Raw genomic sequence first — 72,089 nt, forward strand, 5'->3', positions numbered from 1 at the left:
GATATCGTGGCATCGAGAATGTCTTCCCAATCAGGTACGCTTTAAGTTTATGGTATTAGATCTCTATTGTTGATGCATAGACAATCCGTCAATTCCACAATACAGTTGTAACAAAAGGGAATTGGACAGTTGTAGTCATCTGATACTAGCTTGCACAAGAAAGTCCAGTAAATTAAAAAAACTCAAATCTTTTATCAAATGCGGGTAGTTCTCCAATCACTAGAGTAATGAACCTCTAGCTTAACATCCATCATCTCCATCTATGATTCAAAAGTGTATCGTGAGAAGAATGTTACACCAAGCTCTTAGCATGAGAGCTAGATATTAGCACTCCATAAGATATTGACCAGCGTTAACATTCAATTGGCAAGTGTATTACTTGATCAGTGGACAAACCCGTGCCAAGCACATGTACGTGAAAATCTTCCATCCATCTCACATGAGTAGTTGTGCTTTAACATTTCCACGGAAAAATCATTTCCCCCACAAGACATATGTTTGCATGCTATTTTACATATGTAAATTGAATTTGCTCATACTTATGTTAATTTGCACGTTTATATGTTTTTACACCTACTCATTATGAATCAAGACTATATAATAATGATGAGATGTTTATGCATTTACTCATTTACACTACAAAATAGTTAACTCCCATCTCCCATGAGGAAACAGTTTCCTATATAAGTTGCTCCTTACATGATGTAGAACAGGTCATAGACACTTTCATTGCAGAGATGGACCAGAGAAGGCTCGATTAGAGGTGGAAATGATCCGTACTGTCAAAACTTCAAAATAGTCATATATCGCAAACTAGGATGAGTTTTTCAACATATCATACATGATTTTGGTGTAGGAAAACCTACTTAAGCCAACCAACCTACTATGCTGGGATGCTTACATCTGATTTGCGAGATTCCATGAGATCGACGGTCAAAAGTTCCAAATATTTTCATTTTTACTACAAATAATAAGTTTTAGTTTGAGTATAACTTTTGATCATTTGAGTTCTATGAATCGTGCCTATCATGTGAAAAGGGATTATAAAAGTTAAGAGAATAATGTGGTTGGGTGAAATTGGACACTTACTATTTTTGGCCAAAACCATGAACTCTAGTAGGAATGGAGGTCGTCTATAAATAATAAGTTTACTATTTATAGTAAGTCACATTTTTAGGGTGTTTGAATTGGAGTTTGAGTATGAAATTCCATCCTAGGTTTGAACTCATTATTTAAAGGGTTATAATTTCTTCTTCTTCTTCTTCTTTTTAAAATTTTTGATTTTTGATTTTTTTTATCATCAATCAATTTATTTCAAATTTATTATAAATTATTTATACTTTTATCCCTCTTGGATTTGAGGAAGCTTTGCGGGGAGTCCAGAGAGCTCCGTGGATTCAAAGTATATATCACCCGAGGAAGCTGGTTGTAAGACCCATATCCTAGTCCATACTGTTCCGTCGACTCTCGCGATCCTTCCTGTCGAATTCCGGCAACCTGCGACGTATAATCGACGTTTGCACGCTACCGTAAGTCGAATCTCATAGATTTGAGTCGGCTCAACTCAAGACTTGTACCATTGCAACCGCACCGTTGCCGCGGTTCCGGTGCTGCGTCTCGCACACCGATCCGATACCCTGGCAGGGAGATGTGGGCCGGTGTTTATTTCAAAGAAACGCCGCACATTTGTAATCCCAAGAGAATCCCTACAACATATCAAATCAATCTCATCCATCACCTCATGTCAAGTACAAGAGCAACCCATGCTTCCTTTCTCCACAAGTTAAGCAAACACCAAAAGTCAACTAATCTCTCACCTCACCCATCACTCACCTCACATCCATCACTCTCTCTCCTTACATCTCATCTCTCCCTCTCTTTCCCTTCACATTTTTCCAAGCAAAAATCCAAGTAAGAGAGTGGACGTCCATGGTTTTCCAAGAGAGGAAGTGCATGTGTGTGGCCCACCTTCCCATTCCAAAACCTATCATCCTAGCCATTCAAACCTCATCTTCCACCATCAAAGTGAGACACAAGGAGGTCAGCTTTCCAACGGACCGAGAAGATCAATCAGTGGGTGCTCTATTAGGCCTAGATTTCTTTTTTTATGAAGGGCCAAGTGAGGCCTACCGATTAATGGTATAGATCTCATTTTGGACCCTAGGTGTGGCCGATGGCCCGCCATGATTCTCATGATCATTCCATGGTGGGGCCATTCTCCATGGACCCCATTATGATGCTTGTTTTCCTTGCATGAATAAGGTCATTTAGACCATTGCATTTTGGTGGAGAAAGGATCTCCACCGTTGATTTTAATCGGTGGGCCCACATGTAATGGGACCCACTTGATATATGTTGTAGATCATGGAAGGGAGGGCATATAGTATCGGGGTCCCTCCATCATCACGTGTCCCTTTCTCTCTTCCTCTCCCTCCCTTTTTATTTATTTTTATGTATGATGATGTGACTATGTGACCCACTTGGATGGACCCCACTTTGAAGTATGTAATGGATCCAAGCCATTTGCAGGTGGGGCCCACTTTATAAGCGATGTATTTACACCATCCACCAAATGGTGGCCCACGTAAGCAGGTCCCACCTTGAATATTTGTTATGCCTAAGAACAGTCCAGCGTCGTCTGGACGTGAGCCGGAATAAACATAAAAAAAAAAAAGGGATTTTAAGGGTTTTAGGTGGGCCGCTCATGCAGGCCCCACCTTGATATATATTTTTAATCCAAGCCATCCATCCCCTTTTCTACCCGATTTTAAGCGTTGAGCCGAAAAATAGGGCCAATCCAATTTTCTAGTGGGCCATACCGTTGAAAATAGTAATTTTCATCGTTGAAACTCACCTTAATTTTTCTACACGCCGCAAATTGCCCAATATTGGGCTTGATGGATTTGTTATGGATGGTACAATCCATTGGCAGACCTGGATTCAGCAGATGTGGGCCCTACCTCTGAAAAATCGTAAAAATTCAAGTTTTTCAAAAAAAATATATATATCATGCAGCAGCTGACGCTGCTGCTGTCAGAGACGCAGGCAACGCCATCGCTGCCTGACGGGCGGTCAGGCAGGACCACGGGTCCCCTGCTGTGGGCCCCACTGTAATGTATGTGCAATATCCACACCGTCCATCTTGTTGGACCTTAGGGCAGTGGGCCCCACCCCGAAAATCAGCCATATACACGACTTAGGTGGCCCACATCAGGGGAAACAGTGGGATTGAAAGTCTGCCCTTGAAACCCTTTTATGGGCCACAGAAGTTTTGGATCAAGATGAAATTTGTTTTTCCTCAATGTCCAGGTCTGCATGACCTCACGGACAGATTGGATTTCGAATAAGCATTATGGTGGGCCCCACGTGGGATCCATAGTGATGTATGTGTTTTACCATGCCGTCCAGCTGTTTTGCTGGGCTGCTGGACGGTTGTGGACCCCATGATGTATGTGTTCTGTCCACACCATCCACACTGGACGGTGGGACCACCCCACTTGTGGGACGGTATGTGTGTGTACAGTGTGTGTGTGCAGTGTGTGTGTATATATATATTATATTAGATATAATATTGTATTATATTATATATAATATTGTATATATTATATATATTATATGTAGATTATATATTATGTTATATATAATATATACTTGATGATGGGCCTTCATGTGGACCCCCACCATGATGCATGTAATGCATCCAAACCGTCCGCCCATTTTGAAAGCTCATTTTATGATATGAGCTAAAGAATGAGTCAGATCCATCCACCTATGGGATCCCTCACGATGCATGTGTTGCATCCAAGCCTTCCAACCATTTGGAAAGCTCATTTTATGGCATGAGCTGAAGAATGAGGCAGATCTAGGATGAAGTGGACCAGCTAGCAAAGGTAGTGGGGATTGAGTTCCTGCCATAACCTTATGATCAAATTGGGTAGAAAATAAATGTTATGATGAGCCTTGGGAATTTTAATGATGGAAATCATTATCACCACTTTATTTGGGTGTGGCCCATTTGAGGTACATATGGTGTCACGTCCCAAACTCGGAAAACGGGCTTACAAAATTCCCGATCGCCGAATCTAGTGCCGACAGCCTCCGTAGTGTCCCATTCTCGGATTCCGGCACTCTCATGCCAGATTCCGATCCTGGGATCCTACAAGGAGGATTTTCAGTAGATTTTTTTTATTATTATTATTATTATTTTTTTTTTGTAATAGAGCATAACCATAAGCATGACCAAGTCACAAAACAACATCACCACATATCCACTATATCGAAAACTTTAAGTACAATGCAGAAGGGGAAATACAGGGTGATCAAAAGCTTCAAAATAAACTGATGTGCACTCCTGCCTCAGCGCTGCTGCTGTCCAACACTACCTGCACGCAACGGTCGTGCATAAGCTTACAAAAGCTTAGAGGGTGGTGTAAGTGTGTGTGCAAGGCCAGCGCCAAGTGTACAATATCAGAGTAATGCGGAAATATGCGATAAGTCCATGAATGCTATCAGCTGTACCAACGTTATATGATGCAAGACATGAATGCTATCGGCCATACCAAGGCCGTGCGATGCGAGGCCTATGTAGCCAAATGTCATATGCGAGATGCGAAGCAAGCATGTCAGTCCTCATCAAGTACACATATCAGTACAGTTCCTCTCTGGATATCACCGGGGTCTAATACACCTCACACTGACTGCCTCCTCCCTAGCTGCACAGTCAAGCAAGTGGAAGAGACCACACTATCCGCCTGATTAGTAGTCTACCAATACCTACCCGGCTCGTCTATAGCGGACTCATTTGTGAGCTGGTCAAACTCGGCCTAGCTTATAGCCCCCTCACTCGGGCGGATAAGGCCACACCCCCTTCCAACCGACCACGAAACATTGGGAGCGGCCTCTCGGTATTCGGCACTCGGGCGCTCGTGTATCCACTCGGTCTAGACGTTGGAGCATCTCCTGGTACCAAAAAGGTTCTGGGACTTTCACCCAAGGACATCCTAAGTGCCCATAGTGTTAGAACCAAGCATTTCCGGTATCCGATACGGCCATCCACGATGTGTCTGTGGAGCCACGGCCCTGATGTCGCTAGGGTGTGCAGTGATCAAGTCACACATATGCAAGATGCATGAGTCACACCGTACAATCATGCAGCAATCTCACGCGTACCATGCAATCATGTGGGGCACTCCGTCTCATAAGAAGTCCCGTAAATGTCTCAGCCCAACGGCTTATGCTATGATCAAGCATTCTTCATATCAAGCACACATATGATGCATATGGGCATGTATCATGGAGCTATACTAAGCATGTTATAAAGTAAGGAACTATCAACAAGTATGGGCCTATCAATGGGCCTTAAGGAGAGTTACAATGCGGACATTTAACCAACATTGTATTTACAATGTGGACGTCAAACCAACATCGCTCCCAAGGCATGGCTCGCCATAAAATACCATTACACAAACCATATGGAATCACACATTGCAATGGACCCTAAGGACATCCCATCGGGCCTCGACCCATGGGCCTTAGACACATCAAATGGGCCGTATCACATGGGCCTTACATTCATCAAATGGGCCGCATTAATGGGCCTTACCAACGGGCCTTATGTACATTGCAAGGGGCTATAACCCATGTGCCTTAGAATATATCAGAATGGGCCTAATCACATGGGTTTTACATTCATCAAATGAGCCACATTAATGGGCCTTACCAACGGGCCTTATGTACATTGCAAGGGGCTATAACCCATGTGCCTTAGAATATATCAGAATGGGCCTAATCACATGGGTTTTACATTCATCAAATGAGCCACATTAATGGGCCTTACCAACGGGCCTTATGTACATTGCAATGGGCCATATCCCACGGGCCTTTGAAAACATCACAATGGGCCTTGTAACATGGTCCTTATGCATGCCAAATGGGCCTAATCATATGGGCCTTACGTATCTCAAATGGACCACACCGATTGGGCCCCATATGTAGATCAAATGGGCCTTATAACACGGGACTTATAAATGTCAAGGTGGGCCTTAAAAATGGCCACAATTACATATATACATACATACATACAAAATATATATATATATATATATATATATATATATATATATATATATATATATATATATATATATATATATATATATATATATATATATATATAATTCATGCCAAAGGATCAACTGATCCTCACTTCAAATAATAGTGGTAGGACCCACTTGAACCACATATCTGACTCATTCTTTTGCTCATGCCTGAGCTTGCAAAAAGGCTCGACGGTTGGGGATGCAACACAAGCATCATGGTGGGGTCCACTGTCCAGTGGACAGTGTGGATAACCACATAAATCATGGTGGAGCCCACCGTCCCCCTGTCGTGGACGGCCTGGAGAGAACACATGCGCAGTGGGTTCCCCGTCCCGTGCTTGGGACGGCGTGAATAAAAATACATACATCACCGTGGGTCCCACGTGGGGCCCACCATAACGCTTGCTTTCCATCCAACTGTTGAGGAGGTCACGCAGACTGGGTTGAAGTGGAAAAATAAATTTCATATTGATCCTAAACTTCGTGGGCCCAAAAATGGTTTCAATGGTAGAGAGTTCAATCCCACTTTGTTTCCTTTGGTGTGGCCGACCTGATTTTGGATCTGGCCGATTTTTGGGGTGGGCCCACGTCGGGGTGGCCCACCCTATGAAGGGAGTTTAGATGGTATATCAACATCAAGGTGGGGCCCACCACGTGTGGTGTTGACTCCGTCCCGGGTCGGCGTCTGTGCAGTGCCGTCCGACACGGGTCTGCTTATTTTTTTATTTTTTATTTTTGAGTGTTATTTCATGTTTTTCGCAGGTGGGGTCCATATCCAGATAATCCGCTCCGTCCAATGGCCCTCCATGGCCCTCGACAAACAAAACAAGCCCAATATTGGGCCTGTTTCGGCGTGTAGAAAAATCCAGAGAACTTTAAACGGTGGAGATCACTGTTTTGAAAGGTATGGCCCACCAGAAGCTTGGATCAGTTTCATCTTCTGGCTCAACGCTTAAAATGGTTTGGAAAATGGAATGGACGGTGTGGATTAGCCCCATACATCAAGGTGGGGCCTACATGGGCAAACCCCTTCCAAAACTCATGAACCAAGCTCATATTTGTATTTTCATTTCAGTCCAGGGACGTCCCTGGACAGGGACGGCCTATGCACGGGGCATGCACAAGGTGGGCCTTGCCCTGTGGGCCACCAAATGGATGAATGGTAAGGATAAAACATACATTAAGGTGGGGCCCATCCAAGTGGGTCACATGGCCACCCCATCACACACAAAGATAAATAAATGAATAAATAAAAGAGAGGGAGAAAGAGAGATAGAGAGAGAAATGAGACACGCATGATGGAGGGCTCCGCCACTATGAGCCCTCCCTTACAAGCAATCATATATTGAGTGGGTCCCATTGCATGTGGGCCCACCAAATCAAGGATCAACGGTGGAGATCCCTTCTCCACCAAAATGAAAGGTCTAGATGACCCTTTTTAAGCTAGAAAATAAACATCGTGATGGGGTTCATAGAGAATGGCCCCATCACGGAATGATCATGAAGATCAAGGTGGGCCATCGACCACATCTTAAGGTCCCAAGTGAGATCCATACCATTGATCGGTAGGCCTCACTTGGTCCATCATCAAAACATAAAAAACCTATCCTATAAGGCACCCACCGTCCGATCTTCTTGGTCCGTTGGAAAGCCGACCTCCTTGAGCTTCACTTTGATGGTGGGAGATGAAGATTCAAGGGCTAAGATGGAAGATTTGGGATGGAAAAGTGGGCCACACACATGCACTCTCTCACATGGAGAAGCTTGGACGTGAGCTCTCTCCTTGGTTGCTTGGAGTTGAGTTGAGAAATGAGAAAGAGAGAGGGAGAGATGGGATGTAAAGAGAGAGAGTGATGGAGGTGAGGTGATGTGTACTTGACTAGCATGGGTGTGTAAGAGAGAGGGTGAGAAAAGGTTGACTTTGGAGAGAGAAAGCATGGGTTGCTTGTACTTGACATGAGGTGATGGATGGGATTGATTGATGGGATTGATTTGACATATTGTAGAGATTCTCTTGGGATTGCAAACGCGTGGCGTTTTCTTCGAAATAAACGCCGGCTCATATCTTCCTGCCAGGGTGTCGGATCGGTACAAGAGACGCGGCGTTAGAACCGCGACGACGGTGCGGTCGCAAAGGTAAAAGTCTCGAATTAAACCGACTCAAATCTACAACATACGACTTAGGGTCGATCGCAACATCGATTATACGTCACAGGTTGTCGAAATTCGACAGGAAGGATCGCGGAACTCGATGGAACAGAACGGACTAGGATACGGGTCTTACATATGGGGTTCATATTGATGTATTTGTGGCTGTTGGTGTGGCCCATCTGATATACATAAGGCCCATGTTATGAGGCTCATGGTAATGTATTTTAAAGGCCCATGGGATATGGCCCATTGCAATGTACATAAGGCCCATTAATGCGGCCCACTTGATTTATATAAGGCCCGTATGATGTGGCCCATTTGATGTATCCAAGGCCCATAGGTTGAGGCCCATGGGTTAAGGCCCATTGTGATGTATTAGGGCCCATGAGTTGAGACCCATTGTGATGTATTTGGGGCCCATGTGTTGAGGCCCATTGTGATGTATTCAAGGCCCGTTATTGAGGCCCACCTTGATGTGTATGAGGCCCGTTATTGAGGCCCACCATGATGTGTATGAGGCCCGTTGTTGAGGCCCACCTTGACTTATATGAGGACCATATAATGAGGCCCATTTGATGTATCTAAGGCCTAATGGGATTACATAAGGTCCATTGTACGTTTGATTCCACCATGGTTTGTGTAATGATGTTTATGGCGAGCTGTGCCTTGGGAGCAATGTTGGTTTGAGGTCCACATTGTAAGAATAATGTTGGTTAAATGTCCACATTATGACTCTTCCTAAGGCCCATTAATAGGCCCTTGTCGCGTATAAGCCTCTAGGCCTATCTTCGTTATGAGGATAGTTCATCACCATATAACATGCTTAGTATAACTCCATGATTCATGCTCATACACATTATATGTATGCCTGATATGAGGAATATTTGATCATAGCATACGGCATTGGGTAGATTATTTTCGGGACTCCTTATGAGACACTGTCCCACATTATCGCGCGGTATACGCAGGATTGCTTTATAACTGGATAGTGTGACTCATGCATCTCGCATATGTGTGACTTGATCATTGCACGCCCTAGCGACATCAGGGTCGTGGCCTCCACAGACACATCGTGGATGGCTAGATGGGACACCGAAAATATTTAGTTCTAACACTGTGGGCACTTAGGATATCCTTGGGTGAAAATCTCAAAACCTCCGAGGCCAGGAGAAGCCCCAACGTCTAGACCGAGTGGAACATGAGTGCCCGAGTGCCGAATACCAGTAGACCGCGTCTCCCACTGTGTCGTGGTCGGTTGGGAGGGGGTGTGGCCTTATCCGCCCGAGTGAGAGGGCTGTAAGCTAGGTTGAGTATGACCAGCTCGTAAATGGGTCCGCTATCGACAAGCCGGGTAGGTATTGACAGACTACTGGTCAGGCGGATAGTGACGTCTATTCCACTCACTGGGCTGTGCAGCTAAGGAGGAGGCAGTTGGTGTCGAGTGTAATAGACCCCGGTGATTTCCCCAGAGAGCGATCGTACTGATATGTGGACTTATATGAGCAGGAATTGCATATTCATTCATTCATTCATTCACTATCCACTCGGACTGGTGGTGCGTAACTATTTGTTACGTGTACCATCGCATGGCCAGGATTTCGGTTGGGGGCGCGACTAACCTGAGATCAGGAGTTTGCCACATTGTGTCTGACTATCCAAATTTAGGTATGGGACTGGTTTGGATAGAAGTCTCTTGTAATGGACCCCATAGCTTGTGATACTTCATACTATCATCCCGACTTCACATTCTAGCATGGTCATTTCATTCTCACCGCATATTACATTGCATCTGCAGTACTTAACATTTTGAGTTACTATGTTTTTGCACTTATATGGCCTAGATGAGGTTGGTTTATTCGTGGCTCGTCAGGATTTGCATATTGCATTGCATCCTCAACATCTATTATTGTCTTATTATGTTTTGTATTGCATAGCCTTGGTACGGCTGATAGCACTCATGGACTTACCTGTATATTTCTGCTTACTCTGATATCGTATGATTCATGATCTGGTCAGTATTTCTACTTATTCCGATGATGTATGATTTATGGGCTTTATGGTATACTTGGCACTTATCTTGTGCACACACTTTCACCACCCTCTAAGCTTTTGTAAGCTTATGCACGATAGATGCGTGCAGGTGGCGTTAGGTTGCAGCGACGTTGAGCTTGGAGCTGTAGCTGTCTTCTGGAGCTTTGATTTCGTTATATGTATTTCCCTTTCGACATTATATTCAAATGATTATATATTAGTGGATATGTGATGATGATGTTGCCTTTATGATTTGGGTATACTTGTGATTATGCTTTTTATGAGACAAATGTACGTTGAAAAATCCTCCTTGGAGGATCCCAGGATCGGAATCTGGCGTATGTATGCCGGAAGCCGAGAATGGGACACTACGGAGGTTGTCGGCGCCGGATTCGGCGATCGAAAATTTTGTGAGCCCGGTTTCCGAGTTTGGGGCGTGACACTAGTGATCAATCTCGTCACATCCCTACATGCGTCATTATGTAAGCTATCCATTTTCCAAATTAATAATTAGATAATTATATCATCTAATCAAAGTGATTTGAGATGGATGAGTAATCAAAGATGGACCCCATATGATAGACAGTTCGTATCAATAATTTGGTATTACATTCGAACTTCAACCTCAATAGTCTCTTTTAACCCTTAGACGAAGCAACTCATAAGCACATTTTTTCATTCATTCTTTAACTTGATTTGTAAGGTGCTCAAAACTAGTTTACTAATCTCGAACAATTTTGATTTGCTGTAATTTCAATAGTGAGGCATTGAAATTCTTGCATATAGTTAATCCAAAATGTACACGTAAGACTTTGATGAAATTGGCCCATGTAACGTTGCATGTGTTTTATGGTACCCCCAACACCACTACACAACATCATCTTTTGTGTGAAATGGTACTAACAAAACTCTCTAATCCTCTAACATGTTTTAAAACTCGAACGATCGTTCAATGTGATAAACCCAATTATTTAAATCTTCATCACCATACTTTGAAAAGTTGAGACATGTACCTTATTTGGATGGTTAATATAGCATATTTATCTGGCCTACCATTCGATCCATTGGATTCACTCATTTATATGGTGATCATTGGTTTGATATGTCATATCATTGAATATTCTTTTAGACGTTGTCCACTCGTGTAGAGCTTGTGGCAATAAATATCTCTTTTATCTCTTATAACAATCTCGAATGTTGCTGCACTTACTATTTGAACTTCATCCTCGATTATTTTCATTTGTTGAGCTTGCATTGTGCATTTAGTTATTCATATGATTGATGCTTTGATATCGAATAGTGTGATAATTTCTCGAGAATGAACAAGATCTACACATTTTGATACACTTTGAGGATATATCAGCCTCTCCATGCAAGGAACATTGTTTTTTATGAAAAAATGTTCAATAAAATATATAATGACCAACAAAATTAATTAAAAAACCAAAATAGATAAATAATATAATTTACCCATAATCATACCTAATCTTGACCCATCATACTATAACTAACATGTCGCGTGTCATGCCACAGTGGGATTTAGAATTGTAAACACCTTTTCCTTAAAATTTCAACTGCAAACACCTCCCCTCTAATTGAAATTATTTGCAAGTATATCCACGGTGACTTTTTAAATTCCATATATTACTGTCATTATCTTTGATAAACTGACTGCTTGATCCGTCCCATAGGCAACTCTAGTTGCAGCGGCATGGGCCCACCATGGTGCACTTATGTCATTCGACCCATTCAACGTGGTAATTCCACCATAAGAATGGAATTAACCTGATTTATTGGTGGTCCAATCGCATAGATTTGGACATTTTTCAGTGTGTGTGGCTCACCTCATGATTGGATTAACATGATTTTTTGGTGTCCAATATTCACAATGGACATATTGATATGCGTTGGATGGATGCGGCTTTAGTGGATCCATTATGAGGCCCATTGTGATGTACATGTCTTATATCCACGCCACTTATTAGTTTATCTAGCTCATTTTAGGGAACGTGAAAAAAAAAAAAAAAGTAGATCCAAATCTCAAGTGGACCACGACATAGGAAACATGTATGGATAGAGAGCTGATTGGGTACTACTCTCACTAGGAACTGACAAGAGACATGCAAATATGTTAGGGGCTATGTGGGGCCCACGATAATCTATATTTTTATCCACGCCATACGTCCATTTTGAAATATCATTTTAGGGCAGCCAAAAAAGGAGGCCAATTGAAGGCTTAAGTGGACCATGCCTTATAAAAGAGTGAGGATTGAACTTTTACTGTTGAAAACTTCCCAGGGCTTACTGTGATGTTTATTTGACATCCAACCAATTTATAAGGTCACATAAACTTGCTCGAAGGGAAAACATAAATATCAGCTTCATTCAGAACTTTTGTACCCTTACAAAGTTTTCAGCGGTGAGCTTTTGATCACTGCTCGTCCACTTGAGCCTTCAATCTGCCTCCTTTTCGGGCTCATGCAAAAAATGATATGTCAAAATGGATGGCCGGCATGGATAAACCATATACATAATGGTGCGCCCACAGAGTCCCTAATAGGACTGTCAATCTCTAGCTAGGTCATGGTGGGGGTACTACTCAATTCATGCACCTACTGATACACCTGAAAACAAAGTCAGGCCACCGATTATGCTCTTAGGATGTAACTTGGGAGAAATTCGAGTAAAAGTTTTTTATACAATTGTAAGTGTTTCCCTCAACTATAATATCAATGAGATAAGAGAGCAACTTAGAACTTTTATTACATTGTATATTATTTGCAATTACATCAAATATACAAGTTCCAAACACATGAATATATTACAAGATTTTCAAAAGAAGAATTCATTAGGGTGCAACTACTAAAATGAGAATAAAGAAATGAGCTAAAAAGCCCGATAAGTACATCTTTCATGTGTGCAATGTTCTATGCCATGCTATCAAACTTACTAATGCATGTCTATGACAAGCTATAAAACTTACCAATGCATGTATATCAAAATACATTAAGAATCTTAAAAACCGAGAGGAGCTGAAAGCTTTTGTGTATTTGAGACAACCCAAAGGGGCTGAATATATAGAGATTACAACATCTATACAAGGAAAGTAATAAAATCAGAATCCTCTACCTATGGAAACCAACTATACAAGGTATGCTAGCCATACAAGGTATATTTCAGTCTATCTAACATCCCCCCTCAAACTAATGCGCGTTATCGACAAGTAATAGTTTGCCAACGAGAAATGAGCGACGTGCAGAAGTTAGGAACTTGGTGAGAATGTCTGCAATCTGATCATGGGATGCAACATGTGGTAGAGAAAATGAGTCCAGACTGAAATTTCCCGTGGATAAAGTGACAGTCAACTTCAATATGCTTCGTTCGTTCATGAAAAACCGGGTTAGGGGCAATCTGAATGGCACTGAGATTATCAACATGGAGTGGAGTAGGATTCTGCACAGGAACGCTCAAGTTGAAAAGAAGTCTACGTAACCAAACAAGCTCACTACACGCAGTGAAGTTTCAAATATACGGTTTCTTGGAGATCTCCATGAAGAAATGCATTTTTCACATTCATCTGAGCAAGTGGCAATGAGCGAACAGAAGATATAGCCAGAAGAGTACGAACAGTTTTCATCTTGGCCACGGGAGCGAAAGTCTCATTATAATCAATTCCGTATTCCTGTTTGTATCCCTGAGCGACAAGTCGAGCCTTGTATCGATCCAATAATCCATCAAACTTGAGCTTGACATAATAAATCTATTTGCTACCAATTAGCTGTTGGTTAGTAAGTCGAGTGACAATGTCTCATGTATGATTATCATCCAATGCTATAAGTTCTTCGGCCATAGCCTTCTTCCAACAATCATGAGTGGCTGCCTGAGAGTATGAAGTAGGAATAGAAACAGTATCCAGAGTAGCATTCATGGCAGACATAGAGCATATTAACCGATCAGGTGCTCAATGTTCACGAGCCGAACGACATATTAAGGTAGGTTCGGGATTTGCAACAGGTACAATAGATTCGGGTTAAGTAATAGGTGGTGGATCTGTACGTGGTCGACGTGAGTAAACCTACAACGGATGAGGGAGAGTACTTGAGGCAAACAGAATTTCTGAAAAGGCAGTTAGACCAGGAGAGTTTGGAGTGTGCGGATGAGGAATGGATGAATGAAAGGCAATGTATTTAAGAAAAACAACATGTCGTGAAACCCGAACACGATGAGAAACCGGATCATAACATCGAAAACCTTTATAAGTTTCCCCAAATCCCAAGTACATACATTTGACTGATTTTGGAGATAGTTTCTTACGTTCACGTGAAGCCAGGTGAACATAACAGTTACAACCAAAAACACGAAATGTGGAATATGCAGGAAGTAAGCCGGTGAAAACAAAGTAAGGAGATTTACTGTTCAGAACTTTGGTTGGCATCCGGTTAATCAAGTAGATGGAATATAACATTGATTCCGCCCAGAAAGAACGAGAAACACTCATAGTTGTCATCAGGGTGTTGGCAGTTTCAAAAATATGACAATTTTTTTATTCAGCCACCCCATTCTGTTGTGGAGTATTAGAATAGGTGGTTTGATGAATAATCCCATGCCCTTGAAGAAATGTATGAAAACCGGTTGAGAGATATTCTCCCCCTGAGTCAGAACAGAGAGTTTGAACTGGAACCCGAAATTGAGTCTTCACCATAGAGTGAAATAACTTGAATTTTTTAAAAACTTGTAACTTCAATTGAAGAAAGTAAATCCAAGTGTAACGTATGAAATCATCAATGAATATAACATAGTATCGTAACCCAGAGAGAGACATAATTGGTGAAGGACCCCAGACATCCGTATACACAAGTTCAAACATAAAAGATGATTTTGTAGTACTTAGAGAAAATGGAATACACTTACTTTTTGAAAGACAGCAGGAAGAACAAGAATAATCCAAATCATTTTTATTAAGAGAAATATTCCCTAACATGCCAGACGAAATTAACTGAAGTAACCGATCGGAATGTGGATGACCCAGGCGAAAGTGCCATAATTTCCACAATTTATTTGCAAAACAAATATCTGATGAAGATGGAGAAAAAAATGAGCCGGAGTGACAGATGGATCAAAATTCAGCACGTACAGATGACTATGCCGCCTACCCCTCCCAAGTACCTTCCCCGTTGCCAGATCCTGTATAAAACAACAGTTGGGAAGAAATATGACTAAATAGTTATTGGATGTGAGTTGACCAACTGAAATTAAATTGGAGGAGAGGTTAGAGACATAAAACAAATCACAAAGGGTGAACTGGAGATAAGAAGAAGGAGAGAAAGTCAATGATCCAACGGACTGAATAGGTAGTCTAGTGCCATTTGCAGTAGAAATAGCCTGATTGCCGACGTAGGGTCGAATGTCACGAAGATGGGATACAACACTAGTCATATAATTAGAAGCACCCGAATCGAATAACCATGGAGAAGATGGGGATATACCTGACATACCAGCCCCAGAGAGGGCCTGAACAATTTGCTGGAGTATTGCAGGAGTCAAAGGTGATGAAAGACCTTCAACAGAAGATGCAGAATCACTAATAGACGGCTCGAAAGAAATAGTGACAGTAGTAGCAGAAAGAGCACGACCTCGGCCATGACCACGACCACCACGTCCACGGCCGGAAGAAGATGCATATGCACGTGTACGACAGTCCTGAATACCATGACCAGTTCGTCGACAATAAGCGCACCATTCTTTACATTAAGCGACAACATGACCCACCTTGTTGCAGCCACGACAAGTCACAGGAGAGAAGCCACATGTTGGTGTAGTGGTGGACACAACAAGTATCATATCAGATGATCCCGGAGTTGAGGAAGGAAGAGAGAGGACTTTCAATTGTTTTTCCTCAGCCAATAGATCATTAATAACCGAATTCAATGAAGGAGTAGGGCTACGGTTCAAGAGAGCAGCCCGACAATGCTCGAATTCCGGACACAACTTCATAAGAAATTGGCGAACTTACACACTCTTGCGCATAATTTGGAAAATCCTAAAGTCATGAGGAAATATTGGATCCATCAAGGCCATCTCAGTCCAACTTGTGACAATTTTAGAGTAAAATGATTGAATACTGTCATCACCTTGAGTAAGGTTAACGAGATCCTATTCCAGACGATATGACCGGGTCGTATTACTTTGTTGATAAATTGTCTGAAGATGCTCTCACATTGCCTTAGCCGTGCGATGAGGTGTGGGGCCAACAATATGGACCGATCGACCGAATCGAGAATCCAGGTAATAATCCGTCCATTGTTCATTTTCTAATCAGCCAATTTATCGGCATCTGTGAAAGTTGGAATAGTAACAGATCCATCAATTAGTCCCCACAAACCACAACCCTTGAGAAAGTTCTAAAAGCGTATGACCTATAGCGAATAGTTGGTACCATCAAACTACACCGTGAGGCCTCTGTACGTGATGAGTTCTTATCGAAATTAATGTAAAGCATGCAAAGAGTTACAGTAGAAGAATATTTTAGGTGTACCATACAACAGGAGATACCCAAGTGTAGCAGTATCCGGATATGGCGGAATATGAATAACAACAGGAGCTCTATATCTGGAAAATGTAGATCTGGATCTGGCAGAATAGCAATAACAATAGTGGATGTGAATCTGGATAAGCGAGATCTGGCGCTAAATCGGGATAATCGAGATCTGGCGACGCAACAACAACAACAACAGATCTGGATGGAAGCAATAACAACAGGGGTTGCTGGAACTCGAACAGATCGAGCAATAGAGGTGGCCGGGTGACGCTGGACGAGCAGAGGGGCGACGCTGGACGAGCAAAGGGGCGATCGGACGAGTAGAGGGGCTGTCGGACGAGCAGGGGGTGGTCGGATCTGCAATAGGGGGTGGTGGGACGAGCAGGAGGTGGTCGGATCTGCAACAGGGGGGGTCGAACGAGCAGGGGGTGGTCGGATCTGCAACAGGGGACGGTCGGACGAGCAGGGGGTGGTCGGATCTGCAACAGGGGGCACTGGATGAGCAACAGGGGGCGCTGGACGAGCAGAGGGATGGTCGGACGACGCAGCAGGGGTGGCCGGACGACGCAGGGGTGGTCGGATGAGCATGGATGGTGGCCGGAAGCAGCAGGGATGGTCGGATCTGATAGGTGGTGCCGAATTTGGATCAGTGAAGCTCTGATACCATGAAAACCGAGAAGAGCTAAAAGCTTTGGTGCATTTGAGACAACCCAAAGATGTTGAATATATAGAGACTACAACATCTATACAAGGAAAGTAATAAAATTAGAATCCTCTACCTATGGAAACTAACTATACAAGGTATGCTAGCTATACAAGGTACATTTCAGTCTGTCTAACAAATCCTGCATGCAATGCAACACAATGCAGTATCACGTGATGTCAATAACATGATGCAATGCAAGAAGTACAAATGTAATAATGTATGCCATGTCTCCAATGGCAATATCCAACACATTCTTCCAAATATCCAACACATATAAGAATAGTTACCATGTGAAAACGTCAATGACTAAATGCCAACTTGGAGGTATATAATGTTTATTTACCATCCAACCTATTGATAAGGTCACACTGACTTGGATAAAGGGATTACACAAATGTGAACTTGATCCAAAACTTTTGAGGCTTCTAAAAAGTTTTTAACAGTGATCATTCAATCACCACAATTTCATGTAGTATGGTCCAGCTGAAATGATATGTTTTATTTTTGGTCTTATGCCCTAAAATGGTATGATGAAATGAATATTTGGTGTGTGTGTGTGTGAGAGAGAGAGATATACATCACTGATTCAGGGGCACCTAAGCTGCCGTCCTCGTTGGATACCATTCACATACCGTGGTAGGACCCATGCACAAGCAAATCCAGCCAGAGGCGGTTTGGCAGCATCCCAAAGGTAGCCGGTGTCAAAGCTTTATGACGCGACCATGATGTTTGTGTTTAATCCACACTATCCATCCATATTTTTCACCCCATTTTAAGGGCATGATCCCAAAAATGAGATGAATCCAAATATTAGGAGGACCACACTATAGGAAAACAACATCGATTGAATGTCTACCATTAAAAACTTCCTAAAGCCCATTGTAATGATTATTTTCCGTCCAACTAAAAGCCTATTGTAATGTTTATTTGACGTCCAACGTGTTGATAAGGTCAATGGACACAGATGAAGGGAAGAACATAAATATCATTTCGATCCAAAACTTCTGTTAACTCCTAAAAGGTTTGCAAGGGCATGCATTCAATCCCCTGATATCCATGGTGTGCTCTACTTGAGAGTTGGATCATCTCATTTTTGGGCTTATGGCCTGAAATGAGCTGAAAAACTAAAATGAAGGATGTGGATAAAACACATACATTGTGGTGGAGGCCACAAAGCTTTCACACAAGCTAGTTGGCTAGGGTGGGGTTATTAGCCAAACCGTGTCCATGTTCTCATCACTTGGTTTAGATTGTTCTGGCGTAGTTATAGAGGGGAGGTACTGATAATAACCAGAACTGGGATTGGAAGGATAGGCCAGTGACCCAGCCAGTACCTAATAGCTAGTGGTCGGCGCTCTGTGGGTTCATCCACACCACACATCCATTTTCTATATCATTTTATGGTACGGGCACAAAAATAAGGTAGATTCAAATCAGTATACGAGATACACACGCAATAATGTTGATTGAATGCCCACAATTAAAAACGTTTGGATCAAGGCGATATTTCGTTCTTCCCTTCGTCCAGGTATGTATAGCCTAGTCAATAGACTGACTGTCAAATAAACATTACATTGGGCCTAGTAGGTTTTTAATGGTGGATATTCAATCACTACTATTTCCTATGCCGTGGCCCACCTGACATTTATATCTGTCTCATTTTTGGGATCAAGACCTTAAATGATCTTATAAAATGAATGGACAGTGTGGATAAAACACATACATCATGGTGGGGCCACGGAGTCCCACTAGACAAACCACCGGAAAAGAGGGGAGGTAATTGTAATAACCGGACGGGGAGGTTTTTACAATTATCAGTAAACAAAGGGCAGGTTTTTACAATGATCCCAACCTAAACATCATTTCCTCAGACGAGGGAAGAGATGTGCCTGCTCTTTTTAAGTTACGAAATTTCCCACCAAAGTCTCTGTCACCAGAATGAGCAGCGGCAGGAGTATCTTCTTTCTAAGAAATGCAAGCAGCAGCAGCAGCAGCAGCAACGGACGTTTCTCATTCCATGGTGGACTCTTTTCTCATCGCTCCCTTCTCTCTCCTCCAACCTCAGCTCCGATTCTCACAAAGCAACTTTCAAGGGCTTATGTTCGCTCCCATCTTCGCTTTAAAAAACACATCGAATCGGAACTCCCTCCTTCCGTTTCTCCGAAGAAGATCGGACTCGTAGGCTGGTATTTGGGGATGATCGAGGCCCGCCCCGTTCTCACGAAGGGCGTCACTGCTGGGATTATTTTCACCGGTGCCGATGTCTCTTCTCAGGCAAAAACCTAATTCTCTCTCTCTCTCTCTCTCTCTCTCTCTCTATCTATGTATGGATGCATGTATGTGTGTATGTATATCCTCATTTCCGTCTTTTTTTTTTTTTGCATTTTAGTTTTGTTTTGGAAGTTAGATGTGATGAAAATTGTCATTTGTTAATGGTCCTGTGGCTCATACATGCCAAACTTGAAGCCACTCATCAGATTGGCTGCTTCATCTGGTGGGCCACACCTTTGTTGAAGAGGAATGTGAATAGGAACTGGGATTGCATGTGCTGAAGTGGAAGCACTCATCAGGCAGGCCCTAACTTTATAGACGCCCTTGCGTAAGATTAGCTAGTTCAATTATCTGGTGGGCCGCACATTGTGCATTGAATGTGGACCACCGGTCAGTATTTCTTAGTTGTCCAATTATTTTGTTCTTCTGTGGCTCATCTGATCTGTCAACCAGTAAATTTTTTTGTTTGGGTGGGTGTGGGGGATGTTCTATATGGTGCAATTGGCATGATGAGCGGTTTTGATCTCTTACACATGTAGCATTTTGGCATGTGCAATTGACATGATGAGTGGTTTTGATCTCTTAAATGTGTGCCATTTTGGCATGTTTGAGCCAGTAGTTCTATTGGCAGCATTGTCGAGGAAATGCGCTGCTTGCCAGAGTGGTATGGAGAGTCTTGAAGGCATCAGCTTGCAATATCAAGGGCGTCATCATTCAAATTGTTACAGGGGAATGATGTTAGAATCCATTCAAATTGTTAGAATCCATTTGTACCATTATTGAAGCTGGTCAGTTATGATGTAGGACCATCTGATCATCCATTGTGAGACCAAGAATGTTTCCACTAGTGGCTGATTGAAGATCCGGCCCATCCAATGCATTTCAGTCCTACCAACATTACAGATTGAAGATGTGGACCATCCAACCATCTAGATTAAATATCTAGACCACATGAAGGGTCCATATTGGCAGATTTAGGATTTGGTTCATATCAATGATTTGATGATAAATCTGAACCAGAGCAGCCTATCTAAGGGAGTGATTGACCTGTGGATGTCCTTAGGGGTTTGATATACAAATAGAGCTGTCAGTGGACTGGGCCTGGGCCTGTGAAATTCAAAATTTTGAATAGGCTCAGCACAACAGCCTGCCCCAAACAGTTCAAAATCTGGGCCCAGTTCAACCCTAGGTGTGTCTCGTCGACAGTCCTATGTACAAACTGCATGTGTTAAAATGCCATTGTAGAATTGTACAAAGCCTACATGCCCCCATATGGTTGTGTATGCAATTGCCTCAAGTGTTTGGACCTTTTGTTTTCAAAAGATTTGTTTGTCTCAGGTAGTGGGACTCTTTTTTAGAGTTGTTTCCCTATCTATTGAGTTTCTTCTTTATTTACAAGTCCTTGGTTAAGAGTTTGGACCCCCATTAAGGTTGTTTCCTTGCTTGGTCAATCCTTTTTATTTGTACTACAACTTCTAGGATAGGATTGAGTAAGATCTGGAAATGAATTCTGTGCCAAAAGGTTTCAAGCCTTGGTTTCTTTTAAGTAGCACTCTGTAAACAAGGCTATATATAGCTGAATGTATGGAACTTTGGATGTAATCCTATGATGTTTTTGATTCAATATATTTTTGTTTTTTGAGATGGGATACAAGCCCCTGGACAGAGATTCTTTTGGAAAGTAGTGTTGAGATGCCCCTAGGCCCCCTTTGTGAGAGATGCCCTTAGACGTTGGATCGATTGAGCAGTATTGGAGGATCTAGTGGTGGATATTGATTGTCTAAATTGGCACACATTTAACTGTTCACGTTTGAAGTTCAATTCCACACATGTGCTCCAATTTCATTCAACTACTTCCCTTGAGGGGTCGCTGTAGTCTGTACTTATATTTTTCATCATCATTTTTTAATTCGTTTATGTTATTTTTTCATCATCAGATGATTACGCTTACATCTTCAGATTCCTATGACCCGATAAGGACATTGCGTATGGCTGGATATGGAATGCTAATTTCAGGACCATCATTGCATTTATGGTTCAATTTTGTCTCAAGAATTCTACCAAAGCGGGATTTACTTAGTACTTTGAAGAAAATGTTTATGGGTCAAACTGTCTATGGCCCTCTTATCAATGCTACTTTCTTCTCCGTGAATGCTGTATTACAAGGTACGAATATATTTCCTATGCTCTCAGAAAGACAACACCTTTTATGCTCTTGTCTATGATATGCATTTTCCTCTGTTTTTGATGGTTTATATGTACTATAGTTTTTTTTTTTTTAATTTTAAATTATTGGAAAGTGGAACAAAGTAGATGCACTTTTCTTCGAAGAGAAGTTATAGGCATCAGGCAGCGATGGTCCTTTATTTAGCCTTTGTCAAGATACAAGAAAATAGTAAAGTTTCCTTTATAGTGTGTTCATGTCCCTTTATCGTGTCACTTATGTCACCTCATATATTCGGCTTCATTTTCTATTGTTCGAGTTATCGAAGCTGTGGCAACATTTAAATGAACTTCAATTGTGGAAGTTCTTTTTTCCACTTCAATTTTGTGTATGCAGACCATTTGAAATCCACTATCAGGATATTCAAATAGAGATTTTATACAATGCTTGGCTAGGATATTCAAATGAAAATTTACCTTTCAAAAAAAGAAAAAAAAAAAGAAAAAAAGAAAGAAAAAGAAAAGACATTTGAAGCTTCATTTCATGTTTATGACTTAAGCTAGGGTCTCATCATATATTTGTCGGACATGGTATTTTTCTACCATTGTTTTAGCTCTTGATATAATAAAACTTGGCTATTTTGTAGAAAAAATAAAAATGTACGATGTCCTCTTTCTTGCTTTTATGTATTGCATATAAATTCATCTAAGCATGAGATGCATCGTGTGTCTGAACTGAATAATTTGACATGATTCATGCATACACTGACCAAGATTCTTCTCCAAGACAATTATAGTCATTGAAACGTTTGGGCTCAGAGAATCCTCTCATTAGATTCTTCTTAATAAGACTATTTGAATTGAATATCCAAGTGCAAGGAGTAATGATGCTCACGATGCTCGTGAGCATTAGAGGTTGACGAGGTTTCCGCGGAAGGTTAAGAGCACATCTGGGAAGACTGAGAGCCCTATCTAGAGGAATATCAAGTAAAGGCAAAGAAGCATCAACAAAGAGGGAAGAGGAAGGGGCAAGTGTAGTGGAGGAAAGGGAAGTGGGTATGGAAAATTGAGGGTAGGGAGAGGGAGGTCACTTACGAGGGGGGTCAGGTATGGGAAGAGGTGTTAGGGTTAAGGAAAACGGGTTGAAGTCCAGAGGAAGGGGAAGGAGCTAACAGGGGGCAAGAAGGGAGGGCGACTTGCATCTTCTCCGAGCTGCTAATGTTGTTCATCACCAACGAGTTCAACAAGGTCGGAAAGGTGATGGAGGTCTTTATTCCTCGGTTGAAGGGCGATCCAAGAGGTTTTTCCTTTGTGAAAATGGAAGGGGAGGATGAGACATAAGACGGGGGTTGTTGCAGTGAACAGATGGATGTTCGAAGGGAAAGGACTTGGAATAAAGAAGGCCAAATATGGATATGAGGTCATCGGTTTGTTGAGCTCCCAGTAGGCAGAGAAAGGAAGTATGAACAACAAGGATTTAGAGAAGAAGGATAGAGATGTTGCTTAGGAGACTTTGGAGGGGAATCATCTCAAGGGAATGCGAGGTCCTATTTTGAAGTGTTGGTCGAAAAATCTCAACGCCGGGTGTGCGGGAAAGGAGAGTTCGCGGGGCCCCTTGGCACTCGAGAACTCTCAACCAACATTCCAATGGTGCCTGGTGGCCACTATTAAAGCTGGTGCGATGCTGGAAGAGGTGGGTTATTATCTTAAACACTGTTGTGGCGGGGTGGAGCCAGACTGTGTCCTCATTTCTTAGTGAGAGGATGATCTTGATCTCGCTCTGTCCATTTGCAAGGGTTGATGGTATTTTAATGGTAGGTAATCTCTTTAGGGGAGGGTTGGTCTCAACAATTTGCAAATGGGAAAAATTTGTTGGTTCTAGGATGGGAAATCGTCTGGATCCAGTTGTGGGGTCTTCCTTGGAGCTTTGGGTTCGAGTGGTGTTTATGGAGGTTAGGACTTGTTGTAGTGAAGTCTTGGTCATCAACCCATTGATGGAGTAGTGTGCGGAGCTTCAAGTGGCTCTCATCTGCATCTAGAAGAACTTGGGATCAATTTCGGAGATGATTACTAGTGGGAGATGAGAAGATCCTTGTGTGGATCAGGGTAGAATCACCTTCCTGTAGCCTTAAGGGTATGAGAGTAGCCGAGGAAGGTGGAGGACCGAAGAGGGAGGGGAGAACAAGAGATGCCAGGTAGGTAGATAAAGGTGCATTCGGTGGTGGTACATTGGACCATTGGATTAAGCCCATGTGACGTCTTCAGTGCTGAGTGAATGACTGGCGGTAGGTGTGCATGCGGAAGCTAGAGTGGCGTAGGTGCGTAGCGTGTCTTGCTTTTTGGTCATAGTAGGTGGGAAGAGCCAGTGACGATGGACATGTGTCTGAGGAGACGGGTATTAGTGTCGTTTCACTTGTCATTTGCAAGGGAGAGTTGCCTTCTTAGCCATTGTTGTTGTGTGCGATCGATATGCTCATATGCGATTGCATATGCACATATCCATATGCATTGCATATGCGAAAATATGCGATATTGGCCATGACACATTGAATTTTTATTTTTATTTTATTTTTGCTAAAAAACAACATTTTGCCTATAAAAAGGCTTCTAAATCTCCTCCATTCGCAATATTCTCACTCCAAAGCTCTCTTACTCTATTTTTCTCTTACATTTCTTAATTACAAGTGGTCTTAATCTCCCTCTATTGTATTTCCTACTTTCAAGTGATCTTAATCTCTCTCTCTCTCTCTCTCTCTCTCTCTCTCTCTCTCGCATTCCCTCTCTCTTGGAAGTTGGAAGATCAAGATTCAAGAACTTTTAAGTTTCAAGGAAGATAACTTGTTGATTTTGTAGTTTCTACCATAATAAATAAATAGCTTGTTGATTTTGTTGTTACTTGTTAACTATATTGTTAAATGTGGATGACTTGATGTTTAATTCATTGTTTAATTGATTTTATCTCTCTCAAATGTATTTTAAATATGTAAAATTAGTTATCTATTAACTTAGAAAAGTTCTCCTTAATTTCTTATATATTTTTGATTTTTTTTGAATTTTTCCCGTATATATATATAATTTTTTTTTTAAAAATAAAATAAAATATGCGATCGCATATGTGATTGTGTGATCACATATGCGCATAGGCATATGCGATCGCATATGCGATTCGATAACATTGTTCTCAGCTAGATGTGTGTCCTGAGGTGTTGAGGGGCGACACTATAATGATTTTGGGAGTTACATGTGTCCTATCCTTTGCATGCAGCGGAGAGGGGTGCTTCTGTGGGTGATATGTTGATGCGGACATCAGTGGTGCACCTTTTAGAGTGTACTAGAGGAGGAGGCGTTGTCGATAGAGTACTGGAGTGGAGAAGTTGATGTGAATGGACGTTGGGTCCATCGGACCCATTTTCTAACGCGTTACGAGTGCATGAGCGGCATGACCGCACCCTGATCACATGCCCATGGGTCGGATTTCACACCTTGCCGCATGGGTGTTTTAGTTTTAGGCGTTTTTTGTTCTTTTTCCTTGTTTCAGGGGCTTTATTGCATTTTCTTTATATTTTTGTCTTTTTATTTTTATTTTTAGGGTCTTTAGTGCACTTTTACTTTTTTCATGGCTTATATATACACTGTGAGGAATCCTATTTTATATTATTGAATGAATAGGAGTTCGTATGTTTTTTTTTTTGTTCGCTCTTTTATTAAGAGATTAGGGTTTCAGAATTGGCTTTTGAGTGTTGAGGATTCCACCCTGGTTTCAGGTTTTCTTCTTTCTAGATCTTGAGGTGTAGGAAAAGGTAAGAATCATCCGCCTTCTTTTTTCTTTTGATGACAAAGGATCCGTACTTTCTTTATATCAAACCCTCCATTCTTCACCCCTTTCGTTCCTCTCCGGATATCCCCCTTTTTGTTTGAACGGAAAAGAGGGAAGGCTAGTCAGGAGAATTAGATCCAAACTTGACTGTGGATTGACTTATGCTAAATTTAGGATATCCTCGTATCCCTAGGTCTTCCATTTTTACTGTTTACGTGATTTTATGCTAAGGGGCATGATGTTGACGGAATGACATCATCTTTGTGTTGAGATTTACCTAATCCCTTTGATTGGAAACAGTTAATTGATTTATTTATTTATTTGAATATCTTTAACTTGATTGTATATGCATCTAGGATTAGTTTTTGTTTTTTTTAAAAAAAAAATAAATATTTTAACACACGCACACACACTCACGCTGGTGGAATTTTACCGCCTATGGGTACTCGAACCCTTGACCGGGAGTTGAAACTCCTGAGAGTCTACCACCCGGGCATCTAGGATTAGGTCATCACATATCCTTGCATCACATGTGTCCAAGGGAGGCAACAACTATTCGAATGTGGAAGGAGGGGGAGGCATGTAGAAAGTGTGAGGCCATAGGGGTCAACATGTCATCAACTCGTGCCATGATGGTCCTTTGTGCAGTTTGCCCAGAGTTGGAGTCATGTGTGCAGGGTTGCTTAAATGGTGGCATGTGCGATCCAAGTCTCTTATTTATGTTAGGGGAGGTTGAGTCTCGCTCTTTTGTTCAAGCTTTGTAAGGGAATCAATGTTGGCATTGAAGAATCTAGTGGAGCCAATCACCCTACCTCTTGTACATGGGGGCCTAATGTTAGCCGTTGTTCCCTCCATCACAAAGAGTTGTCTGAAAGGGGAGGAAGATGTTACGCTGGTTACGCTTGTGTCAACCAAGGAGATGAAGGTTGTGCAAGTGGCTACTTGAGAAGGATTGGTTGTCCAAGAGGGTCGGTGCTTTAGGAAAGTAGAGCTTTTAGATCCTTGTGTCGTTGAAGATATGGTGACTATTGCTTTGGATGTCTTGACCTTAACAGTTTTCTAGTGACAATGAAGATGAGTTGCGATGTTTGCCAAATTCAATGATCTTTGAGTCAGCGACTCCTATTCTATTGGAAGCAAGTCACGTTGACTAAAGGTATGCAATGGATATGAGATGCATCAGGGCATGTGGGGAGGTTGATTGGGGTAATTTGGGGATTGCAAGGATGATTATATAGCTTTGTTTGTGCTTGTTGAAGAGAGGGGTCAGTAGGAGGCTATGGCCTTGAGTTAGTCTAGTAATCTTTAGGCTCAGAGAGGGAACTGAAGAACCTTGTCTGCTCGATTAACTATGAGGGTGGCTACTTAAGAAGGATTGGTTGTCCAAGAGGTTCGGTGCTTTGGGAAAGTAGAGTTTCTAGATCCTTGTGTCGTTGAAGAGATGGTGACTATTGCTTTGGATGTCTCGACCTTACAATTTTCTAGTGACAATGAAGATGAGTTGTGATGTTTGCCAAATTCAATGTCTTTGAGTTAGCGATTCCTGTTCGAGTGGAAGCAATCGTGTTGACTAAAGGTATGCAATGGATATGAGATGCATCAGGGTATGTGGGGAGGTTGATTGGGGTGATTTGGGGATTGCGATGATGATTATATAGCTTTGTTTGTGCTTGTTGAAGAGGGGTCAATAGGAGGCCATGGCCTTGAGGTAGTTTGCTCGATAAACTACAAGGGTGGGTTTGCATTTAGAAATCTAGAGAAGGGGAGGGGGGGAGAGAGAGAGAGAGAGAGAGAGAGAGAGAGAGAGAGAGAGAGAGAGAGAGAGTTGTAAATGAAGATTATAAGCTAGAATATAAGGGGGTTGGGTTGCCATACGAAAAAACCCCAAATTAGAGGTGTGTAGACATTTTAAGGCACGTGTTGTGGTGCTGCAAGAAACCAAGATGCACCCCTTGTGTTAGAGGATTATTGATGATCTATGGGGAGGAAAATTGAATGATTAAATCTCATTGGTTGCAGTTGGGGTAGCAGGAGGTGTTTGTGATATGGAATTCCAATTTGTGGGTGGACTGGTGGTGCTGCCAGTTCTCGATCTCAGTCATTTTTCAGGACGTGGCCTTGGGATTCAGGTGGGTGTTTATTGTGTTGTATGTGCCGAATGCTCTGAGTTAGAGAAGCCTTATGTGGGATGAGTTGGATGCTGCTGTTAGAAGATGGGGGTTCTTGTGGTGCGTGGGAGAGGGCTTTAATGTTAGAAGGTTCTCCTTCGAGAAATTTGCTGGGGGTCATGTCACCCCGCAATATGAGGGATTACTCTGGGTAGGTGTAGAGGAATGAGCTTGTTGACTTGCTGATGGAGGATGTAAGGTTCACATGGTCTAATAGGAAAGAAGGGAATGCTAGTTCAAAGTCGGATCACTTTTTAGTGTCCTTGGATTGGATGGATAGGTTCCCTCTTGTGAGATAGCGTGGTCTCCTGATATTTACATCTGATCATTGCCCGATTTTACTAGAGGTAGACGAGGAAGATTGGGGCCCCAGGCCCTTCAAGTTCGATTTATCTTGGCTTGAAGTAGTAGGCTTCACTGAGTTGGCGAAGGAGTGGTGGGCCTCGTTTGTGGTGGAAGGTAATGCAGGGGCATTTTCACACCGGGCTCAAGTGGGGTCGCCTGTGGGATGCAGGCAGTGTTCGAAATATCGGTATCGCGCTATGTATCGCACCCTTGGGATACAGATACGTATCAGTTATCGCACGGGATATATCGTTTGTATCGCATAATGTATCGCACTTTTTGGGAAACATGGGGAAACATTGGGAAAATGGTTGGATTTTTCAATGAAACTTCATGGATTGTTAAAAAGGACCTTAATACACACTTTTAAACCATAACATCTCAAAAAAAAGGTGCACATAATAAATTTTCTTTGTATAAGGTCCTAAGTTATGCGATGTTTAATTGAACTAATGCAACTATATTTAAATTGAATGCATGACATTTATAAATGTATGGAAGACATGTATGAAAACACAACCAATTTATTGAAAAGCAAAAGAAATACAAATGGATAAATATACATATAAATGATAGGGACGTTGTGGCCTAGACCGTTTCATGCGCTAGAAACTTAGATAGGGCCCACCGTGATGTTTGTGAGAAATCCATCCTACCCATTTGTTTTGTGAGCTCATTTTAGGACATGGTACCAAAAATGAGCCGATCAAATAGTCAAGTGTGCTAAAAAAGTGAAGATTGAATGTACACAATTGAAATATTCGTGGGGCCACAGAAGTTTTGAATAAGGTAATATTTGTCTTCTTAGTTCATCTCAGTAGGAATGACGTTATAAACGGTATGGATGGCATTTAAACATCACTGTCGACCCAGGGAGGTTTTAATGGTAGGAATTTCCCTACCCACCTTTTCCTTTAGTGCGGCCCACTCGAGTCTTGGAACTTGCTCACTTTTGGTCCCAAGTCCTAAAATGAGCTCACAAAAAGGATGGACGGGGTAGATTTCTTACAAACTTTATGGTGGGCCCACCTAGGTTTCTAGCGCGAATTTCCTGGCAAAGGCTTTCCTAGGAAATTCGTAGAAGTGGATCAGCTTGTGTACCACACATCACCTTGGTGTGTTGACGTCAACAAGTTTTGTGGGTCCCATCATGAGGTATATTTTATATCCAAACTGCCCGTCCATTTGGCAAGCTAGTCGTAACACTTGAGCCGAAAAATAAGTCAGATCCAATTATCAAGTGGACCACACTGCAAAACGTAGTGGAGGATTGAACGTCTACCATTGAAACCATTTTGGGGTCACAAAAGTTTTGGATCAATACGATATTTTTTTTCCCTCTTCATCCAGGTATGCGTGACATTATAAACAGATTGAATGGAAAATAAATGTTATGGTGGGTCCTACAAACATTTTAATGGTGAGAATCATTGTTCCCACAGCTATTTGTGGTGTGGTCCACTTAAGCTTTGGATATGACTTATTTTTAGGGTCATGATCTAAAATGATCTCGCCAAATAGATGAACAGAGTGGATATAATAATACATCATTATGTGCCCATGTAACTTTGATCTCATTTGAACCATTTGTATAACTCGGAGCATCAGCACTCGTCTTCTTACCACACAACCTGTGTGATACATCAGCCAGTCTTGTGGGGTCCACCTTGCTGTATATATATTTTATCCAAGCCGTCCATTTATTTTTTCATATAATTTAAGAATATTATTCCAAAAATTAAGCAGATTTAAGTTTTGGGTGGATGACACTAGAAAAATTAAGCAGATCCATATCATTTAATGGTAAGTGTTCATTAATCACCGTTTGATGTGGTGCGGTCCACCTGATATTTTAATTGTTTGATTTTTGAGATGACATCATCAAATGGGCTATAAAAACGAATGAACGGAGCGGATCTACAACATATCATCAACGTGGTCCCTATAGCAAGCGTAACACCCAATAAGTTAGTTTCTTATGTAGCACCAATCCACCAAGTGCATTTACGGGTGCATTTTATTTTATGCACTTAGTAAAAACCGTGGGATCCACTGTGATTTGTATATTTTATTTACTCCTTCAATCCATTTTAATAGATAATTTTTGGGCTTGATCCCAAAATTGAAGCACATTTAAAGCTCAAATGGACCGCACCATGGGAAACAAATGTCAATTGAATATATACCATTGAAAAATTCTTGAGGGCCACCGAAGTTTTGGATCAAGCTTATATTTATGTTTTCCCTTCATCCTTATTTCTGTGATCCAATGAACAGGTTGGATGACAAATAAACATCACCGTGGGGACTAGAAAGCTTTCAACGGTTGAAATCATTATTCCCATTGTTTCATATGGTGTGGTCCACTTCAGCTTTGGATATGCTTCAAATTTGGGATCAACCCCTTAAATGATCTGCAAAAACGGTTAGACAGCGTGGATAAACCACATACATTCACAGTGGGCCCCACGGAGTTTCATCAGTACGTTAAAGCGTACAAGTGACTCAGTTCGCAATCGGATTTCTAAAGGGATTTCAGCGGAGGAAGCCGCATTTCGAAAGAGGGAAAGGGTTCCGGAGATTCCGAATCCTAAAAATCTCAAATCTTGTCTTCAATATGCCCGATTTCTCGTCGAAATCTAGGTTGCAGAAATCCCTTTGCCGAAATCTTCGTTATGATGCGAAATCTCCGTTGGATTCAAAGAAAAAATAAAGAGGGAAATCGAAATTACCGCTGTTGATGGAGTGGCCCATCAAATTCAACCTCCGATCATGCAATCTGAGTCTACAGGTACTAAAATCCTCCCTCAAGCTTTTCCTCTCTATTTTTTTTTTAAAATGATTTTTTGGTAATTACGAACCCCACAGATCCAATGATGAGTGATGGTATCGATGATATCCACGATATCGATCATAATGGGGCGATATCCTACGATATATCGCGCGATAAAATCATTTTTTCTCTTTTTTGGAACTTCCGAGTGGTTTCGTGTAGGTTTCGTCTCGCTGGACAGCAATAACGATAATATCGGCTGATATATCGGCTGATAGTATCGATATTGCAAACACTGGATGCAGGGGCACACTTGGGGTGGGCGAGGCCCATGGGGGAGGTCTTGTGTTCGAGCCTCCTCATCGGGGGTGATTAATGCGCATTTCACACCAGGCTTGAGTGGGGTAGCCCGTGGGATGTGGGGATACACTTGGGGTGGGCAGCCCGTGTGAGGCGGTACCCATGTGATTTGGGGCCCACGAGGGGGGTTCGGCCAATGTCCTAACCCATGAGATGTGGGTCCTGGGCTATGAGATAAATGGATTAATTCGCTATACTCTAACAGTTCGAACTTTTAGAGCAAGTGGTTAATTGTCCTGCATCAAATTGGTATCAGAGCGGGAGGTCTCGTGTTAGAGACTCCTCACTAGGGGTGATTAATGCAGGGGCATTTTCACACTGGGCTCGAGTGGAGTCGCCTGTGGGATGCAAGGGCACACTCGGGGTGGGTGAGGCTCACGGGGGAGATCTCGTGTTCGAGATTCCTCACCGGGGGTGATTAATGCGCATTTCACACTGGGCTCGAGTGGGTAGCTTGTGGGATGCGGGGACACACTCAGGGTGGGCAATCCGTGTGAGGCGGTACCCATGTGATTTTGGAGCCCATGAGGGGGGTTCAGCTGAGGTCCTAACTCATGAGATGTGGGGCCTGGGCTATGAGATAAAGAGATTAATTCACCATACTCTAACAGTTCGAGCTTTTAGAGCAAGTGGTTAATTGTCTTGCATAAGAAGGCCACCCTAGCTTCATTCTATTTCAAAAGTTGAAACTTCTCAAAGGCAAGCTCATAGGTTGGAGAAGAGAGGTGCTTGGGGATTGGGTTGCGAAATTGGGTGGTATCCTTAATGAAATCTAGGCAATTGACGTCAAGGAAGAGGGGATGATGCTTGTGAAGGAGGAGAAGGCAAAAAGGGACTCTTTGCTGCTTGAGTACAAGAAACTCTTAAAAGATGAGGAAATTAAATGGAGATAAAGTTCTAGAGTGATGTGGTTCAAGGAGGGGGATAAGAATACAAAGTCTTTCCATGGGATAGCTAGTGCTAGCGAGAAGTAATAAGATTAGCAGTGTGGAGGTAGAGGGGGAAAGGGTGGACGAGTTGAAAATTTACAATGCCATTGTCCACTTTTATGAAGACCTCCTAACTGGCGAAGGGTGGATTTGACCGAGACTTGATAACTTGGATTTCCCAACAATTAGGGTGAATGAGGCGGAGGTTCTTGAAAAGGCGGTAACCAATGGGGAGATAAAGGAGGTAGTAGATACTTTAGGGCATGATATGGTGCCGGGACCGGATGGTTATCCCTTGGCTTTGTTCTAGGTTTTCTGGGACTTGGTGAGAGTGGATGTGATTGGCTTCATAATAGAGTTCTTTAATAGCAATCGCCTTCTAGTGGAGATGAGAGCCTCGTTCATACTCCTAGTTCTGAAGGAAGGTGTAACTTGTCTAAAAGATTTCAGGCCTATAAGCTTGATAGGTGCTCCTTATAAGATTCTAGCAAAGATTGCCACTAGGTTTCAATTAGTCCTTGGGCATGCAAGGTATGTTCATTGAAGGAGGACGGATTTTGAATTGTGCATTGGTATCCCATGAGTGCATTGATGCTTGGCACAAGGCAGGCAAAACATGTATTGTTTGCAAGCTCGACATAGAAAATGTGTATGATAATGTCGAGTGGACTTTCTAGATTAGTGTGGCCCGAGAAGTGGATCCAAGTATGTACAAGGTTAGTGAGATTCTCGGTTCTAGTCAACGGGTTGTGTAAAGGGTATTTAACTAGAGAGGTCTTAGGTAGGGGACTGGCTATTGTTGTTCTTGTTTATGGTGGTAGTGGATACATTGAGCAGAATGTTGGACAAGGGTGGAGAAGTAGATCTCTTGAGTGGTTTCTAGGTTGGTATAGGGATTTCCAAATATCCCATCGACAATTTGTTGATGACATGCTCTTGTTCTGTGACCCTGAAGCCTATAAGGTGGACAACTTGAGGAAGATTATTTGTTGCTTTGAGGTAGTGTCAGGGCTTATGGTGAAGGTTTCCAAAAGCGAAATATTAGATGTTGGCGTCTCGAAGGAGGAGGTTAGGGAGTTGGAAGAGGTGTTTTGGATGTAAGGTGTGGGTATTTTCCTCATCATATTGGGGCTTCCCCTTTGCGTCAGAAAGCCTACAAAGCATCTTTGGGACGTGGTGATTGAGAAAGGAGAGAGGAAGTTGTTTGCTTGGAAACGACATCATCTTTCGCTAGGAGGAAGTTTGACTCTTGTCACCTCCCATTGTATTTTTTGTCCTTGTTCAAGTGCCTAGAGTAAAGTTTTGGACAAGTTGGAGTGGCTGAGAAGCCACTTTATTTGGCAAGGGGCTAAGGAAAAGAAAAAAAATTCACTTGCTGATTTGGGAAGAGGTTTACAAGCCTTTTGTTGAAGGGGGCGTTGGCATTTGAAAGTTGGAAGTTGATGTGGACATCAGTGGTGCACCATTTAGAGTGTACCAGAGGAGGAGGCGTCGCCAATAGAGTACCGGAGTGGAGGAGTTGATGTGGATGGACGTTGGGTCCATTAGACCCATTTTTTGACGCGCTACAAGTGCAGGAGTGGCACGACCGCACCCTGACCATAGATCCATGGATTTGATTTCAAACCCTACCACACAGGTGTTTTAGTTTTAGGCGCTTTTTGTTCTTTTCCTTATTTCAGGGGCTTTATTGCACTTTATTTACTTTTCATCTTTTTTTGTTATTTTTCTTGTATTCAGGGGCTTTAGTGCACTTTTACTTTTTCCATAACTTATATATACGTTGTGAGAAATCCTATTTTCATTATTATTGAATGAATAGAAAATTGTCTCTTTTCTTCCTCTTTATTCAAGAGATTAAGGTTTTAGGATTGGCCCTTGGGTGTTGAGGATTCTACCCCGATTTCAGGTTTCTTTTTTTCTAGATCTTCGAGGTGCATGAAAAGGTAAGAATTATCTTCCTTCTTTTCTTTTAACAACAAAAAGACCCGTACTTTCTTCATCTCGAACCCTTCATTTTTCACCCATTTCGTTTCTCTCCGGATACCCCATTTCTAGTTTGAACGGAAAAGAGGGATGATTAGTCAGTAGAATTAGATCCAAACTTGATCGCGGACTGACTTATGCTAGATCTGGGATATCCTCATATCCCTAGGTCATCACTTTTTACTGTTTATGTGATCTTATGCTAAGGGGCATGATCCTGATGGATTAACCTCATCTTTGTGTTGAGATTTACCTAATCCCTTTATTGGAAACGGCTAGTTAATCGGTGTATTTATTTGTCAAAAGTGATGATCGATGCTCTCTTAGGTAAATGGCATTGGTGGTTTGTTTCGGAGGTGGGCGGTTTGTGGAAGGAAGTATGGTGGACACGGACTTTACTTTGTATAGGGCACGACTTTGTGAAAAAGAATATAGGTTGAGGAACTGATTCAAGGAAGGTATAGGCTACTCGTTGGGTGATAAAAAAAGAATAAGATTTTGGGATGATGTGTGGTTGGGTGATAGCACCCTTCGTATCGATTTCTCGAGGCTTGCCAGCCTATCCCCAAGGGGGGGACATCTCTGTTGTTAGTCGCTAGTCGTTAAGGCTCGCAAGCATCTCTCCCTCTATTTTGGAGGATACAATGGTTTGGACAACTGAGAAGTCTGGGCAGTTCTTTGTTCAATCTTTTTTACGGAATGCTCCATCGGTCTTCTTCTAGAGGCAACTGTGTGTATACCACTTTCTTTTGGTTTTGTGGGACTCCTCCCAAGGTTGCAGCATTAGCATGGCTGATTGGTAGAATGAAGGTTCTCACTGCTCACCATGGCCAACCTGTGCAAGAGAAAGATGATAACCACCAATGCTTGCCTCTTTTACTTGCAGATGAGGAGACAATCAACCATCTTTTCATTTATTGTCCCTTTGCAAGTGATCTTTGGAATCAAATCTTGGACCCTTCGCCATTGCTTGGGTAATGCCAAAGTTGATTGAAGGGTTCTTGCTCGCTTGGCATGGGGGAGGGGTAAGGAAAAGAGGGAGGACTGTTTGGAGATGGGCGTTGTTGGCTGGCCTATGGGCTCTTTGGGGGAGAGGAATAATCGATGCTTACATAATATTAGTGGGACGATTGTGGAAGTGTTTAGTTTTGTCAAGTATGATGTTTTGGATTGGGCTTCAATTTCTCAAGTTTTGGGAGACTGTCCTCTCTTCTTCCTCTTGGGCATCCTTATAATTCTTTGTATTCTTTAGCCTTTTTTTTTTTTTTGACTTATTCTCAATAAAATCATTACGTTTCAAAAATTCTTTAGCTGTTTTGACTTCTTCCTTTTGGGCATCCTTATAAAACTGTGGAGGGTACTGCCATATGGTATCATTTGGGGCCTGCGTAAGAAAGGGAATTGAAGAGTTTTTTTTAAAGGCAAAGCTGGTTTGGTTGAATCTATAAGGAGCATTTCTTATAGGATCATTGACTAGGTCCTCCCCAGGCCTGATTTCAGTGGATTCTCCCACCTAAATTTTTGGCCTCACTGGAAAGGGATGATTTGTGGAGGGGAGTTGCTCTCTGGATAGGTCTTTCTGATTGTTGTTGAGACTTGGTCCTTGTATTGCTTGCTTTGGTTTGTCCCACTGAGTTTCAGCACTTCGAGTTTTTATTTGGGCTGTTTAGTTTGGTTTTAAGTGTCGAGTGGGTCACTTGCTAACTGATTGAGGTTGTCTTTTTTCTTTTATATGTTTTGCTTCAATAAAATCTTATTGATATTCAAAAGAAAAGAAAAGGAAAAAAAAACTTCTACATTGCATTTAAAACGTACAACATAATTTAGTTGGCTTGTGTAAGTGATGTATGGTCACTTGCTACTGGATTCAGGTTGTCTTGTATTGTTTTTGCTTGTGTTTCATTCTAATAAAATCTTATATCTATTGTATTTTTTTTTTTCTTTGCATATAAAATGTGAAAGAATCTACTTTTGAGCGAAATAATCTTAAGAACGTAAAACCTATGTGATGTAGGACATGGAAAATTAAATATGATATGCAAGATTTCAGGCTTAGATCACACCAATTCAGAAACAATCACGCAAATTCCACATCCCACATGAAAATCCAAACATTCAATTAAAGGGGAATCTATGCGGGTCCAAGCCGACACAGGCTAGGACTGGACCAATAAAAATTATAAACCAAACGATGTCAAAGGGAAATAAAATCAACTACTCATGCATAAAAAATCAGTCCATAATCCAAGGGATTCCCTAATTTCAATTCAAGGAACCCTAAGGTGATAGAAAGGGGCAAATCAATTAGGGATCATGTAATCTAGGGTTATGATTCATGAAAAACGGCTATGAGAGGATAAAAGAGGATAAAAACCTGAGCCAAAAGATGATCCCGCGTGTGGACAGTAACAATGGCCCAGACGGACGTGCGCGTCATCCCGGCCGCACGTGTGTGGGGCCCACTATTCAGAAAAAGGCCACCTTGACCCTGGTCGGCCAGGGATGGACTCCAAAACCTCCAAATTTCAGCTCGATCCGATGTACGGTTTGTGCGTGGTGCTCCGCCGAAGTTTCAGCTCGCCTGCGGGCCGAAATCTGGAAACCTGCTTCAATGAAGAAATCTGATGCAACAAAAGGACAAATTCAAAGTACGGATGGTGGGGAAGATAGGATATATGGATGGGATAGGATAGGGACGAGTGGGGGTCGATGTGGCTTCGTACCACGGTAGTTAGCCCTTCGAAAAGGGAGGGTTTCGCACCCACTTTTGAATTCTTCTACAACTCACGAAGAGAGCAGAAAAATAAAGCAGGAATTTTTTTATTAACTTCAATGAATGAAAAGAACTACAAGGGGTGCCTATTTATAGGGAGAACCCTATACCCAAAAACTCGCACCATGTGCAACACCTATTACTTGGCGATTAAGTAAACTAAAATAAAAATCAAACGAGGAAATCTAAAGCGTTCACGATGTTCTAAATAATAACAATAAGCAAAACCTAAAATATAAAACCAATCCGATGAGTGGGCCACGATCATGAGATCCCATGTTGGGCTTTTCTTGACTATCGGGCCACTTTTCTGAACCAAAACTTGTCTTCTAGCTAGGAGGCCCTCTCTGGACGTCGTCATCGAGCCAGAATGATGGTGGGGTCCTCCTTCTGCGTACGTACGTGCGTAGGGGGGGCAGCGTGAGTGCGCGTGTGCGCGTGATGTCCCCATCACTATGAGCCTTTATTGCTGATGGTTCTAGAGCCTGGTTAGAAGCAGAAGTTTGATGTCTGGTTGGTAGCAGATCATAAAACTTTTGCCTATTTACCATTTCAAAGTTGGCACCAAATTTCTGGGAGAAGGCAAGATGATGATGTTGATACAATGCTCAGTGAGAAGGTGGTACAAGACTTAAAAGAGTGTTTCAGTTTGCTCAAGAGTTGGGATGTAGGGTCCATGGCCATTTATCCTAACTTCCTAATTATTGATATTATAGGTCCCCTGTGGATGGACCTTGCACTAAAAACCCCTAGATTTGGTAGAACTCTAGCGCTTCAATAGGTGGCTCACAACTATATGGTTAAGTGAGAAAACATTTCTATGACATTCCACTTTGAGGGATTTGTTGAACATAGCTATCTTTAGTGAGTCCCATCATATCTATGGTTCGGATTTGTTACTACTTTTAATTTGTTGAAATCTGCCTCTAGGCAACCTTTAGATCCATCTTCATTACATCGTCATTATTGTCAGCATAGCCTTGTCCCAGCTGTTTCTGCTTGGATTTACAGATCCTGTTTACCTAAATCGAAACAGACTCATCGTAGCATACTAAAAGTTCAAGGAATGGAAGCCCACCTGACATAAACCCCCCTTTACTGAGGTTGGGGACAGGCTGATGCAATTGCTACAAGGTGGTTTTTGTATCCATCTTCAAATATTCTATTTTTAGTTTTGACTGATTCATTTCAATAAATTTACTGCACATATCATTCGTTTAATAATTGGCTCCGTAAACGTGCATCATGTATCTCAATTTGGCTGTCATTCAATTTTGTGGCCATGGTTATCATGCACACACCTGCTATGGGCTAAACCCTATGTGGCTGTCTTACAGCAAGTAGTCATGCAGGGTTGCTTCCAGTGCACTATTACAGCACTCATGGTATTAGGCATGGTCTAAGAGCCTATAATGCGGTTAGTGGCCAACCTTTCCATCTGGGTTTTGCACTGGGATGCAGCATGCCCATCCTTCTGCATAGCATTAGCCAGTCTTTAGGATCACCCCTGCACTGCCACATGCCCAGCATGGCTGTGGCTGACACACTGTGAGTCTGCAGGGTTGCAATGGCCATTTGTCATACCCTCTAGGGCAGCAACTTGCTGCTATGCCTCAGGGCAGTGGCAGCTAAGCTTTCTTGTGAGGAAAACATATTTCTGCTTTCATCTGTTTTTAGTTCCTTTTCGTCTCCACACAATAAATTCATTTTGTAAAATTTGGTTGATATATCTAATGTTTTGGCTTTTATAATTTTTGCAGCTGCTTAAAATGTTACTTGTTTTTACCTTTTGTCATGGTTGTCTATTCTAGTTGCTGGGTCCTTTATGAGACTTTTGTTATCCCAAATACACCTCTACACATAGCTGCACATGCCATCTTGGCACAATGTGGATTTTTTTTTTTTGGGTCAAGGGAGAGAGTCAGGGCATGAATTCCATCTCATTAATTGGAGGGAGGTGCAAAAACTGTTTAGATAAGGGGGCCTTGGGATTGGTAATGAAAAGAGCTCGGCACTTTTGAGTAAATGGTGGGCGGTGGTGGAGGTTTCGGTTGGAGCCTGATGTGCTTTGGAGGCATGTGATTGGTGGGAAATATGGCGAGGCTGGCAGAGGGTGGTTTCCAAGGATTTATGCTAGATTACGAGGATCCAAGATGTGGAAAGCCATTAGCAAGATTAGTCAGCAGACCGAAAGACCAGAGTTGGTATGGATTTGGTAAGGGTATCTGTCTTCTTGTCAGCATGGGGTGATGAAGTCAGATTCTAGATGGATGCTTGGCAGGGCAGCATTCCATTTGCTCTCACCTATTATTCTTGCTCGTGATTGCAAAGGAAGAAAAAGCCCAGGACTGTTATGAGATGGTGGGGGGTGGCCTGGTCTGGAACATTAGGCTGCGAAGAAATCTTTCTGGTGAGGAATCGTCTCCTCTCAGATTTATTAAACTGGTTGAGTGAAGCGGATGTTGAAAGTCCCGTCAACTATAGGGAAATTTGGAGATTGTCACCTAATGGTAATTTCTTGGCTAAATCCAAATATTCAATGTTGGCTTCATGGAATGGTGATTTTCCTTGTGCAAAACTTTGGAAAGTTCGAGTACCTCCATTGGTTAAAGCTTTCAAATGTGTTGCTACAACAAATAAATTTTAGCTCTGTATAATTTAAAGAAATGTAGTATGGCCTTTCCCAATATGTGTTTCATGTGCAAGAAAGGGGAAGAGTTAGTTGATCACTTATTGATTGCATATTGGTGAGGGAGGTTTGGATGTTTTCCTTGCTCAGTTTGGGATCTCTTGGACTTTCAATAATTCCATTGGTGATCTATTTGTTGGAATGGTGACGTGGACCTTGCAAAGGGCGAAAGGAAATCCTTTGGAGGATGGTGTTTTTTGGGGTCCTTTTGAGTATGGAAAGGGAAATAGAAGAATATTTTAGGATAAAGCTGCTGCAAATCCTTAAAAAGAAGAATTCTAATGATGATTATCAACTGGGTACTCTCGACATTGGATTTCTTGGGATTGTCCATGGTGGATCTTTCAGGAGAATGGGATTTGTTTCAGATGACTGTAGTTAGATAGCTTCCGTCTCTCTCTCTCTCTCTCTCTCTCTCTCTCTCTCTCAAATTCCGTTGGCTTTGTTTTCTTGTCTCTTTCTGTAATTGCATGTCGTTGTCTTTATTTTTGGGTTTTTCTTTAGGGAACTTTAAATACCACCACATTAATACGATATTACATCCTAATACCTTTTTCAAAAAGGTTTTCAATAAGCTACCGCATTAATTTAAGTAATTATCATTGGAGTACCTTCCGTTAGATTTCTTAATGGAAGTTGGGGTTGGTCTCTGCGAAGAAGGGGTTGGTGGCTCAGGTGGGCCGCACTGTGATTTTTATATGAAATCCACCTCGACCACCAGGTGCGTCACCACATGTTAGGCCCAGGGCTCAAAAATCAGCCCCATCATGATTTAGGTGGACCACATGATTGGAAATAGTGTACAAGACAACTCTTAACCTCTAAACCGTTTCCCTTGGTGTGGCCTACCTGAATCACCGATAGGTGTAATTTTTAGGCCCATATGCCTAAACTTTGGTGTGGCATGTAATGGTTGGAGTGGATTTCATATAATCATCATGGTAGGTCCTGTAAAAATCAAGATCTCCCAACTGTTTCATTTGGGGTGGCCCACCTGAATAATAGGTTAGCTTGATATTTTTAGCCGTAGGCCTAACGTGGGATTACACATCTTAATGGTCGGAGTGGATTTCACATATACATTTCGATGGGCCCATTAAAAAAAATCAATGGTGGGCGACCATCTCCCAACAATTCCTAAATTTTCTCAGATACGTTAAAAGAAAAAAACTTTACGGGATGCCACCTTTGATTTTTTACGGGGCCCACCTTGATGTGTATGCGAGATCCACTCCGACCATTAGACGTGTAATCCCACATTAGGCTTAGGGACAAAAAATTTGGCTGGGAGAGGGATGTGTATGTGTTTAGACGTGTAATCCCACATTAGGCCCACCTTGATGTGTATGTGATTTAGGTGTGCCACACCAAGTAAATAGCTGGGAGAGAGATGTCCACCTTTGATTTTTACAGGGTTCACCATGATGATTATATGAAATCTACTCCAACCATTAGATTCCACTCCAAAATTTAGTCCTAGAGCCCAAAAATTAGACCTATTTGTGATTCAAGTGGGCCACAAAGGGAAACATTTTGGATGGTGAGCGTTGCCCCGTATTCTATTTCCAATCATCTGGTCCACTTGAATCATTGATGGGGCTGATATTTGGGCCTTGGGCCTAACATGGGGTAACGCACCTGATCATCGGGGTGGATTTCACATAAACATCACGGTGGTGCCCACTCGTGCCACTGACACCTTGCTTGAATGGCCAAACCCCAACTTCTGTTAAGAAATCTAATAGAAGGAACTCCAGTGATAATTACTTAAATTAATGGGTTACCTCGTTGGAAACCGTTTTGAAAAAGGTAATGGGATGTAAATACTGTATTAATGAGGTAGTATTTTGTAAAATTCCGTTTTCTTTAATAAGGTTTGTCATTGTTCGGAAGAAAAGTACTGCAAAAATCCTTTGTAGAGCTTAAAGACTCATCTACACGCACTTTGGCTAGACATCTAGACATGTGCCTCGTGCTCGTGTGCCAGACTCCAATTGATCATATTAGCTTCAAACTTACTGTATGCATGTGTGACAAACACAGGTGAAAATGGTGCTGAGATTGTTGCCAGGTTGAAGCGAGACATGATTCCGACGACATTAAATGGCCTCGTGTACTGGCCCATTTGCGATTTCATCACTTTCAAATTCATTCCCGTCCGTCTGCAGGTAACACTCAAGAATTCCATTGTCTGCATCTAATTTGATAATATTGAAGCTTGTTGATAACTTTGATCTTGGTATACCTGTTGCAGCCGTTGGTAAGCAATTCATTTTCATTCATTTGGTCCATTTACATCACATACATGGCGAGCTTAAAGAAAGTTAGCATGGATAAGATTCCAACTGATTGAACGCACAACCATTTCCGATTGTTTTGCCGTCTTCTGATGTTGGAACTGTTTACCACCTGCCGCTGATTTGGTATCGCATGGAATTGCAATCCGATGTCCTTTCAGTTCTCTTTGCAAGATTTCCTGCTGAGCATGGTCTAAACAGTGGAAAGCAGCGGAAAGCATGAATCAGCAAAGAGCGGTAGTATAGTTGTTTCCTTCTGTTTCTTGCTCTCTGAGCAAATAAAAAATACATGCCATGAATTTTCATGGAAATCATTTGGTTCATGCTTTGGTGCAAATTGCTGTAAAAAGATGTTCTGACAGTTGCAAAATATACCAGATGTGAAAAATCTTTATATAGTTCTCAAGGAGCCAATTCGACTTCTGTTCAATTCTCTCCACTGTCTACAAATATCGGCAAAATGCTTTAAGAGGCCTGCTTTGGTAATCAGCGGGGTAGTTGCAGACTCCCATTCGATGAAGCGATGAAGCCCACCTTGTTGTCAGGCACTGGCCCATGGGTGCCTTTGCTCTATCCAAGTAGAGTCAACTGGCTTGTATCCTTTTCCCACTCTTCCAACCCTATTGATGAAATGCTAAGTGCCTATTCGGTAGATGCTTGAAAATGGGTTCATCTCGTTTCAGCTAATCATAATGTATTAGATATCATGATCTCTACTACATAATTATGATTAGCTACATTTTCAGGAGTCTACCAAACAGGCCCTAATGCCTGTATTTTCCTGTGTTTGGGTCCAGATTTCATTTGACTTTATAGGCAATCCCTACTGCCTATATATCTTCCTTCACTAATCCAGAAAAAAAAAGGAACTAAAAATTAAAAGGCTAAAAAGTAGAGTAGAAAGATGTTTAGATAAATAATATCAATTGGTCTCATTTTAGTTAAATATGATTTATGTATTAGATATCATTATTCTCATCATCTAAGCCTTATCCCAACTAATTGGGTTTGGATACATGAATCCTTTTCCACCGTTCTACTCTACCAAGGGCTGTAACTGCAATTAGACCATAGATTATCCAGTCTTTTTTTTTTTTTACTACCCCTGCCCATGTCCTCTTGGGCCTTATTCTTGCTCTTTCAGGGCCTTCAACTTGTACCAACAGTCACAGTTCTTGGTATCCAAGTTTATTTTCCCTCATCTGATTACCTATTGGTGCTACTCCTAAAGTCCCTCGAGTGCATTCATTTCTAATTCTACCCTTGTCTTGCCACTCATCCATCTCAACATCCTTATTTTAGCTACCTCATCTTATGAACATGTTGTTCCTTTTAACTGCCCAGCATGCTGTCCCATAAAGCACCAAGGTTCTTATAGCCATCCTATGAAATTTCTCTTTCAGTTTGAGTGGTACATGATGATCACATAAAACTACAGAGGTACATCTCCATTTCTTCCATCTTGCTTGAATTCTATGGGTAACATCATTGTCAATCTCTTAACTCATAAATTATCAACCCAAATAGAAAGTGGTCATTTTGGGAAACTTCTTGGTCAACAATCTTAACTAATTCCTCATTCCCACTCTATGTATTCCGTTTTAGTTTTACTAATTTTAAATCATTTAGATTCTAAAGCATCCCATCATAAATCTAGCTTTGTGTTTATGTCCTCCCTCGTCTTGTCAATCAAAACCATGTCATCTACAAACAATATACACCATGAGATCTCTTCCTACAAATGCCTTGTTAACCCGCCCATAACCAATGTGAAGACATACAGGCTCAATGCCACCCCTTGTGCAAGCCTACAATAATTGGGAGCTCACTTGTCTCTCCACTAGTGGTCCTCACCAATGTTGTCATGTGCGACCGCATATGCACATATGCGATCGCATATGCACATATCCATATGCGATCATGGCACATATGCGATCACATATGTGGCATATGCGAAAATATGTGATTGCATATGCGATCGCATACAACATATGAATCGCATATTGGCCATGGCACATTGAATTTTTATTTTTGTTTTTTTGCAAAAAATCAACATTTTGCCTATAAAAAGGCTTCCAAATCTTCTCCATTTACAATATTCTCACTCTAAAACTCTCTTACTCTAATTTTTTTTTTACATTTCTTAATTACAAGTGGTCTTAGTCTCTCTCTCTCTCTCTCTCTCTCTCTCTCTCTCTCTCTCTTGTATTTCCTACTTCCAAGTGATCTTAATCTCTCTTGGAAGTTGGAAGATCAAGATTCGAGCACTTTCAAGTTTCAAGGGAGATAGCCTGTTGATTTTCTACAATAATAAATAAATTGCTTGTTGATTTTGTTGTTACTTCTTGTTAACTATATTGTTAAATGTGGATGACTTGATGTTTAATTCATTGTTTAATTGATTTTATCTCTCTCAAATGTATTTTAAATATGTAAAATTAGTTATCTATTAACTTAGAAAAGTTCTCCTTAGTTTCTTTTTCATTTATTATTATTATTATTATTATTATTATTATTATTATTATTATTATTTACTTTTTTTTTTGAATTTTTCCCTATCATATATATATTTTTTAATTTTTCAAAAAAATAAAAGTAAAATGCGATCGCATATGTGATTGTGCATCACATATGCGATTCGACAACATTGGTCCTCACATTGGTTATTGCTCCCTGGTATACATCCTTAATCATGTCAATATATCCCGTTGAAACTCCTTTCTTTCCCATCACCCACCAAATGAACTCTCTAGGGATCCCATCTTAAGCTTTCTCTAAGTCAATAAAAAACATGTGGAGATCCTTCATCCTTGTATTTCTTCATCAATTATCTAAGTAAGAAATTAGCTTTAGTGGTTGACTTCCTTGGCATGAAATTAAACTGATTTTTTGATATACATTCATCTCATGTCTTAGTGTTTGTTCAATCATTCTTTTCCAAATTTTCGAAGTATGGTTCATAAGTTTAATCCTATGATAGTTAGTGAAACTTTGTAAGTCTCATTTACTCTTATAAATAGGTACTCCAGTACTTTTCTTCCATTCGCTGAAATATTCTTCGATCTTACAATCTTGTTAAACAACTTTATCTATTAAAATAATCTAGTATCTCTCATACACTTCCAAACTGCTATTGGTATAGCATCTGGTTCAAGGGCCATTCTTCATTTCATCTTTTCCAAAGCTTATTCCACTTTAGATGTTTTAATCCCATCAAAAGTATCTACAGACTCTCCGATGTCAATTGAGTTAATAGTTCCTTCCATCCTTATGCTCTTAGAGTAGTTGTTATTTAATAAGTTCTAAAAATAGCTTTTCCATCTTTCATTGATCTTATTGTACTTTTTCATTGCTCTCTAACATAATTTAGGTCTCCACTCTTCTTCTCTTTATTTTTGCAAGTTCGAAGACTTCTTCTTCACTTTCTCTTGCCCCCAATTTAATGTACAAATCATCAAAGCCTTAAGTTTAGCTTCACTACTTTCTTAGCAATCTTTTTGGCATTGCTCTATTGTTCAAAATTTCTTTTTAACCCATTGTCAGGTTTTGAAACCTGAACATTTCTCATTAATAGCTTTTTGTACATCGTTATTCCATCATGTAGTTTTCTTACATGATTGGGTTTTCCCTCCAGACACCTCTAAAACATCTTTTACCACAGTCTTAATGCATTCAGCTCTCTCACTCCGCACAATGTTTACTTCTTCATCGATATTCTACTTTCCCTCTTCCATTATTTCTGAGTAGCATTGTTCTCTCTTTTCAAATTCCATCACCTAGTTTTTGAGCACCTATTAATTTCATTCCCTTTTTTCCATTTCTCGTTGTAAGCATCATAACCATTAAGCCATGTTGCAGGGTCAAACTCTGATGCATAGTAATAATTAAACAAATGAGATGAACAGATTTATGTTTCATATTTTTCCTACTGCGAGAGTAAAGTCTCTTGGTCTTTGATCGTACCCCATCCGTATGAGATGTGGACTGTTCATCACGGGGGCCTGTCATGGGCCCTACCCCAAATTGTACTGATCAGATGCTCCTACTTGTACTGATCAGATGCTCCTACTTGTTTGACTGTCTGTGGCCTGCTCATCTTTACTTCGTACTGTGCATATTCAGGCCTTGGTTGCACAGTAAGGATCCTTCGATTCATCCGATTCTTGGGGTATTGATGATGGATCTATGTTGCACTCCACAATCCCCACTAGAGTGGCCCAGCAAAAATGAGCATAGGCAGATTTTTGAGGCTGTTTGGACCATGGTTAAGAGACTTGGTCACTCAGGACCAACTCGTCCAGTCTTGAATCAAGTTGGGACTTGCCAAGTTGGGGGTGACTTGTGGAGTTGAACCGGATTGGGCCCAAGTTTTAAACCATGGTTTGTACATGGGTGAAGCTTATGCACTTTCTATGGGCCTTTTTGGGCAAGTTCCTAATTGCAATATGCTGCATGCAGGGCCGTCAATGGGTTGGGTCGACCTGTTGGGCAACCAGCCCCACCCACTTAAAAGAGGACTCTTTAAGTAATCCAGGTAACTGGTCTCTTGTGTAATACTGGATGGGCTATGCCCTGAAGATATACCTAATGGGACAATGTGCTTCCATTTGTATTCTACAAAATGTAGTTCCAATACCCGAAAACTAGGCTTGACATTCAATCAGGCTGGGTTGAATTGAAGACTCAATCCGACTTGACGTTCAGTTGGTTTGGGTTGACTCAAAAATCAATCCAACTCTACTCAATATTTAACCACTGTAAATTTAAATAATCCCTGGAGCCCCAAAATTACCCCTTTTAAAAAACTTTATTTTCTACACCTTCAGGTGCAGGATGGAGGATTTTATGTTTTTTTGGGATTAAAATGTCTTTGTACTCTCTAAGGCTTTTGAAATTTTATTAGCATTGGACGATCCCATGAAAATGCTTATACATTTGATAAGTTTTCAACTAGAATTGAAATCATTTCATTTGGAGGTTGTTTGATCATTTAAAAGTGGGCCCAAAGTCCATATTGTTTTATCTCACTTTTTTCTAAACTTTCAAGTAAAATGATGACAACCAAATGGTTATCAATCGAGGCATTTGATAACTCATTGGAAAGCGTATCGAATTACTTTTCCAACAAGCATAAGATCACTTAGATCCAATGCGTAACGAGAGATATATGATCCGTTTACCCAATTCGTGTGGTGCTAATGTTGTAGGTAGCGTGAGTTACACCATTAGGAAATTTGGACCAACTTTTGAAGGGTTAAAAACTCTTCAACTGAGATGATTCTAGTTTTTAATAAAAACTCCTCAACTTTTGAAGGGTTAAAAACACCAGTAGTAACTCAAACCAACAAAAACAATGCAGATACCTCATTGGTCAAGGACATTGCTTTCCTTGATTTTATTTTTAATAAAATCCGGCTTCAGAAGCCGAGTGACTCAGTCCAAGTCATGCTGAGTCGTGTTGAGTCGACCAAGGATTCACACCGAGTCGTCCACTACCAAGTTTCTCAGCTACTCAGCTTGAAATCTCACTGAGTTGAGTTGACTCAGCTGAGAGTCAGTGAGTTTTGGAACTATCCAAAATATCATTCAACTGAAGGTCCATGATTGATGGTTAGGATCTTCCAATATGAGAGAGATTTGGGACATGGACCATCTAAGGTGGCACATATCAGATCAACGGCTGGATGATGAACCATGGCTCCCCCATAACTTGCGTGCTATGCTATTTCCAACCTAGACAATGCCACTAATGTCCCTTTTTTAAAGGCCAGCAACACATCCAACATATAGGCTAAGTATACAAGTGGGGCCCATACTTCTGATATGTACTGTCCCACCATAGATGGACAACGGCCAAAAATCTCTAGGACAATCCTAACCGATCAATCTGTGGTCTGCAGTGTATGGTGGATGATACACACGCATGCATTGGGCTATGTGTTTGCCAATCAGGACTATTCTAATTGTGGTCCCACTGCAGATGGGGCATGGCCAAGGCGTACATTGATCGAGAAATCCTCATCCTCCTGTTTGATTTCGAATCTGAACCATTGATCGGTTTCCTTCTTGTCATCCACTTAATGCCCAGAGACGGATCATTGGATCATTGTGGTTGTTGACCCATCCAACGGTTTTGTGTGTATCCATGTACAAAATGGACGCTCTATACAACTGAAGACATTTCATACATGTATTTCAATCCAAAGCATTCAAATAGTGCGCCCAATTAGATGGGGTATGATCTAAACATTACCCCAATTGGGGATCCTAGCCATCAGAATGGTGACCATCAAATGGATGGTTAAAAGAAAGATAGTGAGATGTCCAAATCCAACAGGCAAGTGAAAACTAATTAGAGGCTAGGATCATCCAATTGTTGTGATTTTGGGACTATCCCCCATCTAAAAGTGGGGCCCAACCATTTGAATTGTTTAATGTGGTTACATATGTGCCACGTGTACAGATGATGTGGTGAGGATGAAATGGCTAAGCTTATCCCCCAAATCATTTCAACCTTTGAACTCCATTATCACATGATCTCTGGCGTGTACTGAGACAAAATATTGGGTATGCAGAGCTTGTGGGCCATACCTCTGGATTGAGAGGTCCAGATGCAATGTAAATATGTTAGCATAACAGGGGCATATTGGTCCAAGAAACTATAACAGAATGATCAATATAGGAGTTTCTAAAGCACCTCTAGAAGACATTTGAACCGTACACGTGGCCATGATCGTGTGGATGATCTGGCCTATAAATCAGGTCTGTCCAACCATCAGGTGGCCTATAAAAATATGGGGCTATGATTTTTCCATTTTTTAAAAAAATAGAAAATAAAAAATTGAAATTTGTTTGGCCCACCAAAGTGTACCTGTGTGGGGCCACCTTTGAACGATCCAGATTGTTCACATTGTGGGCCCCTTCATAGACAGTAGATAAGACCACCATTAAGTTTCCTCTCTCTCCAAATGGGCCCCACTTAAATGTGAACTATTGTAGTAGTAGTCCATTTGCAAGCTACCAATCAGATGGCCAGGATTATCTGACGGAGGAGATATTAGTGCATGTTCATCTATGATGGGACCCACCATATAAACAATCATGTAAATGGGTCATGTTAATCCATCGTCGGATTGAAATGATCGTAGCAGATTGAATTTCTTGCCGTTGGGATGTCTGAAAATGCAGTCTTGGCATCAACATATGAATAGATGTATGTGATTTCAATAGTATTATTTCCTTGGTAATTATAAAAAGTCTGAAGAACTGTCACTTTCATTGGCATTGATAATGGTATAATTTCCTCCATTCATCATATGAATCAAGCATGTCCTTTCTAATAACGGGCGGTCCCACCATCGCATTCAATTGTCACAGTCAATCTGTGATGCAAAAACATGGGCCATCGCATTCTTGAAAAGAATTATCGCTGTCTCGCTATAATTTGAAAATGCGTCACTGTTGCATTCTTGAAAAGATCATATCAACTTTTAGATAGAAGTGAACGTAAATTACTATGGAAATGATAATAGAAGCCTAAAAGTGCATTATTAGATAGTATTGATGTAGAATAGAAACTGTCTTTGAACTTCTAAATTCCTTAGATAAGGCATCTTCGGATGTTTGAATTGCATATGAATATGAAATCATTACAAAAGCTCAAGAAACACTAATACAGACCACAAACTCATGCTAGAACAGTTAAAAAATATGTAAATGATTATCAAGATTCTCAATCTGGAATTACTTCCTAGTTATTTATTTATTTATTTTAAAATTATAATTTTATAATGGGTGTAACTGAAAATGCAAATGGGGGCATGCTTCCAGCACCTGCGATTCGAATGCGAAGATCATGAGTTTTATGATTCTGTTCTCATTCTCGGTACATTTTGTGGGTACACCCAAACAGGCACTGAGGATTTTTGAGGCCTTTGTGTTTGATTATCCCATTTCCACAGAATGATTTGCAAATTAGCTTGCTTGAAATGGGTTTTGTTTTGTTTAAAAAAGCAAATCAGAACATTCTTCTACCACCCACAATTCAAACACAGTTAATGTGTTTTATGATTCTGTTCTTATTCACATTAGAAGCCATCTGCATTGCATGGGTACACCAAAACAGGCCTGTATTTGATTTTCGCTATACCCAAGATCCCATTTTGATGAATTTGGTTAGAGAGAATTAGCTTGTTTGAAATGGGTTTTGTTTACTACATCATCCTTCATACAGAACACAGATAGGAAATTTTCACTTGAATGGCAGTCCCACCGATAGGTTGACGGGTAACAGTCTGTAAACCTTGGAACCCTGTGTGAGAATCAAATGATCTTGAAACAATGCCAAACTGAGAAAACTAGGTCATGTTCAAACTCAAAACATGGTAAAGCCAAGGCGGCTGGCTTAATCGTTCTTGTCTCAGTTGTTCTTCAATTGCAAAATGGTTGTTTGTTTCGCTTTGGAAACTCGTCTTTGTGTCAGGTATCTGAATAAGACTCCAGTCGTGGCCTGTTAACTTCTCTGTCGTGTTCGTCCATTGAGGATTTCCAACAATTGTCTTCTGCATAGCACCGGAATCGGTCGAAGATGAAGAAAAGCTCAGTCCTGAATCAGAAGCCAATGGAGTTTCGTCCTTCTTTCTTTGGCTATAGCCTCTACCCAATGTAAGCTCAATATTGCTTTCTTGTTCAATCTCTAAAACTACATCTCCACTGTCATCTGTGATGTATTCTTCGGCTGGCCGTTCCAGGTCGATTGTCAATCGTGGCCTCTGTTGGTCTTTTTTATGATAATTGGTCTGATTTGTATCACTTTCTACATTCCATCTCTCAAGATCAAAATCATAGGCGTGTCCAGATGTTGTAGGCCTCTTTGGCCCACTACTATTCATGTCTCTCATGAGAAGTTTCTGAACTCGATACAAACGGTGAAGTTCGAAGACCTGCATTATTCATATGAACTCAGTTTTTTGGATTTTTAGTACACTTGATCAGGTGTGCATTAAGCTAGTGAAAGCTGTTGTCTTTGAAAATACATGGATTTATGAAACAGAGGGGAATGTTAACATCATCCACAATCTAACATCCAGATACCATGTTGGCGCGCTCCATGCATACATCCAGGCCACTCATTTGGTGGGGCTCCGTCAATGTATGGGCCGTAGCCTAAATGAATCCCAACTGATCCAATGGAGGGATTTTAGTTCATGGAATGTGAATTCCTGATTTGAATATTGATTGGAAAAGACAGGATTCATAAAGCAGACCCCAAATAGCTAGGACAAGGCAAAACTGTCGATCACGATGAATCTGAACCATTGATCAACCTTTTTTCTAACACATTCTCTCCTACGCTCCTCTGATGAACAATCCGGATATAGAAAATGTGTTCTCATGGGAGTGCATGTGACAGTTGGGTATGATACTAGCATCACTATGAAAAGAAAAATAGGCAACAGTGAAAATCAGGCTACCTGCTCTTTGAAAGTTTCTTCATGCTTTAGAATAGCCATCTTCATGGATTCTTTATCATACTGCTTCAGCTGCCTGTCCATTAGCTTTGCTTTGGCTAAAACCAGCCCGCGAATCTTCTTTCAAAGGAACCTTCCTAAGATAAGCTCTAAAAAGTTCACTACTTCGGCTTGTCGTTGATTATCTACTCCGAAAAGCTATCCTGCCAAATGGGAAAATCTTCACATATTCAAATTCATAATGATGATTTCGCTAGGAGAATGTTGTCTAATTGCTTTTGGTCGAATAAAGGTGAAACCATAGTTATTATTTACAAAATCGACATCATTTGACCATAAAACTAAAAAAAAGATCTTGTAATTTTAAGGGAGATTTCAATATTTCTAAACATAGAAATGAATGTTGTTAATCATATAACCTCACTTCCAAGCATTTTTCAATGACTTTTTGGGTCTATTCAAGTTTGAGGATTCATTAATGACAGCGACTGGAACCATGAATATGGGCCTTTTGCTTTGTTAGAGGAATCTGGATTGGATGGAAAATCAAGAAACGAAGGACAATCTCGAAGATCAAGCATGTAAAAAAGAAGAAGAAGACAGAATAGAGATGAACAGATAAAAATATAACTGCATTGGAGTAATCAAAGCACAAACACTTCATTTAAGAGGACAAAACACATCGAAGTGGATCGTCGTTGTTAAGGAAACAGGAACAACAACTCTTTCAACCGCACATATTGGTAGTCTTTGAGATTGTTGAATGTCTATATAAACAAGAATTTCTTCGTGGGTCTTAAAACCCGACTGGTAAATACGCTCTGGTTAAGGTCACAAGCCACATACATGAAAACTCACAAGATTTTAACCTCTGATCAAATGGCAAGATCATGACAGTGGATGAGTTCTTTTTCCTTGAGATTGTTGTGAATGAAATCAAAGCAATTTCTGAATGATCTTTTTTGCAGTATCTGCTACCATTGTCTCAAACTCGAGAAGAATTCAACTCCTAATACAAAACTAACTTTCGACATGATTGGATATTTTCTACAGAATCAGAAATGAAATGTAAGAATATTTCGAAAATGTAATTACTGGCAAAGAATCTTCTAACAGAAGAACTATGAGAATTTTCTGACACGGCGAGATGATAGAGTATCAAGAAACTCTCCCCATGCAACAATTAAAGCCTAAAATCAGCGGGATAAAACAGTCTTATTGCTCATACATTACAATATTTCAACATCTCTTATTGAATTCAGTTTGGAAAGATCTTCTAGAACAAGATCAAAGATGACCCAAAAATCCATCTCTGTTGGTAATCTGTTTGAAAGATCTCTACCATCAATTGCTGCCTTATATATAGACCCCCAACATGAAAATACATCAAAAAGGAAAGAAAAAGAAGTAATTTGAAAACCCAAGAATCCAACATTCATGGAATGGAAGAGATCAAAACACAAACAAGAAAGAAAATAAAATCTCCACACCTGCAAAATTCCATTGCCCAACTTCATTTCCTGCCACAAACATGACTCGTCCAAACAGAATAATGCAATCTTCCAAGGCTCCAAAAAACAGCTTGATTGGACAAAACAACACCCTCTAAATTCCCTACAAACTGTAAAAAGCAAAACCCATGAAGAATTTAAGATTCTCTTCACATCACAACCCAAAATAAAATATTCAGTTCAAGCCATGCCAAACAAATCCCACTCCCAATGAAAATCCAATTCCAAAACATCTCCCACAGAAGCAAAGAAGAAATATATAAAAAAACACAAGACCCACTTGCATCATATTATTTAAAAATCATATATGGTCTTACATTGCTACAAAGAATCATCAAACAAACACAGCTCAAACCTGCTGAGGTATGTATCACATGCTTCCAAGAATTCTATATGATCATGACCAGTTGTCATAAAACACTCCCCATTTATATACATTTCTTTAAATACCATGCAGAGAATTATTCCTAGTTGTATATGTACAGTTGTTTCAGTTGTACCTTAGTCCAATTCTTCCCAAAATGACCCTTCTCTTATACAATTTATTATTTATTATTTATTATTTTTCTTTATTTTTGTGTCACAGTATTTCAATGTGTGCCATGTTACATAGTCAGATTCCAATATATGCTGTCGCGGGGCCCGGTGGCATGATCAACATGTCCTGATTTAGTTCAGGCGGGTCCCGACGGATGTCGCCACTTGAGAAGCAGCTGTAAAGTGCTTGATAATTGTGGCACCTGAGGATATTGTTTGGTTGCCCTTTTAGGTATTTATGCAACTGTTACCAAATTATCCTTATTTATAAGGTTTTAAACTTAGCCTTATTTGTATCATCCATCCTTGAATTGGGCCCACCCACTTGATAAAAAAATCTGTGATTGAGGGTGGGATGATACATTCACAAATCAACATCTTGAGATGCCCCTATGGATGCCTCTGTGATTTGGTGACATGTGGTGGGGCCCACTAACATGATATCAACTACTACTATTATTATTTTTTGTAGTCTAGCTAGTCCAGCCCATATTTATCTAGGGTCTGTTTCATGATTTTGGTGGGTCACTGCATCATTACTCTAAATATCAGCCTGCCTTCATGACCTTGCTGTATCATTTCATACCAAAATCACACCTACCGTTCGTTTGTAGATATCATATTTGACAGTATTGCCCTTCTATGGCCTAACTTTACTTGCTGGCACACTGGGGTATGCCAGTAATTGTTGAGTTTGGGGGGTTACAAATGGGTGGGACCATGTTGGCATGTGAATGGTGTCAATAAAAGCCTGTTTCAAGAAGCTGTGTAAAAGAGGAGGTTTGATGTCTGGTGGGCCACCAATTATAAAATAATTTTGGCCGTTTATTATTTAAAACCTAACCCAAAGTTGGCTAGGAAGATTTTGGAAAAATAAAGGGTGTGAGCTAATTCTACCAAGCACTTGTGTGAGGCTCACTGTAATGTAGGGCCTACAGGATATGGGGTTGCAGGGCCCACTAGTGGATAGGTCCTATATGATTTCCCTCAGAACATCTCCAGAAGGATATTCCTTTTTTTTTATTTTTTGCAGTTTCTTTATAAGTTAAAATTTGAATTCAAATTCAAACATAGAATAATAATAAGGAAGAGAGTTTGGATGTGCTAGGATAAGCCCTATCATATTCGAACTCTTGATTCTTTGGTTTTTTTTTTTTGAAAGAGATGTATCCTCTAGGTAGAGGTATACATTCGAGCAATCCTAAAGAGGAAAATGAGAGGAATAATAAAAGAATATTGATTATTGATTAGGCTGCCTCAAGAGGGAAAGAGTGATTAGCTCTTGTCCGCTCTCGTAATAGTTAGGTGGATTGCTTGATGTTGACATTATATCTTCGGCTCTATGCAATGCTCCCTAAGGTCGTGTAGATACTAGGTTCATTTATCCGAACCTTTCAAAGTGGTATTAGATTGGTTTTGACAAATATCAAATTTATGAGGATTGACATCACAACGAACACGAAGATATGAAATTTCACTTTATTTAATGTTTTTTTTTTTTTTTTTATAAAAATCGTCATCAAATACTGTGAGCTTTTGATCAAAACCAATTACTATTATCTTTGGTTTTCGTACAGATAGAGGTGGCCATGGCCACTAAAAAAATAAAAATAAAAATTATTGGGGGACCGCAGAAGCACACATAGATGAATCAAGCAAAGTAATACAATAACAACAACCAAGTTCAATCACAAAGACTTAGAATTTAACGTGGAAAAATCCACTTGGGAAAAAAACCACGGCACAAAATGACAATAATGCCCTATGGAAGTAGAAATTACAAGAGATAGAGAAAATACTCGATTTGAACAAGCCTCGAATCTCCCCTTACATGCTCTTAAAAACCCTAGGAACGAATTCGAAAGTTCTTAGATATCCTATGATCTCGATTACACCCCTATATATATAGCCTGTAGGAGAATCACAATCAAAATCGGAAACAAATCTCGCAGATATGCAACTCTGCGAAACTCTGTGCATTCATTCAATGACACCTTCGACCTGTCGATGGCATTGAACTCACTTCGATGGCATCGAACTAATGACCAAACCGTTCCAGTGACTAAACATGAAAACCCTGGATTTTACCGATGGCATCGAGCAGACCTTCGATGTCATCGAACAACCTTCAATGGCATGAAGCAGCCTTCGATGACATCGAACGAGACACTTAAAGTGTCCATCAATCAATTCGATAAATTCTGAATTTTTTCGATGGCATCGAGCCGACTTCGGTGTCATCGATAGTTCGCTCGATGATATTAAACCTGTCATTGACAGACCTATTGATTTACAAATTTAAGACATCAATTAACAATTTCCACCATGTCTTTAATTGCTGTTCTTCATAACTTCTTCTCTATGTCTAATCTTGCCTTACATCATAGTACCTTCATTACTTCTCGTGAAACCTCCGCCTTCCTTTACGCCCTCACCAAGCTCAGAGAAGTTACAGAGAACTTGAACTTCTCTGTGGGAACCACCTTAGTGAGCATGTCTGATGGATCTACACTTGTGTGAATCTTCTCCAAAGTCACACCTCCTTCCTCAAGCACATGTCGGATAAAATGGTGACGAACATCAATATGTTTAATATGTGAGTGATAAACCAAGTTTTTAGCCAAATTGATCGCGCTTTCGCTATCACGATTAGCCGGCACGACTTCCTGCTGAAGCCCAAACTAATTTATCATGCCTTTCAACTAAACATCTTCTTTAAATTCTTCGGTCACTACCATATACTTAGCTTCAGTTGTCGAAAGTGCCATTGTAGCTGAAGCTTTGATATCTAACTGATTACTCTACTTGCTAGTGTAAACGGGTAATATGAAGTTGACTTTCTAGAATCCATACTGCCTGCATAATCTGAATCTACATATCTAATTAACTTGGGCATCACTTTATCAAAAGATAAGACGTAATCCCATGTACATTGAATGTATTGAAATAGCCATTTCATTGCCTCCCAATATTGCTTTCAGGGGTTTGACATATATTTGCTAACAATACTAACCATATGTGAAATATCCGGTTTAGTACAGACCATGACATACATCAAATTACCAACTACGCTCGAATAAGGCATACGAGACATCTCCCGCTTTTCTTTATCGGTTTTAAGACACTGTTTAGAAGAAAGCTTAAAATGAGCCGCGTGAGGAACGGTATCGGCTTTGCCCTGTCCATCCCATACTTCACTAATACATTCTCAAGGTAATCCTTTTGAGATAACCAAAGACTGTTTCTTTTCCTATCTTTGTGTATACCAATGACAAGAACCTTCCTTGCAGCCACCAGATCTTTTATCCCGAATGTCCCTGATACTTGAGTTTTTAGTATATTGATTTTAGACATGCTATGATTGACGATCAATATGTCATCAATATACAATAATAGGATGATGAATTTGCCATCACTCAGTGTCTTGTAATAGACACAGTGATCATATTCACTCCTAGTGAACTTTTGAGTCAACATGAAAGAATCAAACTTTTTATACCACTGCCTAGGTAACTGTTTTAGGCTGTACATCGATCTCTTTAACCTGCAAACTTTGTTGTTTGCCCCTTTTATTTTGAAACTTTTTGATTACTTCATGTAGATTTGCCCTTCTAATTTTTCATGCAGCAATATAGTTTTCACATCCATTTACCCCAGTTCGAGATTGTATTGGGCAACCATGCCAACAAAAATATGATAGATACTTACTTTACAATTAGCGCAAATATATCAGTGAAGTTGACACATTTTCTTTGAGCGTATCCTTTGCTACCAACCTTGCCTTGTACCTATCCCATTTCTTCTTTAAGATTCACTTGCACCCGATCACTTTTCAGCCAACGAAAAGCTCCACCAGCTCCCACGTCTCATTCTTGTATAAGACGTTCATCACAATTTTTCACGTTTCTACGTCAGACTCAACATGAGCCTCCTAAAGAGTAGACGATCCCCATCATCTATAATGAGGGCATATGCAACATTTGAGTCATATCTGTATCTCAATGGTATCATGCGATCCCTCGGCGTATTCCTTCTCACAGGTGGTTGCTCCACCTGCTCATTTACTTCTGTCTGTGTATCTGTCTCAGCCCGAATATCACCTATGTCAACCTGAACGTTCACAGCCAAACTTTCCAGTTCCTCTTGCTTATCCTTATGGAATAAGGACCCTTTGTCAAATTTGACGTCGCAGCTAATGATGATTTTTCGTGTGACCCGATCATACAACCTGTACTCCTTCACACAACTACCATAGCTAACAAAGATATACTTTTTGGCTCTTTAGTCTACCTTATCTCTTTCAATTGACGGTACATGAGAATAAGCTTCACAACCAAACACATGCAATCCTAAGTAGTCTACCTTTTGACCACTCTATACTTCCTCTAAAATTTTACAATCAATGGCCATAGAAGGTGATCGATTTACCAAGTAACAAGCTGTGTTAATGGCCATAGTCTATAATTCCTTACCCAAGCCAACATTACTAATCATGCATCTGACCCTCTTCAAGAGAGTTCGATTCATCCGCTTAACTACATCATTCTGCTCAGGAGTGTGGTGCACTGTATTGTGCCTCACGATCCCTTCATCCTTATAATATTGATTAAATTCACCCGAAGTAAATTCTTCACCCTTATCTATCCTTAGAACCTTCACCTTTCACCCTGGCTGTTTTTTCACCATAAACCTTCACCTTTCGACCTGACTGTTTCTCCACCATCACTTTCCATTTCTTGAAATTGGTGAAAATATCGAATTTATTTTTTATAAAATAAACCCATACTTTCCTAAAATAATCGTCAATAAATGTGACAAACCATGATGACCCTCTAGTGGAAACCACGAGCGCCGACTCTCATACATCAGAATGCACATAATCAAGAATACCCTTACATACATGTTTATCAGATTTAAAAGACAATATAAATTATTTTCTATATATACAATGCTCTCATATATTAAAATCTAAACTTTTAAAAACTGAAATTAAACAACGGTCATAAAGTACCTTTATGCCCCGCTTGCTCATGTAGCCCAGACGTGCATGTGACACACGTGCAGACGTGGAATCCACTACAGCCATTGCAGCTCAATCCAACGAAGTACTTTCGATCAACCTGTAAAGGTTATCGCTCCTCTGTGCTTTTATAACAACAAGTGCCCCCTTTAAAAACTTTAAGGATATGATCACCCTAGTATCTAAAATCCACTCATCCCTACGATGATTGTATGAGTGTCCAACCATAAATACTAACAACACGTCACTTCCACTCGTACCTTCATCAGACTTGGCGGTGTTGGCTTCCCTGGAAAAAGCCTATGAGTTCTCTTTTCTTGCCTTAAGATTTGTACAATCTTTCTTCATATGCCCAGACAACCCACAGTTCTAGCACTTTAACTTTCCCTTTCTCTTGCCCTTGGATTTGGATCTCGATCGAGAAGATCGTATGTATTGCTTAGAATTTCGCCCCCTCAACAGTAGAGGCGCCCATGTTACCATTTTCTTTCTCATTGCCTTTCCTTGAAGGGCTGAAATAACGGTATTAACACTTAGGGATGATTTTTTAGTGCACAACGTGTATTTGAATGACTTATATGAGACCGAGAGAGAAATCAATAGAATACATGCCTGATCTTCATCCTTAACCATTTCCTCCACATCTAGTAATTTACAGATCATTTTGTTAAAGTTGCTAATGTGGGCCTCAAAATCATCTCTCTTTATATCTTTAGATTGAACAATTGCAATATCAAGTGTAGGTGATTTTTAAGAGATTTTTTTCGGATAAATGTCTTCTAACTTCACCCATAAACTTGCTGCAGTTTTCTCTCTCATAACGTTGTAGAGGACCTCATCCGTTAGACACAATTGGATGAAGGTCCTTTCTTTTTTATTAGTTTTGTTCTATTCATCATATTCATAGATTTCGGCCGCTTCTCAAGGACCTCGTTCAATCCTTGCTGAACTAATAAGCCAATCATCTTGACTTTCCATACTTCAAAATTTTTTTTCAGAAGTACTTTTCAATATTGAACTTAGGATTATATGCCATTGATACTATACTTTCAGATTCAACCTGCGCCCCTACGATTACTTTGATACCACTTATTAGGGGACTGTGGAAGCACACAAAGATAAATCAAGTAAAGTGATCAAATAGCAACAACTAAGTCCAATCACAAACACTCAAAATTTAACGTAGAAAACCCCTCTCAGGAAACCCACAGCACAAAGTGACAATAATGCACTATGGAAGCAGAAATTACAAGAGATAAAGAGAATATCCAATTCGAACAAGCCTTGAATCTCTCCTTACATGCCTATGAAAACCCTAGGAATGAATTGGAAAGCTCTTAGATACCCTATAATCTCGATTATACCCCTATATATATAGTCTATAGGAGAATCACAATCAAAATCGAAAATAAATCCTGCAGATATGCAACTTTGCGAAACTCTGCGCATTTGTTTGATGTCACCTTTGATAGGACTTTGATGGCATGGACAAACCGTCGATCGCATCGAACTCACTTCGGTGGCATCTACAAACTGTCGATGGCATCGAATTAATGACCAAACCGTTCCAACGACTAAACATGAAAATTATAGATTTTATTGATGGCATTGAACAGACCTTCGATGTCATCGAACAACCTTCAATAGCATCGAATAGCTTTTGATGGCATTGAACATGACACCTAAAGTGTCCAACAACCAATTCGATAAATTCTAAATTTTCTCGATGGCATTAAGTCAACTTCGATGTCATCGAAAGTCTACTTGATGACATCGAAACTGTCATTGATAGACTTGCTAATTTACAGATTTAAAACATCAATCTACAAAAACTTTATCTCCCTTACCTTAGGATTTCATAAAAACCCATCATCCATCTATTCTAATAGATTTTAAGATACCATTGACTTTCCAATATTTGTTATGATGTGGAGGCAACAATATGCCATTCATGGGCATTTAACAGTGTGTGCGAGCTCTACATTTTTGCTTAAAAGGTGATGGGTCCGATATAAGGACCACTGTTCTTCTCTAGTTAAGACTGAGAAAATCTATTTAGGACATTTAATCAACCATTTTGTGAGCTAACTTAGGACCTGACTTAAGAAATGAATAATGGTTTTATGGTAAAATCTATCTAATGGTGCACTTAATTTTGCGATTAATGGTCCGAATCGCTTGTATTGATGATGATCAATGTATGGATTAAATGGAAATAACATTAAATAATAAAATTTTAGATTCTTTATTTATATTTATGAATTTTGATATTATCATCATATTTATTGCTATTAGTGGGCTCCACGTTTTACATTGATACCCAAAATGTATGACCCAACTTGCATAATTGTCGTAAAAGCATCTTGTTCATCTTATTTTGAGAACTTCATTATTTTGCACCACTCACTTCGTGTATGTGTATTTATAGAACTGATATAAGATGGATAAATTATATTTGTAGCAAAGTACCGGCATAAAATGGATAATGCTGGTGATAAGTGCCAACATACGTAGCTTTAAACAAGTGGTGATATTTTTGTAATGTATAAATAATCACTTATGAATTAGTTATAGAACTGTTTAAAGGTAAAATATTCGATGACAATAATTATGAAAACTGGTCATTATTGTTAGAATTCTCCTAAATAAGGATTACTTAATATACACTTTGAAATTGGTTGTATATGAGCCTAATCTTTAAGGCAACTAGACGATTGGAAGGGCTACCTCTTGTCCTATACGTTGATCTGGGGAGAAGGAAGAGAAAGGATTTGCAAAGGATTCAAAGAGCTGTTAAGCAATTTGAGGAATTGAATGCATGAATTACTGAATGAAGGCCTAAGAGAGGTATTTATAGTGATGGAAGCAGTGATTTTTTACCCACAAGGTAGCTAAATGATTATTTTTTGCAAGTTTTTTTTTGAAAAAGGAGGGATCACACCACCCACGACTTTGTTAAAGATGGACCTCACCTATCATATATTTATTTAAAGCCAAACTATACAAGTGGAAATAAGATTTCAAGTTTGTAAAATTTTTATTAAATGGTTATGGACACACATGTTTCATTGCTATTAAACGATTCAGATTGTTTTCCATTATATGCGTTAAATATGAAGGATAATTCTATATTGACCTTAGTTGTTCGCATGGAATAGAAGTTTTTTCAAAGGAATTGGTGCTACACTACCTTATAGATTATTAGCATGGTGGGACATATTAGGTCCCGTACTACCTTTGGAGATAACATAGATCGAACTTCATCTCCTTGAAGGTTGCTTAATGATCATCTTGCATTCTCGTTGGTTAGTAATTGTGTAGTGGGATCATGGATCTAGTTGGCTTTGATCGTTGGTGTGGATTGGGCCAAGATGATTTCGTGCTAACCTTAGTCAACACAAGATTCTGTCTTGCGCAATCTTGGTGAAGAGCATGGGTTGCATTGTGTTGGACGATTCTAGTAAAAATGTAAATCTTACTTAAAATATTTTTGACACTAATAACACCATATATAATGAACTTATATCCATATATGAGGTGCATGAGACTTCTAAAGTGATGCAAGATACACTAGTTGATGCACACATGCAAATCTTAGTCACATTGATTAGGGTAATAGGAATGAAATTCTAATAGTATATGATGCATGTTGAATGTATCATTGTGGATCATATCCATAAGATGGAGTAGATGATTAGCAACATTTGGAATGGTATGTGTATTTTGATAAAAAATAAAAAAAATATTGAAATGTATTATTATTTGCCAAGTTTAAATCCATATTTAGAGGACCTTGAATTTGAAAAGAGGATCTCGAATCATATTCATTCAATTACTACGTTTAAAGACCTATGTGGCTACTTGATATATGAGGTCAAAATAAATGTTGTTTAGCGAAGAGACGTTAATGTCCTCGTAATTGAGACTCACAAGTAGAAGACTCATGGAGAGGTTGTAAGATGTCAAATCAGGATGCGTATTGTATGAACATTGAATAGACTTTCTCTAATTATCTTGATAAGGAAAAATGTAAAAAAGATAATAAAAGATACGTTATTAACTGTTTTGTTTGTAAAGAACTTGGACATTATCTGCATCGGTGCTTTGAGAGAAAAATAATAATTCATTTGTTATACTCTTCTTTTTTACGATATATTTTGAAATCTTAATATAAGATTTTTAATAATGTGGATGGATCTTGAAATCATGCTCGATAAAGAATATGACTCGACATCATGAAGGATTTGAGGAGTTCTAGCCTATGCCAGTGAGATGTTTTGTGAATGTTGAAAAATAATGTTATTAAAGACGTACTTTAAGTTAATGCTTATTACTTATATATGCGTGTGATGCAAACATTGGCTCTTCATAGCATTATTTAATCATCAGAAAAAACTAACACTTAATTTATTTAAAAAATATTTATTATTGCTTTTCTTAGATTAGCATGCTTATCGAAGTTAGTTGCCTTATTTTTGAATGAGGAAACTAGATTTTAAAATTATAAAATTTAAAAATAATGCATCTTTTTAAATGCTATATCTGATGGATACATACTAAGTTTGTTAAAAGGTATGTAAGGTTAACCCAAATTGGTAAGAATCGATATGATTAACTTGTAATTGGTTATAAGATATTTGACAAAAATGAATGTAAAATTTTCTGAGAAATGTGTATTTGAAAATTTTATTAAAAAAACCATTTCACAAGAAGAGGGTAGGAGCGAAGGGGGTTGCGGTGGTGCTACGGGTAGTTGTTGTCGTGCAATGGTTAGAGGCTTTGGGGGGGGGGGGCTAGTAATAGATTTGATAACAATGGTAATGCGTGGGCATGGGCTAAGAAGGGATGGATTTAGATTTGGTTAGTGACAGATTTGGCCGATAATAGATTTAAGTTTACGGCATTGTCGGAATTAGGGTTTTAGGCAAAACTATGGTTTAGTATCTTCGACGTGAAGTTGAAAAAATGAAAATAAAAAATTTCCTTTCAATTCTCTTTTATTTACAATATTGTAGAAATTAAGAAAATAATGGTAGTCTACAGTCTACTAAACAGATATTACTCATCCACTTTAATAGGACCCTATTACATTAATGATTTCGAGGTCCACTGAGATCGGATATTGAAAAGTGATCTTTGTTTAAGATAGATGCCTAGCTGAAAGAGATAAAGAAAAGTTTAGATAGAACTTAATGTAGTATTTAATGTATCTTAGAAGAGTGAGGGTTCATTTCTTACAATGATGTGATTATTCCCATAGTTTATCAGACAGTGAGTGTTCAGTTTTAAATTCTTGAATTGCATCGAAAAAAAAATAAGTTGTTAAAAATTCTCTCCAAATTAATGGCGAATTACTTTTTTCGCAACAGTTAACACCCATATACTTTTTTTTTAGATATATTGTTCGATCAATTAAATAACTATTATAAATGGTGAAATCATTTTATGACTATAAATAAATTAAGTCTAGAAACTTATAGATTTATTGCCTAGTCATCAGGTAAAGAGAAAGTCAAATGATATAGTGAACAAATATAAGATACATTAAGTAGTTAAAGGTCTCACAAAAATTGAAGACATTAATTATGAATAGAACTTTGCACATGATGTGAAATTCTCCTTAATCTGCTTGATATTGTCCAATGTCACAAGTTGTAAGAATTATCTCAGATAAATTTATAGACCACATTTTTTGAATGATGATCTATTTAAAGAGAAATATATACATGTAATGACTTTTATATATGCAACACAAAGACTAAGTGTGAATGAAAAATATCCAGATTATGATAGTCTTTCAAGCTGTGGTACTTGAAGTGCCACTTAGCTATATAACATTTTCAAGTTCATTGTGAGTGATGAGGATGATTCTATATAGAAAGTGGTTAAGTAGATCTCTTTTGATATTGTTTTCTATACGAAGATGACATCTTTCTAACTAGTAATAATATAAAGTTATTGATGTCATCTTTTTTCGAAGGGTAAATGTCATTAGCAATTACTCTAAGATGTTATCCGGAATGACTAAAAGAAATTTAAGATAAAGAAGTCCAAAAATGTTGAAGTCCCATGGAGTATATTACCAAGTTTGATAAAAAGCTACATTCACAAACTAGTGCTAAGAAATCAATGACGCCCTCTATACCTTGTGTGATTGCAATAGATGATCCTATATATGGTATACAATGCTTTAGACCTACTTATACATTTGGTGTAGGCAACCAAACTAGAGTAATTTAAGATATTCTCATTATCAAGTTGTTAAAAATATATTGTATTTTTTCAGAAATAACTATGTATACACATGTTACATTGCAATTGGCTGAGTGTTTATGTCCAAAAGGTTCTTAAAGAATTTATATTAGAGTAACGCATGATAGTCATATTGTGGAATAGTGATATTGTTAAGTTGTCGAATATATATTAATGTTTTAAAAGTAGTTGAGTTTACACATGTTATGTTGTAATTGATTGAGTGTTTAAGTCCAAAAGGTTTCTAAAAATTTAGGTATTCTCTCAAGAAATTATGAGTCCAAAAGAATCTCAAACACTATAAAAATTTTAACATACTAATTATAAATATATCTACATTGATCTAATAAGAGATAATAGAATAGTGTTTAATTATATTATACTAAAGAAATGTTGATAAATTTTTTAACGAAATACATTCCTAAAAATCTCTTTTATATTTTTTGCCAGGAAAAATAGATTAAGAAGGGCCTGAGTTTTATAGTCTTTCCATTTCTTTCATTGGTAATATAATGATTATCTCTTTATATTGCTATGCTTGTGTATTGTACATATTCATTACTAGGTGTCTAGATCATTAGCACTAGTCTTATGATCACGAATTAAGTAATCATCTTTATTGACAGGCCAGTCACCCCCTTACTTGAGTAGACCAACCTTAAATGTACAAGAGAAGAACAACTAGAGTGATTTTCAAATATTGAAGTGAACTACCTTTTGTTGTGAATAATAAAGGATGATGATATGAAATATATGATATTGTACTTGGCTTCAATTTTAAAAATTAAAGATATGATTTAACAAAGTTCAAATAGCGCAATTATATTTTATTGCACTACTACGCGATGAACGCTATGACATAATATTAAAGTCACATCATAGAGGGATGTAATAATTCATACTTCATATTTGATAACCTGCATATTGTAGACCTGACATACGCTTAGTATCATCTACTTTACAGTGTGTATTGTGGCTACATGTGGGGCCTTATTATTTCTATATTGTTTTGATTTAAATCATTGCATCATGCAAGTAGATAGTCCCATAGTGATTCTTTGTATCCTTAGCTATCCTCTCTTATACATATGAATATGAGATTGGATGTCGCTACTTTAGTGTATGATGACAAGAGTCCTTAAATTGGTTGGACTTAGTTATGCTAGGAAAGTAGCTTAGTCAATTTCAAATTATACATTTGTGTCAGAAAGATCTAGTGACGGCCATATTAAAGGCCTTTTGGAACGTGAGATTAGGCAGTATGGAATTGCATTTGGTCTAATATAAATTCCATCTAGTGTTTGAAAATGATAGGAAGGATTGGATTAATTCAGATATTATGTCATCTCGTTCCAACAGAAGATATGATGAGATTTCACGCCTTCGTGGCTCTTACATTGATGCATGTGTTTTATCCACACCATCCATCCATATGAGCCCTTTCCACGTGACAATTGAGTTGCATTGTATAAAGGTGACTGGCATCAGTTGTGAAATTTGGTTTATTACTTATAATTCCATGGTCCACCAAACACAATTTTACTTAATAAAGTGTTTTTTCCTAAAGGACGAGTTTGATCTCAACTATGGGATTTGATGCTCAAAATATCATAATATTTTCAGATGTATAATCATTATGTAGTAATGGTGTTAATTCCACCTAATGCAATTCAATACCATTTAATCTCACAGTCCTAATAGGCCTTCATTTTTTAGAATTATTAAGGGTTTGTTTAATTTTCTATGATACATGTAAATCTTCGTAAATAAGTAATTATTACTTTTTCACCTCATTGAAAAGGTGAGTAATTTCACCTTGAAAATCGATACAAAAGTGTTGACTTAAATATATGGACCCCACTGTAATGTATATTATATATCTGCACCGTCAATCTAATTTATTAAAGCATTGTGGGGGCATGAGCTAAAAAATGAGCAGATCCAACACTCAAATAACCCACACAAAAGGAAACAGTAGCCTTAATTCATCTACCGTTGAAATTTATTTCCTTCACTGGCCCTACATTGAGGTTTTTTCAACATCTAACCCATTGATAAGGTCACATAGACATGGATAAGGGGAAAACACAAATATCACATTGATCCAAAACTCTTAAGGGCCCCAAGAAGTTTTTAATTGTATCATTCGATTCCTGCTGTTTCTTATGGTGTGGTCTACTTGAGCTTTGGACCTGCTCCATTTTTTTTCTCATGCCCTAAATTCAGTTGTCATAACAAATGAGCGGTGTGGATAAGCCACACACATTATGATGGACCCCACATTGATTTTATTAATTTCTCGATTTAAGTGTAAAAAAAGTAAGTTGTCACATTTGCACTGGGAAAGATGTGATAATTATCTAAGTAAAAAATTATTACCCATTGACATGATAATTACAGTTGAGCCGAAAAATCAAACAGGCCCTAAGATGCATTTGAAAACTTATATATGTGGTAATATTAAGTTTTGATAAGGTTTTACAAATAATATTTTTGAAAAAATATATGTAGTATATTATTACTTTAAAAATGAGATTTTAAGTTGATTTTGTGAAAAATTGAGTTTTCTAAATAAACTCGGTAAGTTGAATAAGTGTGTATATCGGCCAAGTACTCTAGACATGATTCAATTTCACCTGGTGTGACATACATAAAAAGCTTGGGTCATTGAGTGTTTCTTAGGTGATCACTTAATACTTAAACACCTTGAGAAGATAAATGTGTTTCAACTGGTATTATGCCTATAAATTTGTTGACAATCCTCTTTTGATTTTAATTGTTATGAAATGAGCTACATGGATAATTTACATTGTGCTTCTCCTATAATGAAATTGAGTAGGATATCTAAGATATGGGCCCATAAGGTCCACTTATGAGCAACTAGTAGTGGGTGGGTCCCACAGTTTTTTCTTGAATCTCTAGGAGAATATATACTTTTTCACTTTTTTCTATAAGTTTAAATTTGAATTCAAATTTAAATAGAGGATAAGAAGATAGTTTGAATGTAAGGGGGTGTTTGATTTTTTAATTATCAGTGTAAATACCTGAAAATGAGTAATCATTATTTAAGTTTGTGATTATAATCATAGTTTCCAATGTGATAATGACAACATATACTCACATCTCTACACCCGAGGAAGAACAATGAAAACTGTGGGGCCCACCATGATGTATGTGACTAATCCACACCATCCATCCATTCCATAACCTCATTTTAAGTCATGAGATGAAAAATGTAGTAAATCCGAAGCTCAAGTGGACCTCATTGGAGGAAATAATGAGATTGGAATGCTTACCATTGGAAACTTTTTTGGAGCCCTAGAAGTCTTGGATCAAGTTGTTATTTATATTTTCTCTTTATCCATATCTCTGTTACATCATGAACATGTTAGATGATAAGCAAATATTAATGTGAGCCCTAAAAAGAAAACAAGTTTTAATTGTGGATGTCTTTTAGATCACTGTTTCCTATGGTGTGGTCCACTTGCGCTTTGGATTTGCCTCATTTTAGCTCATACTTTAAAATGTTATCATAAAATAAATAGACATCATGATAAGTCACGTACATCATAGTGAGCCCCACAAATTTAAGTCAACCTTTTTGGAGTTGATTTTTGAGGTAGAATTCATCTTTCATTTCTGTATCTTGGTAAATGCATATAAAAAGTAATGATGGTTTATTTCCTTGTATTTACAGGGATTTTAAAAAAAATCAAACACCCTATTATCGTATTTGAACTCGCTCTAATCTTCTCGGTTCCTCACTTTATAAAAAAGAGAGACATTCCCTCGGCAAAAAAATGAATTAAGAGTAGAGGCTTTAGTTATTAAGGTGGTTGTAACCATTAATCTTGTCTTAATAACTGGCCGTACCATTGCAACAGTGACCAGCTTAGGAGGGCCATACCGTTTTGTAGTAGTATTGCCCTTAGGGGCATCCTTAGATAGAGTCAAAACCTTGGTCGTTATGGAGACGTTAACATGAGTAGCAATAGTAGTAGATGGTGTGGGTGGGCCCGTGTGGTATGACAATCGTGAATCCTACGGTGGAGAAAAAGAATATCAAGGCCTCTTAAAGAGTGAATACCATTGTTGTAGATGCAGATTTGTATTTTTACTTGTAAATTTTCAATAACAACAATGGGATTTTCTTGGAGGCATAAAGGGTGAGCAAGTCGAGTAGGCCCAATGAAGATACGTTTAAAATCTTCTACTTTGTTTTTGGCCTTAAAGATGAAGGGATGAATGTTCTCTTTAGGAGTCGTCACTTTTAGTATTAGGGAGAAGACAAAAATGTTACTCAATCATTATACCTTAGGTATATAAGATGTAGGCAATGCATATTCTACAAATAAAGAAAAAACAGTTAATAGTTTTCCTAATGTAATAACATTTTCTTTTATATTATAAAACTTATGAAGACACATTCTTGTCTTAGTAAACCAAAAAAAGACTCTGGGATAATTTTCAAAAGAGTTGTTATTATTATTTAGATAAAATCTCTTTCACTATTTTAGGTTTTTGACATTTGTATTAGTTGTTGGGCGTTTGACATCTTATATAATTGATATTGGGGTTATAGATTTGACCATGAGAGTTAATTGCGTCACATAGACAATTAACCAGAAAGGCTTGAGAAAGTTAACATTTAATTGGGGGAATTTGTTGTTCTCTGATAGATTAGGTAAGGGTTGCTTCCATTGGAGAATTGTACTGTATTCAGACTATACTCACACATTATAAAATGGCTATATATTGCACACACAAAGAAAGCCATGTCAAGTGACTTTCATTAATGTCTGAGAATGGTTACATTCTCGATTATGGTTTGGCATTGGCTCTTAATCACATTCTTGGGAAACTTTGATTAAAAGGTAAAACCAAAGTAGGTGTCCTATTACTTGACACAAAATATTTCTCAGTCCTTTATTCTTTGTCTTCAGAATGTTTGGAACCAGAAAACCCACGATAGCTATGGCATATATGAGAGATTATTTTGACAATGCCATGGGGCCTCACATATATGTTAATAATGTCGAAAATTGGTTCTCTAGCTCCCACCATCAGGTGATGGGATACTCTATGCTAAGCATTATCTTTAAGGAGGTCTAGCTCATTTCAAGGGTGTGGTTGTGCAAGAGGTCCATTATAAGTTATATTCTTCCATAGTCCTTTAATAGGTTAAAGGAGGACTATGCCTGAGTGATAGGATACTCTTTACTAAACACTATCTTTAAAGAGGTCTAACTCATTTCAAGGATGTGGTTGTACAAGAGGTTCATTATAAGTTATATTCTTCCATAGTCCTTTATTAGGTTAAAGGAAGACTACGTATGGGTGATAGGATACTCTTTACTAAGCACCATCTCTAAAGAGGTCTGACACATTTCAGGGACGTGGTTGTGCGAGAGGTTCATTATAAGTTGTATGCTTTCATAGTCCTTTAGTAGGCTAAAGGAATATTGCTTTTAGGTGTGGATGTTGTGATAGGTTTGCACTTAGGTAACCAGTTAATTCGATTTAATAACGCTCAACATATGGTGTTGGAGCTTGTATTTAGAAGTCCCTATCGTGTGGCTCTAGGTTTCTTCTTTCACCGGTGTCCCTATTGCATGGTGATGGGTCCTCTTAATGAAGGGGTGTGGATGCTGGATTACAGACATATCGCGCTCGCGGGTATGTATGTATTTGTGGCTTGGGAGTATGGTATATATTGCTTGGAGTCACCTCTAGCCAATTGCTTAGATTTCTACAGTCAGTTAGACAATGTAGAAACTTTAAGAGAATGAACCAGATGAGATTCCATGTCTTAAAATGATTCCCGATCTGCAACCAAAAATTCTGGGTAAGGGACTACTGTGATAAAGGGAGAAGGTGTTAGGCACAGAATACTGCAAATGTGTGTGAAATGTAGTGTGGCAATGTGGTGCCTATTGGAAGCAATGACCCAGATTAGATAAGTCTACCCGGACTCAACCACTTGAAGAAGCAGTTAAAGTCTAGTAAATCCGAGTTTTTGATGAGCAAGATCGGGTATACTGGCGAGCCCTAGAGCTTACACTTAGATCGACTAGACTAGTAGGTGGGTTAGAGTGGAGATGATGATGCACAATGTAAATGCATATATAAATAAAGCTGGGTGGATGGATTGTCGTAAGGGTCAAGCTGAATAGATCATATTGGTTTTTCTAGTAGCTCAGGTGGCCGAGGGGTTTAGGTTGGGTTGAATGGACCTAGGCTAAGAAGTTCCTCTCCTCACACTCTTTTCTCTTCTTGGTGGGTGGATATGTTAAATCCCACTCTCCCTCTCTTAATCTTAGGCTTCTCTTGGTAGTAGATCGGTGATGAAGATGTGGGAGTGAGATGTGTGGAAGATGAATGAGGCATTTATAAGGTCTTAGACTGGTTTTTGATAATTCCTGAGAATTTTAGGGGTGAAGAAGGCTCTAAGGGTCGTAGATGGTTGTTGGAATAAGATCGTCACCTAGCGCGATGTGGACGGCTGACTCGAGTGGTGATGGACGCAATTCTGGGCAAAGGGTGAAGGCAGATGGGTCATTCTACTCTAGTGTGTTTGTTGAGGCATGCTCGTTTAGCTTACCACCTAACCTAATCTTGCCATGAAATTTGGTAAGATTTGCATCATGTGTTGCCCACCATGTGGATGAACCCCTTTTTTGCATGGGTCTCTACTGGGGTAGCACTTTCCCTTCAGTCCACTTATATTTGCCTTATTGTGGGTCTTAGGTGCTAATAGGCTTGGGCTTGGGTTTGAACCAAGCTTAGACTGGACTTTTAAAGTTCTAGGGGGTTCCTATAATGCTCTGATCAGCTTGTTAGACCCTGGGTGGGGTGCCTATAAGGGGGAAGAATCTTCAGGCATGTGAAACTCGCCTTAAGCGTGTATGTGCCTAAAGTTCCTCACCTTCTTTTAATTCAAGCGTCCAGGTCCATGTTCGTCTATACTTATCTTTCTTTGTGTTTATCTATCTCTCTTCTCGAAATGAGTATTGAATCTAATAATATAAAGATATGGCAGAAAAATGAAGATATCAGAAATAAAAAATGATAAAAGAATAATCTGAAGTGTTGCGGCACGTTATAGTCGTGGTCTTAAAAATATATTTGCCCTTGTAAGGAAGATTCCTAATCCACTGGTCCCATCAAGTTTGCCCCCAGGATATAACAACTCTCCTTCAAGATC

At 39.5% G+C, this 72,089-nt stretch overlaps 2 protein-coding genes across 5 annotated transcripts; one reads left to right on the top strand and one right to left on the bottom strand.

Moving 5' to 3' along the window:
* Positions 1-19,386: 19,386 nt before the first annotated feature.
* Positions 19,387-42,518, top strand: LOC131229263 (uncharacterized). Its single transcript, XM_058225168.1, has 4 exons — positions 19,387-19,798; positions 21,733-21,961; positions 41,842-41,966; positions 42,053-42,518. Exons 1-4 carry the CDS (start codon positions 19,463-19,465, stop codon positions 42,149-42,151), a joined length of 789 nt encoding a protein of 262 aa, XP_058081151.1. The 5' UTR covers positions 19,387-19,462; the 3' UTR covers positions 42,152-42,518.
* A 7,626-nt stretch (positions 42,519-50,144) lies between these two features.
* Positions 50,145-53,584, bottom strand: LOC131229451 (uncharacterized). Of its 4 annotated transcripts, none has more exons than XM_058225412.1 (4): positions 53,432-53,584; positions 53,056-53,186; positions 51,569-51,768; positions 50,145-51,037 (listed from the first exon to the last, which is right to left on the bottom strand). In XM_058225412.1, exons 3-4 carry the CDS (start codon positions 51,647-51,649, stop codon positions 50,453-50,455), a joined length of 666 nt encoding a protein of 221 aa, XP_058081395.1. In that variant the 5' UTR covers positions 51,650-51,768; positions 53,056-53,186; positions 53,432-53,584; the 3' UTR covers positions 50,145-50,452. The 4 variants fall into 4 exon arrangements, with proteins under 4 accessions (XP_058081395.1, XP_058081396.1, XP_058081394.1 ...); XM_058225413.1 differs by having other exon boundaries at positions 53,394-53,533; XM_058225411.1 differs by having other exon boundaries at positions 53,056-53,477.
* Between the last annotated feature and the right edge of the window lie 18,505 nt (positions 53,585-72,089).

The sequence above is a fragment of the Magnolia sinica genome, chromosome 16, assembly GCF_029962835.1.
Source record: "Magnolia sinica isolate HGM2019 chromosome 16, MsV1, whole genome shotgun sequence".
In the NCBI taxonomy this organism is placed as follows: domain Eukaryota; kingdom Viridiplantae; phylum Streptophyta; class Magnoliopsida; order Magnoliales; family Magnoliaceae; genus Magnolia; species Magnolia sinica.

What these genes read in the sequence shown, in the direction of transcription:
- LOC131229451 (XM_058225412.1), bottom strand. Translation starts at nt 51,649, where the DNA reads ATGGACAGGCAGCTGAAGCAGTATGATAAAGAATCCATGAAGATGGCT. An exon ending in AAGAAACTTTCAAAGAGCAG is followed by an intron (nt 51,038 to 51,568) that starts GTAGCCTGATTT and finishes TGAATAATGCAG; the next exon opens with GTCTTCGAACTTCACCGTTT.
- LOC131229263 (XM_058225168.1), top strand. Translation starts at nt 19,463, where the DNA reads ATGAGCAGCGGCAGGAGTATCTTCTTTCTAAGAAATGCAAGCAGCAGC. An exon ending in GTGCCGATGTCTCTTCTCAG is followed by an intron (nt 19,799 to 21,732) that starts GCAAAAACCTAA and finishes TTTCATCATCAG; the next exon opens with ATGATTACGCTTACATCTTC. An exon ending in CGTGAATGCTGTATTACAAG is followed by an intron (nt 21,962 to 41,841) that starts GTACGAATATAT and finishes TGACAAACACAG; the next exon opens with GTGAAAATGGTGCTGAGATT.